The sequence below is a fragment of the Caretta caretta genome, chromosome 11, assembly GCF_965140235.1.
Source record: "Caretta caretta isolate rCarCar2 chromosome 11, rCarCar1.hap1, whole genome shotgun sequence".
Taxonomy (NCBI): Eukaryota; Metazoa; Chordata; order Testudines; family Cheloniidae; genus Caretta; species Caretta caretta.
Window position 1 is genome coordinate 58736694 of NC_134216.1, and position 69192 is coordinate 58805885.

Sequence of the window (69192 nt, forward strand, 5' to 3'; positions counted from 1 at the left end):
GAATAGGGTGATGAGTCTATCCATTTAATCAACATGGATCATGTGTAACTCATAGGGGTGAGGCCACCACCTGGAGGCTGGTCAGATACAGCACTCCCTGATACCCAATATAATCAGTGATTACGTAGCACTGAGGTGGAGCAACTCTGTGTGTACTTTTTAAAATGGATCACCATTTACTGTCAACATACCAGGCTTCACTGTTTAAATGACTGCATAAATGTTAAAAGGGTTTGATGGTTATTTTTTAATATGGTGCTTATTTTTAGACCTGAAAGTCATTGTTAATAGATCTTCATCTGAGCTTTGGCAAGTCACTTCACCGACCTGTACATCAGTTTCCCCATCTATAAAATGGGAATAATGATGCAGACCTCCTCTGTAAAGCACTTTGAGAGCTATTAAAAGCTCTATATAAGATCTAGGGATTGTTATAATAAAACATTCACAAAAGGAGGGGCATTGCCAATTATTTCTAAAGTCATCACGTACCATCTACTTTTATTTGTAAAAATCATCTTGGAAACTTGAAACTGAAACCTGCTTCTTTACTAGCTTTTGCCCTACATTGTGGGGATGTGGACTAATGTGTTATTGTACTTTTCACTGTAGGAGCTGGACAGATGTCACTGATTTTATATTTTAATCATTTAAATTGTGGAGAAAAAATATAGTGGGGTTTAATGGGGGCACACACACAACACACAAGTGACATTCACAGCAGCGATTCAAGTTAGAAAAAGAGCATTGTCAACACTCCCCACCCAGCTTCCTACTGTTATTACTACCTATACAAGCCCCAACTTGGCCCCCAATCCTACAAACTTTACACACATGAACAGTCTCAATGGGATTACTCACCTTTGTGCTTCAGGGTTTCAGCCAGACACCTACAGGGATCAGGAAGGGATTACCTCCCCCCCACCCCCCCATGAAGTCTGGATATGTTTGGGGGGGTTTAAAACTCCTTCCTCTGAAGGCCACACAGCTGGAAATGGGGTACTGGATGGGGTGAGCCAGGGCTCTGAGGTGTTGTCACCAAGCATTCTCTCTCTCAGGTGCTTGGTGGGCTGGTTCTTGCTCACATGTTCAGGGTCTAACTCATCACCCTGTGTGGGGTTGGAAAGGAATTTTCCCCCAGGTCAGACTAGCAGTCACCTTAGGGGTTTTTTGCCTTCCTCTGAAGCCATTGGGTGCAGGTCACTTACCAAAATTATCTGGGTCTCTCTAACTTAATCATTTCCCTGCCACTGCAGAGGCGTTGGACACTGGTGCACCTTGCTCCCTCCCATTCTCTGCCTGTAGCACATAATAGTCTAATCTCCCATGGGCAATAAAACTTTGACCTCATTTTAGTGGTTAGGTTTAGTTGTGTGGGTGCTGGGTGGTGTTTGCAGACTGTGATACACAGGAGGTCAGACTAGATGAGCTGGTGTCCCTTCTGGCCTTAAACTCTATGACGCTATAAGAAGAAGAAAGCACAAGTGCCTACAGGATCAGAATCTTAGGGCCTGATTCAGCAAGGTACATAAGCATGTGCAGAACTTTTAAGTGTGTCAGGAGCCCTATTGACTTCAATGGGATTACTCACCTGCTTAAAGTTAGCAACATACTTAAGTCCCTTGCCGAATCATGGCATCAATGGGGAAATTCAGCAATTTCCCTGAAAATGCCAAGCACTGGTGCTTTACAAATAATCATAATACAAATATAAGTATTTTGTAGGCACAAACCTAGGGTGGGATTTTCAATGGGACTTGAGCACCTAACTCCTTTAGGTTCCTTTCTAAACCCCAAACACAAATCACCAACATCCTATACGCAGGCACAAAATTCAGTTTCCTAGGTGCCCTTTTTATGGAAGATTTCACATCCCAGAAGGAAGAATATTGTTGTTCTTATCCTCCTCACTTTTTACCTGAGGACACAACCCAGTAAATTAAATCTGATACACACAAGAGCTTGCATACAGATGCATTTTAGTATAAAAAAATACAGCCCTTATGTTTGACTTTTAAATAATTTCTGCCTTGTAATACTGACTGTTTGTATTGCTTCTAGGTAACAATATAGCCGACTACTCCGATGTGTCTCCTTAAAGGGTTAGTGGCAGAATGATCAATGGGCAAACTTCCATATAAATTAAAAAAATTGATGATGTAGCCACAGTTATCTGCATATTTCTAAATGACCATCAGGAAAAGTAGCAGGGAAGAGGAATTCAAATGCTTAGGGAAGTCTCTCTCAGATTTCTTCTCAGAGAGCTGCTGGCTGAGAAAGCAGTGATAAATACCAGTCATCTTCATCTCTCAGTTCCAAGTGAATTTACTAGTAAAGATGGAAAGTGATGCCGGTCTCCTAAACATACAAGAGATGGAGGGTTCTGCTCAGTTTTAAGAGTGCCACAAAACTGTTCAACAGCTTTGAAATAAGCTTCTTCTCATGCTTACGAGAATCTCTGTCACACTCTCCTCACAATCAGTTTTTTTTAAACCAATCCCCTCATTGGGGTTCTCATAAAATTATGAAGATTTCTTTCCCTACATGTTTAAATCGGCCACGAATATTTTCTCAATAAATATTATAAGGCAAATCCTGAGGTACTCACTCAGGTACAGAGGTCAATGGAAGTTTCTCCTGAGTATGAACTGAGTAAAAAGCTTCAGGATTTGGCCCTTTTACAGGGCCTGATGCAAAGCCCATTGAAGTAAATGAGAGTCATTCCACTGACTGCAATGGGCTTCAGACCTGTCCCACAGTGAGCATTTTTAACCACAGCAGATTCTATATTTTAAGTCAAGTATTAAGCAGTGCAGCTCCTACCCGTTAGACCGTATCTTTGGGAAGGCACAGCTCCTCTATCAGGTTTAACGTCCATTGACTTAAAATTTCTCCCTTTAAACCAACCTAGCTGTTTTCTTCTCTGAACCAGACTTCGTTTCTCAGATTGATCAGCTTGCCCAAAGAGAAACATGCTGCATCCTGGGACACGAAGGGTCAAAATCTCAGCGATGTCTGTAGAATTTTTTTTTTAAAAGCACAACACCAATGCTTAACTTTACAGCAAAACTATTAAGATTTGATTTAATTGAATGAGGCCAATGTAGTAAAAACCACTGACATGACAATGGAAGGATCAGAGTCCACATCCTATCCACACTAAATGCCACTATGATGACCCACCATTCTAGTGCCACTCTGATCCCTTACTATATTTCCATAGTCTACAAGATCATAAGCAGCAATGGTAGCAAAAAGATTAGAATCTCTAACCTCACAGAGACTTCCTACACCAGGATTAAAGGTCCCCAGTTCAGTGTGCCCTGAAGGGGCCATGCACACTGTTTATTTTTTGTCCAAGTGGTCTGAAGGCATCTACTCAGGATTATTTGCTTTCACTTCAAATTATTGCTTTTATGGTGGTTCTGTTTTAACTTTGGATATTTAGATTATGCATTCAGTGACTCTGTTAAGGATAGCCTAAAGCAAAAATGAAAGGCTTGTTTGTACAGTAGTTTAAATAATGCTTATATTGTTATCACAAAAGCTTTCCTATAGATGTATAACAGACAACACAGTGGTTACATTTGGATTTTTCACTGGGATTTTAGAGTAATAAAAAAAGTGCATAAAGTCTGCAGTTTGGAATCCACTTACATTGATTGTATATGCTCTACTTAAACAAATGTGTATCTTGTGTCTGCAAAGTCACTTGACATTCCCCTCAGCTTTGTTTCTTTCAGGTCAGAAACCCAGCTCTATCTGAAGTGTCCACTCTAGCTGTGACACACAAAGGAAGAGTTTGAGTCTCAATTGAAACACCTTGATCCCCAGGCCTTCAGGGACTGAAACTGCTGCAGGAGAAGGATCACTGTCAAGTCAGCAGCATAACGTCACATGACAAATCACATGTGATGAATGCAAATATTGTTCAGTGTATTTCAGAAAGGAGCTCAGATATTAAAGTGATGAGGGACAGTACAAGAACCTGAATAGAACAGAATATTTTCACCCCAAAGAGTCCCAAAAGTGCTTTGCAAGCAAGCTACTCTGTCTAATGCAAAGAATGTCATGGGAAGCATTGCTGACCACAAGAGGCCAGGGCTTTGACACCCAGCATGGAGTTGTATGGCTGTGAAAGCCAAATTTATCTAACCCCATTTTGGTTCAGGTCCCTGTTCAGGAAAGCATTTAAGCATATGCTTAATGCACATGCTAGAATTTAAAGTGGTGTAAACTGGTCATGTTAAAGCCTAGGGGAAGTTGAAATATGTACCTTTAAACCCTACTCTAGATGAGGCCAGAGACAGAATTTAAGGAATAATATCATCCTTGCTCTTCATCAATCCCAACAGCTTCCACTTACTTTGAAAAAAGAAAAGGAGGACTTGTGGCACCTTAGAGATTAACCAATTTATTTGAGCATGAGCTTTCGTGAGCTACAGCTCACTTCATCGGATGCATACCGTGGAAACTGCCACGTGCTAAGGAGCCACAAGTACTCCTTTTCTTTTTGCGAATACAGACTAACATGGCTGCTACTCTGAAACCTGTCACTTACTTTGAGCCACTTTTCCACATTCCTCCAAGCCTACATTCAAAAGAGGCTAGATAGGAACTAGGTCCACTGCTCCAAGGCAAGGATGGATTCCTTCCTGGATAGCCATATCAATTGGCTGTAAAGCCTCAGCGCAGGCAGCAATGACAGTTGCCTAACAAATGCAAAATAGACAATTAGGGATCAGTCAAACCTGAATAAAGCACTGAGGGTTAGTTCACTGAGGTTCGCAAAAAGAAAAGGAGTACTTGTGGCACCTTAGAGACTAACCAATTTATTTGTTAGTCTCTAAGGTGCCACAAGTACTCCTTTTCTTTTTGCGAATACAGACTAACACGGCTGTTCCTCTGAAAACGGTTCACTGAGGTTCTGTTCCTAGTCACAGGAAGGGATTCTATTTGAAAACACAACTAATTTGAAACCAAACAAGAGAGACAGGAAAGTTAAAATTACACAGCTTCTTGCTCCAGGACTAAAGTGGTGCAGATAATCTCTTTCTAATTCACTTTAGACATTAATAGCACCATTCCCTCCCCCCCCCCCAATCTTAGAAGAGATGTGTTGACAAAATTTCAAGGTCCTGTAACTCTTAGAAGTGTGCCTACCCCAAGAAAGCTGTGCATTAAACACAGAAATGGACTAAAGAACATTTGAAAGGAAATAAAAATATCACAAGGCAATTAATTTTGTATCCTGCTGTCTGATTTCAGGCCAAACTCAGTAACAGTTTATTTTACTGAAGTACTGAATGCTAAAAATGTGTAATATTTGCTGGGGCTCTTCATATTCTCATTCTGTTTTCTACTCAATACACTGTTTTCACTTACATGTCAAATATCTGGATAGCACCTTTTTAAGGGGGAAAAGGGAGTCTTATTTTATTTCTCCATCATGTTTAAAAACAAAATTAAAAAACACATAAAGGGTACTGTGTGACAATGTACTTACTTATTGCATCATTTATTAAAAAAACATAGCACTTAATGGAGGAAATTTATAGGTAAGAGGATAAATCTAATATTGGCCAGAATGTGTATATTATGTGGGCAAAGAAATGTATTCTCCTCAAAATAATCTTATCTATGCAAAATAAAAACCCAGAAGCATTTTCTTGTTAAGGAAACTGTTAAATGGGAATTATCAATTGATGTATTTGTACAACACATTTTTGGAAAAGTATTTACAATTGCTATTTTCTTTTAGAATGATATTGTATATGTGGTTTCATTAAAAAAGTGTATAATATAATTTATAATAAACATATGTGAACTAGCATTAGAAATTGATCAACATGGGACATTAATGAGAACATATATTATTCTATGTTTCTTTTTCAGAAGGGCACTATGCTGTGTTTATATTCTGAGATTACTAATGGAAGAACGGTATTCATTGGGGTCAGAGTTAAGCTTGTTGTGATGTATGAGTAATTAAAATAAAAGTAACAAGCACAAAAACACATCCTTTTTTGAAAAAAGGAAATTCTGCCTGGTGATGGTGTAAAGATTAGTGTAAAATATCACTGTAAACTTTACCAAATTCTTATTTATTTAGCAGTCTGATCATGCTAACAAGGAAACGACTAGGGAATTCTGTTTTAAAAGAAATGGCATTATATAGCTTTAAGAAAGCATCAGTCTCAAGTAACTTTAGAAACATATACCACTTTTAGTTATACCATCACTAGGCATTTCCCATTTTAAAAATGGTGTGTTTGAGGCTTGCTACTCACAGAATGTTCAGCTCGAACAATTCCAACTCTCAACTTATCCTGGAAGCCTCCAGGTAGTTACAAAGGGCAGGAAACCAGAGATGAGCCCTGCCTTTCCCCAGTCAGTCAAAGCTGTTATCTGATAGTTAACAGAAAGCAAGAGAATTTTTGAAGTATAAAAATATTTAAACATCATAACAGGTCCTCTTACCTAACATATCAATGGTAGCTGCTATGATTATGACTGATCTGTGGTAATCATAATCAAAAAGTATATTGAGTACTGTGGCTTGAGAATGTTTCTGTCCTGTGGGAGGAAAAAACAAGAGGAGATTTCAGACTTTTCATACACATCAAATGGCAGATGTTTAAGACCCCGATTCACCAATCACTTAAGTTTTTAGGACCCAGCTCCTCAAAACTTGTTACAGTCTGTATGGTAACACCCATTGTTTCATGTTCTCTGTGTATATAAAATCTCCCCACTATATTTTCCACTGTATGCATCCGATGAAGTGAGCTGTAGCTCATGAAAGCTTATGCTCTAATAAATTTGTTTGTCTCCAAGGTGCCACAAGTACTCTTTTCTTTTTTAGAGATACAGACTAAGACGGCTGCTATTCTAAAAGGTATTTAGACATCCCATTGTCTTTGCATCTAGGTCTAAGTGCTTTGCTAAAGAGGGACAGACTTAAACATACTTTGATGAATAGGGGCCTAAATTATTATGTCTCTTTATTTAGAGTATTCATGATGTATATCGAAGCCTTCAGGAGTTCCAGTCTGCTACCAAAGAGGTTGTTCCTCACACACATAGTCCATTGACTTCAACAGGACTGCTTGTATGACTAAGGGTGCAGGAGTGAGCTTCCTGGGCCTAATTCTGTGAGTCCCTCAATGCCTCCTCCTGAACGCTTCCTGACTGACATCAAATGCTGGGGGGACACTAATGGGAATTGTGGGATCAGCATCCCACAGAAAGCACTCTGCAGGATCAGGACCATACTCTATAGCTGTACTCCATTTGAATCCAATACTACTTTATCCCCCCACCTTACAAACAGCACTAACACAGTCAGAGTCCCACTGAGGCCACTAACATGCTGTGCTAGATAACTGTTTGCAGGATTAGGACCTTATTTTGTGTAGCAGGATTAGGACCTTATTTTGTGTAACATCTTCATACCAACTATGTCCCAACACACTTTTGAGAATGAAAGGCTACAGCAGAGAGGACCCTGGTATAAATTACAGAAAACCATGGTGCAAAGACATGATAGGAGGCCAAATTCTGACCTCATCTTTGTGGTTGCAGCTCTCAAAGCTAATGGTAGCTGCAGATGTGCATGAGAAGGCAGAATCTGGCCCTGTGGTGAATAAATTATAACATTCATACACAAGGCCAGAATCAGAGGGCTAGAGAAACAGATGCAAGTATTTTATGAGTCATATCCACATTACCACTGCCAGACAAACCATAGAATACCAAAGTGGTTATGGGCTAAGCATCAGCCTAGACTTCTAGCCTAAAGGGCCTGATTCAAAGCCCAATGAAATCAATGAGAGTCCTTTAGAACAGCTTTAATTCAATTTCCTGACTTATGTTGATTTACATCAGTCACCATGAAGCTATTTCACACAAGTTTTTCTTGTTTAATTGAAAAAATTACAACAAAAAAGCCACAAAAATCTCTTTTCTTAACAATTAAACACTGTAAATGCTGTATAATCTCACGCCTATTTTTCCTACGGTGAAAGAAAACCAGAAATGAGATCACAGACCCTGCTATTTTAGTAGTTTTTCAACATCGCTCCTGATGTGAAAAATAAATTCATGTTTTTTTCCAATCTGAAAAGCTTTTAGTCTCATTTTCATCCTATTCAACTGAGTAAATTGCTGAAAGAATAAAACATTCTTTCCTGAATGTCCATGGGGTGGGGAAGATGGCTGGCAAACAGAGCTGTCAGCATGAATTTCAGCAGAAGCAAATTGTTTGATATTTGTAATGGAGTATAATAGCTATAATTCCATTTGAACTGTTGCCACTAATAAGCTAATAAAACTATGAGTCAAGACCTAGCCATCCATCAGCCGCATATTTCTTTGTACACTCACTTAATCACAGAGCCAGGTAACTTTAAGTGTTGCTGTTTCTGAAAATGATGAGCCAGAACTGGCATTTTCTCTGCGTTAACAGCAAAAAAAAACCCTACAGCTGCATATCAACTCCTAAGGAGTTTTCTTCAGCATTTAACAGGTGTTTTCACAGACACTCCAATCTTCTTCCAAAATGCAAGCTACTATTTAAATGCACAGAGATCAGAAAACAGTTTGAAAGAGAATACAAAAAAAAAGGTTAAAAAGCAGTGCAATGGAGTGGCATGATTAATATGCCTATATGTAGACAGTAAATTCTTTGGGACAGGGAGCATTTTTTTTTTTTTTTAAAGTCTTTGAAGAGTGCTATGCTGTGTTCTGGCTGCTATATAAACAAGTAATCATTAAGAATACATACATTGGTTACTTGGCTGTGGGGCTAATGCTGTCTATAACCAGACATCAAAACACTGGTTAGGTAATAACCAAACTGCTTTACTATAAATGGTTTGATGAACACAGATGTAAATATATATCATATGTATTTTCTCAGACCAAGAAAACGAAACAACATTTCTCTTATTCTAGATGGTTTGTTCATGTTCCCAACGAAAGCATCTGATTAGCAAAGATGCTAGGAGGCAATGCAATGCAGCTGACTCCAGAGAAAGTTCTTTGACTGTACTAAAGTTTACCCTCTCAATAGCACACATTCCTCCAACAAACTATGGGTACATTTCTTCTCAAAGGTGAAATTCACCTCTCTGCATACAGCCAACACAACATAGATGGCTCAGGCTCCAGCCCTGGCCTTGTGGCCATGAAAGTCAGTATGTACAGCTTTCCTCTGGGTGTCTTGTTAGAGAAAGGACCCAGAATATCCACAGCTACTCGCTGAAATGCAACCTCAATTATGGGGAGTGGCTGAAGAGGCTTGACCTGGTCTTGGGCTTTCCCAGCCTCTGGCACACCTCATGATACCAGACATAGGTAGAAATGTCTTTGCCGAATTCCCTCCCAGTGGAAGGACTTCCCCAAATGGTCTTTGGTCCTGTTCACCCCAGTGTGGCCACTACGGTGATCGTGGGCTAAGCTCAAGAGCTTTTCCCTATACTTAGTTGGAACTACCAACTGTATTGAGGATGCCAGTCCTCCTTGTGCCCCCCAGAAAGGGTCTCCTTGTGTAAGAGTCCTCCTTCTACAACAAACCTGGACCTATTAGAAGAGCTGAGAGGTAGTGGGTTGCTCTGGGCTGCTGTCCAAGCACCCTTGAGGCTCTCATCCACTTCCTGCTCTGCCTGGAACTTCTCCCTTGATGCTGGAGACATTAGCTCCTCATTGGGTTGTGGACTTGGGCTTGGTCCCACTGGAAGTGATGCTGGTGATGGGGGTGCCTCCGTTGACTGTGAGCCACTCTCCGCTGGTGAAATAGGTGGTATTTCAGGCTCCGGTTGAGCCTCTTGCACCGGTTTAGCTGCTGCTGCAGGTGCAGGCTCCATGGGAACCCTTGGAGCTGGCTCCCCTGACTGTGGTGGGGTTGTAAGCATGGGCTCTGGAGCTGGCTGCTCCGCCCGTTCCAATCCTTGGACTTGTTCTGGCTGGGTCCCAGGAACTGGATATACAACCACCATCATTGACTCTGGTCTGGGGTCTGGTTCCACCACCTCTGACAGGGTCCCCAGGCCTGTGGTATCTGGGGACACAGACTGGGCCCTGGTAGGAGGCTAAGGAATGGAGTTAGGTGTGGAGGCCTGTGTGACGATGCTGCCCGTGGGAGCCAGCTGAGGTCACTCAATTAGATTGAACTGCAAACAGAATGGGGCAGACCAGCCCAAAAGCTGGTGGATATTCCAATACTTAGATTTACCAAGCCAGCACAAAACAGCTTCTATATTACCTCACTGGTTACTCAGAAGTCCAAATAATGCAGTTCCCTTAAAGTACCCGGCCACAGGCCTCCATCCAGACACACGTCAGATATGATGATGATTACTGAAAATCTTATCATATAAAGGAAAAGGTTCTTCCAATCCCAAAGGATCAGCCACACACTCAGGTCCAATTACAACTTAGATCTTACCCAAAATACACGCTTAAGTCATTTCTTGTTAACTAAACTAAAAATTAAAAAAGAAAAGAGAGTTGGTTGAAAGATCAGTATCCATACAGACTTGAATTCAATTCCTTGAGGTTCAGATACACAGCAGAGACAAGTCTGTAGTTGCTAAACTTCTTTTTAGAAATAGTCCAGAGGTTATAGTCCAATGTCCATATTCAGGGTGACTCCAGTCAGTGACTCGGGATCTCAATCCTTATGGCTCAGGGTTTCCCCTTCTTGAAACCCAAAGCAGATCTGAGATGAAGAAGGATCGTGTCCTAGGTGTTTTATACATTTCCAGCAGCCTTTTGGCCTGAGAAAACAATAGGCTTAACTTTCCTTCTCCTAAGAATCATGGATAAATTACCCAGTGCTAATTGCCATTAAGCAGTTTAGATACAGTTTACCACAACCTTCAAAGAGACATATAGACAATAATATCAATCTCATGAAGAAACTTGCACAAGTACAGAATCCCTAGCCTGATTCTTGCTTGCATATTTATACCTGCCTCTGGAAATTTCCACTACATGCGTCCGACGAAGTGGGTATTCACCCACGAAAGCTTGTGCTCCAATACGTCTGTTAGTCTATAAGGTACCACAGGACTCTTACTCTGGATCTGTAAAAGCGGCAAACCACTTCACCTAATACCACCCTCTGGTTCCTAAATGTTAATACTCCTTTGCTGATCTTTGAATCAAAGCTATAGTAATAGACAAGACTTGTTTGTCTACATCACAAGACCTGAACAAACATCTACCCTTCTTCCTCTAAGAATGCAGGCTTGCATTTCAAAGCTCTATTCATTTAGATATCTTCCTAACCAGTCTTTAAAGTTCGGCCATGGGTCAGGTCAGTCTGAGTTAATTAACTCTTTCTGGCCCTGTCACCTTTCAATGAAATATTACATTACCTCATAAAATCACAGTCTCTTTAGCCTGGCTATGGGTGACCATCCCCACCCTTTTCTTTGGCCTCACATGGTTGGCCATGTCTTCTCCCAGCAGCATGGGAATAGGATAATTGTCATAGACAGCAAAAGTCCATATTCCTGACCAACGCTTGTACTGGACAGACAACTTGGCTGTAGGCAAGTCAAAAAAGTTGGCCTTAAAGGGTTGTACCATCACTTGAGCCCCTGGCAGATGGTGGGGTGTCGTCCCAGGTTGCCCCTTCTGATATCCCCACCAGATGCTACCAGCTTTCTTCTTCTCCACCACCTCCACCCATTTGGCTCCGATCTCCCCTGCCTCGATTACAGTTTTGGGTTTCCCCATCAAGGATGTACCTGTGACGGGTTGGATCACAGAAACCCCCCTTGGGAACTGCTAACTGTTGTGCCGAGCCTACCTCTGAGCCCATTTTCCCTGGCAGCTTGGGACTTCAGTGCCCTGCCTGGTTCGAGCCAGACATGCTAGCTTGCTACAAACCCAGACCCAGGTCTGAACTACGTCCCATAACTTGCAGGTTTATCTGAAAACAGCTTAAGAAGTGTTCCTGTCTCCAGCACTCAGATGCCCAGCTCCCAATGGGGTCCAAACGCCAAATAAATCCATTTTACCCTGTATAAAGCTTATACAGGGTAAACTCATAAATTGTTTGCCCTCTATAACACTGATAGAGAGGTATGCACAGCTGTTTTCCCCCCGCCCAGGTATTAATACATACTCTGGGTTAATTCATAAGTAAAAAGTGATTTTTATTAAATACAAAAAGTAGGATTTAAGTGAGTCCAAGTAATAACAGACAGAACAAAGTGACTTACCAAGCAAAATAAAATAAAACACGCAAGTCTAAGACTAGTACAGTAAGAAAACTGAATACAGAAAACCTCACTCTCAGAAGTTTCAATAAGCTTCTATCACAGACTGGTCGCCTTCCTGGGCAGGGGGCGGTTGGATAGGTGTGGGAGTCCCGGGGGACTGGGCAGGGGGGGTGGAGAGGGAGCAGGGCAGTCAGGGGGCTTGGATTGGGGGGGCCCAGTTAGGGGTGGGGCTGGCCCCAGAGGGGGCAGTCAGGGGACAAGGAGCAGGGGGGGGGGGGTTTGGATAGGTCAGGGCTTCCGTGAGGGCAGAGGCCAGGCTGTTTGGGGAGGCACAGCCTTCCCTTCACAGGTGTAGTGTAATAAATTGCTCCCCGTAGGAATGTGCTGCTTACACATGCCAGCCCTGGTGCTCCGTTAAGTACCACGTTCCTACAGGGAGCAATTTAATACACTACACCCAGTGGCTCTCGCAGCCGCACGGCCCAGCAGGAGATCAACACCCAAAGCGCAAGAAGTGCAGCGAGCTGAGGCTGCGGGGGAGGGACCGGGGCTGGCTCTCCAGCTGGAACCTGTGGCAGAGCTGCAACCCTGTCTGGCCAGAGGGGAGAATCACAGAATACCAAGGTTGGAAGGGACCTGAGGCAGTCATCCCCTGCTCAAAACAGGACCAATCCCCAATTTTTGGCCCAGATCCCTAAATGGCCCCTTCAAGGATTGAACTCACAAACCTGGCTTTAGTAGGCCAATGCTCCAACCACTGAGCTATCCCTCTCGCAAGAAACAGAAGGACAGAGAGAGAGAGTTTTTTCCTCAATTTTAAAAAGTTCAAATCTGGTGCGCATTCACTTCCTCTGACCTACGCAATGCAGGGAGACTTTTGAAACCTTTACAGGTAAACCAAGTAAGTAGAGAACAGCTACTAAGATGGCTGCCAGGGTGGCCATGAAAGGTGGTTGTAGATTTCGCTACTTCCTATCCCAAGGAGATGGCCTTGTCCTCTGTCGAGGCAGACACTGTGGACCATTTTCAGCAGAGTGGGGTTCCCCAAGGAGGTCCTTACAGACCAGGGCTCCAATTTCATGTCAACCCTGCTCCGGTGCTTGTGGGAGAAGTGTGGGGTCCAACACACCTGGGCCTCAGTGTATCACCTTCAGTCCAATGGGCTGGTGAAGAGGTTCAATGGGACCCCAAAGATGATGCTGATGTAACCCTTCTGCCCGTCAGAGTTGGCAGCAACAAGGGCCGGGTTCAATATCTAGGGGATCCATTCCAATAACACAATGCAAACCGGCTCGAGCCCCCACCCAGTGACCTGGGACAAATATATACCACCCCTGCTGGGCGCCTCCAAGAGGCAATACTTCCCCTCTTGCAAGCACATAGTCTGAGTGTAGCAAAAGCCTTTTAATAACAGAGAGAAACAATGTGGCATTATGTTTGGGAAACACCACCAACAGGATTCATAACAAAACCCATGAGCAAAAACCCACCCCAAGCAAATTGGGGCATGCCCTTTTCCCTTTGGTTCTTGAGTCCAGCAACCCCAAATCACTCAAAGTCCCAAAAGTCCAATGCCCCAAAAGTCTCTGTCCCGGGTCAGGGCCGCCCCAGAGTTCGAAAGTTTATCTGCGGAGCTTTACCTCCCAACCTGGGTGGAAATGGGACGGGGGTAAGAGGCACCTTACATGATCTGAAGCTGACCGCCCCACGAACTCCTTCGCTCGGCTGCGCTCCGCTCCGCCAGCCGCCCCACAAACTCCTTCGCTCAGCTCCACGGCCCACAAGCAGCTCCTGCCATCCACAAACTGCTCCACCAGCCGGTCCGCAAGGCACTCCAGCCGGCCCGCCAACTGCTCCACAATATATCTTCCGGCTCCCCCACTACTTAACACAACATTCAGTGATTTCAGCTCTTAGGTGAATTCAGCTTGTAGTAGGGGAGCCCCAGTGCTGGTGCACTGTCAGCCCAAAATGAGCTCAGCAGCCTATAACTAGACTTCTAATGAAATCAAAATTAGCTCTGATATTCCACAGTGGAGAGAGGAGGAAGTGCAATTAGCATGTAAGGCCCTCACCAAGGGGCCCATGCCACCAAGTATTAGTACTTGTCCCCAGCCTCTCTCCATTCACACAGTTTTGGAACCCATGACCCTTGCCTAGCGAGTGCTACTTAGTTGATGGTGAATCCCTCCATCATAACAAAAGGCCACGTACAGTTCCAAGCACAGTTCCCATAATCAGGGTAATAACAATTTATTCTTCCTGCCCCAATAACAGAGACACTGGGGATCCCACAGCAGCCAAAGTGACCATTTGGGCAGCTATGGTCTCATTCTAGGCGGGGTGGGTGTGCCTATGCAAATGAGATCGGCCCCTGAAGTTCTTTTCCACAACTTGCCACACCTCACCACCAGAGGTTAGGGTGGAGCTCATCCTGACACTGCTTACACTGAAAACCTTTATGAACCAGCACCCACAGGACTCGGACAGGTATTTACCCCCGCTGCTGTTCGCATACCAGGAAGTGCCCCAGGAATCAACTGTGTTCTCTCCTTTCGAGTTGCTGTATGGGAGGAGAGTGAGGGGACCTCTGGACTTGGGATGAATGGGAGGGGAAAGCCTCCCTCCCGATGGAAAAAAAAAATTGGAGGTGGAGTATGTACTGACTTTCCGGGGAAAGCTCGCCTAGCTCATGGACTTGGCCGAGGAGAATTTAGCCAGGGCCCAAGGGAAGCAAAAGGTCTGGTACAACCACTCAGCGTGTGCCTGCTCCTATGCTCTCCGGGAGCTGGTGACGGTTCTCATTCCCGTAAGAAAGAACGGGCTACGGGCTGCCTGGGACGGGCCCTTTAAGGTCATCAAGCAGCTGAATGAGGTAAACTATGTAGCAAAACCCTTGTGGCCAGAGTCAGGCACCGGCACAATGAGAGTCCATGAAAACATTACATTTCTTCTGGGATGATTAGATCCTCAATAGCTGAACACATCTTTATGACACTTTTTCAACATAAGAATGGCCATACTGGGTCGGACCAAAGGTCCATCTAGCCCAGTACCCTGTCTTCCAACAGTGGCCAATGCCAGGTGCTTCAGAGGGAATGAAGAGAACAGGCAATCGTCATGTGATCCACCCTATCACCCATTCTCAGCTTCAGGCAAACAGAGACTAGGGACACCATCCCTCTTTCCAGCAGATTTTGCAATTTAAAGCAGATTCACCTAGTCCCTTAACTGTCATCATAAAGGCACACATACACATGCTGGACATGGACATTAGAGAAGCAATCTGCTACAAATAAGGGAACAACTTTTACATTTCTACCTTTCTTGTATGACTCTCCAGGCCAAATGTTTAACAGACCTCCTTAAAGGCTTCCTCAACATTTGTAGGCAGATTTAGTTGCATAGCAAATTGGTCAGTTACATGTAGTTTCTGGATTTACATAAGACTTTGTGCAAATGCCGAGGTTTGGCCCTAAAAGATCTGTTAGCTAGCACTCAAACAGGAAACTAAAACCTACTTCTAAAGCAGATAGGTAATTTATTGACTTTGAAATATTGGCTCCACCTCTTCAGTATCTACTGCCTGTCCTTTGTCCTTCCCAGAAGGTCAGTAACAATAATATCCACTTTTATAAATAAAATATTCGCATGCCAAGAAGGGACACCATCAAGGTGAGTTGTCCTAACTGCCTACAACAAGTTATCATGGGTATGTTAAATTGAGGGGAAAACAAATCAGTAAAGAAACAGATTTTTGTTTTGTACTTCCAGGTATGCACAACAGACGCAGGAAACAACCCCCCGCCCATCCCAGATGAAGCCCTGGCTGCAGCAATACATGCTTTTACCTTCTACTCTACTTCCTCAATCAGCCCAATCTAGACGAAGCTTCAACTGGTCCAGCACGCTGGAAGAACTCCCGACAGCATCACCTTGGCAACAGCTTATTCGAACACGTTCAATGCACTGCAGTGTCTCCCCAGTGCAGGATTTGCTTTGAGGTCCTAGCCCTAATCTATAAAGCCCCACTAATGTGAGCTAGATCAGGGGCTCTGTGCAACCCTTCAAGAATACACCAATCTGCACAAGGAATATGACTGACAGAGCTTGGAGGGGGAAGACACTCACTGCTCAAGTTACACTTCCCCCTGGAGCTGAGAGCCCTCGCCTGTGGAGCATCCCTCTGCTGGGGGTCAGGAAGAGCCCACATATTTGGCAAAATAAAATGCTGGAATATCCTTGGAGGCCTGCCCCCAAGAGAGGGCAATGGGGCAAACTGCAAAAATGTGTCCCATTCCATAAATGCACAATACATCCCATAGGGCTCATTCTCTCTTTTTTTAAATAATGGTGTTAGCCACCTATATAAAGTACACAGTGATGGTTGTTTTACTCATGGCTAGGGTAGATACATACTCTGCAGCAGTTGGACATGGCACCAGCTGCACAATTACCTAGTGCGTCTATTTTGTGACTTAGACTGCGGGGGCATGTGATCCTTTATTTGGATTTATTTTCTTGTTTGGGGAATCATGGCTTGCTGTGCCAGTGAGCAAATGAGTCAGGTGATCTCAGGTTCCTGTGCGCATGGAATAGGCACATGCACATATATGAACGAACGGATGTCTGCATGACTATGTTCTGCTTCACCCCACTCCCACTTCTTTTTGCTGTCCAGCATCTTGAGAGTGACAAACACACAAGCAATCCTGAACCATGCAGGTCATGACCTCAAACAGGTAGTGAGCTGGTGAAAAAGGAGCATTTAAGAAAGCCTATAATTACAGGAAAATTTAAGTTACACAGTTTTTGGACTGAGTAGCTATAGTGAGGCTAATGAAACAGAGTCATTTAGACATACATGCGTACCTGGTTGGATGGTCTCTACACTATGCTGTTTAAGACCCTCTAGCAAGACTTTCCAGGGCTTGGCATTTATACCTGGGGAGAGGAAGAGTTCTGATCTGAGGTTGAAATGATCCTGGGAAATGTCGTTCAGCAAGGGACTACAATAATTTTAATTAGCTGAATTGCAGCATCAAGTCTGTTCTATTATCCTGAGCTACAATGTCTCAGAACTACTCTATCATAAAAGATCCCACATTGCTTCTGCCTTTGAAGAACATAATTATGGCACTGACAAACATTTAGCATCAGATTTTCAAAAGGCTAGAATGGTGGGAGCTGGCAGGTATGGAGCACTTTGAAAGGTCTGGCCACTTCACTAAAGCACCCAAATGGGAACTGAGCTCTTGAAAACGTGGCAACAAGGGATCAATTCTGCTGCAGCACATACTTTTAGCATCTTATTAGTAAAGTTTCCCACTGAAATCAGGGGGATGATTCATGGAATGAAAGTACTGCTCAGTGAAAGTAAAGGAGAGAGGAAGCCAGCCCTTAATGCACAGAATGTGCCTTTTCTAGTTTGGAGTTTATTTATTGTTCCAAGGAAGCACAATCTCTGTAGAATAAAAAAAACCAAAAAACCCCCACAACCAAATTTGGGCTAGGCCAGGAGCTAAATCAATTCAAATCTTAGCAGCACAGTTATTTATATGACTTACCCGCAATACTTATCCCATCCCAAGTAGGGGAAATTTCTTCCAAAGGACTTACAGAAGTAAAAATTTCAAAAGCAAGTGCAACCTGGAGTGATTCTCCCCCACCCCCTTAACCTTGTATCCAATATGGACAAAGTAAATCACTTCGTGTTAATTTGCTGCTGAAAGAATCCCTTCTGCAGATCGGGGTCTGACAGCACATGTACTCACGCAATATAAAAGTGGCCAAGGACAGTCAGTCATTTACTGTTTGCCAAAGGTGCTATCATCAGCTGGATGTAGACTAGGGCTGAGATACTGTGCCTGCCACGAGGTGTAGGAAAAGAAAGAAAGAGAGTGGACAAGGAAAACTACAAAAATGACATCATCTGGACCCACGGAAAAGAAGCCCTTGAGGAATTCCACCATGATTTCAACAATTTCCATCCCACCATCAACCTCAGCCTGGACCAGTCCACACAAGAGATCCATTTCCTGGACACTACGGTGCTAATAAGCAATAGTCACATAAACACCACCCTATACCAGAAGCCTACTGACCGCTATTCCTACCTGCATGCCTCCAGCTTTCACCCAGACCACACCACCCGATCCATAGTCTACAGCCAAGCTCTGCGATACAACCGCATTTGCTCCAACCCCTCAGATAGAGGCAAACACCTACAAGATCTCTGTCAAGCATTCTTACAACTACAATACCCACCTGCTGAAGTGAAGAAACAGATTGATAGAGCCAAAAGAGTACCCAGAAGTCACTTACTACGGGACAGGCCCAACAAAGAAAATAACAGAACGCCACTAGCCATCACCTTCAGCCCCCAACTAAAATCTCTCCAACGCATCATCAAGGATCTACAACCTATCCTGAAGGATGACTCATCACTCTCATAGCTCTTGGGAGACAGGCCAGTCCTTGCCTACAGACAGCCCCCCCAACCTGAAGCAAATACTCACCAGCAACCACACACCAGAACCACTAACCCAGGAACCTATCCTTGCAACAAAGCCCATTGCCAACTGTGTCCACATATCTATTCGGGGACACCATCATAGGGCCTCATCACATCAGCCACACTATCAGAGGCTCGTTCACCTGCACATCCACCAATGTGATATATGCCATCATGTGCCAGCAATGCCCCTCTGCCATGTACATTGGTCAAACTGGACAGTCTCTCTGTAAAAGAATAAATGGACACAAATCAGACATCAAGAATTATAACATTCAAAAACCAGTTGGAGAACACTTCAATCTCTCTGGTCACACGATTACAGACCTAAAAGTGGCAATACTTCAACAAAAAAAACTTCAAAAACAGACTCCAACGAGGGACTGCTGAATTGGAATTAATTTGCAAACTGGATACAATTAACTTAGGCTTGAATAGAGACTGGGAGTGGATGGGTCATTACACAAAGTAAAACTATTTCCCCATGTTTATCTCCCCCCCCGTTCCTCAGACATTCTTGTCAACTGCTAGAAATGGCCCACCTTGATTATCACTACAAAAGGTCGTCCATCCCCCATCCCCCCCACTCTCCTGCTGGTAATAGCTCACCTTAAGTGATCACTCTGATTACAGTGTGTATGGTAACACCCATTGTTTCATATTCTTTGTATATAAATCTCCCCACTGTATTTTCCACTGAATGCATCCGATGAAGTGAGCTGTAGCTCATGAAAGCTTATGCTCAAATAAATTTGTTAGTCTCTAAGGTGCCACAAGTCCTCCTTTTCTTTTTGCAAATACAGACTAACAGGCTGGTACTCTGAAAAATGGAGTTGTTTCAGACATGCTGCAGTTAAAGTAATTAAGAAAAAGCATTGTAACAGGGTTTACTCACCACTATGCATTTCCTCATGGCCAGGCATGGCATCACAGTGTCCTTGTGGGGTAGCAGCCCTTGTCAACAGTCACTCTGGGGCTGGGGTGGTTTCCTTCAGAGAACTCATCCCACCAGCCAGGGCCCAGTTGTTAGCCCATTCCTTCCAGGGTCAGCTAGCCACACTAGCATTCAGAACTATCTGAACAGAGATAAAAAGCTTCCACCCTCTCTACAGCTCTTCTTCAGCAAGGTTACGTTCAGCCTGCAGCCCCCTCGCTGGGCTCAGCTACCCTTGTACACCATTTCTTTGGGGCTGGTAGGGGAATCCAGTCCCCACCTCAATTCTGGGTTACAGCCCAAGGCCCTGTACTGCATAGCTACAGCAAATCCTCTACCCATATTGCAATTTTCCCTGTGCCATTTCCTTCCTCACCTCTTTACTTCCCTTCTAGGTCTCCCAATCTGTTCCCTGGATGCTCACTTAAGACCCTGCAGGCACCTTTTGACTCCCCGCATTCTCTTGCCTCCAGCCCTTCCTCAGCTGGGCCCACTCCGTAATTAAACCTGGAATCACCTAATTTCTCTCAGGTGGGGTCCATTCTGTAATCAGGGCTGCCTTAGTCAGGGGCTCTCTATTATCATCTCAGAGCTCCTGATGATCTCTGAGTGTTGATCTCTCTCTCTCTCCATATATATATATATGAATTTTATTGTCATGCTCTGTCTCTGACTCTCTTACCCCAATCACCGGAACTGACTTCTACTCTGAGTTATCTGTTTTCTCCTAATGATACTGGGCCAGCCAATGGTGCCAGGCTGCATTCCATGAGCTGAGAATCTGGCCCATTGTTCTCATGTTGGGCCAGATTCTGCCACCCTTATGTTGACTAGTCCAATACCCCACAAGCAGGCCCCATTGAAATCAGTGTTAGTAGAGTGAGGTATTACTCAGTGTGAGTAGGGGTGGCAGAATCTTGCCTATTATGTCTAACTATTCTATCTACACGTAGCAATGGAAATTAAAGGCTGTTTTCTGAATACTACACTTTTAAAAGTAGATTTTTCTCCCTACCTAATGCAGCTGCAATCTTGTCCTTAAGACGCAGCATGTTACAGTCACTGTGTTTTCTCTGTCATGGAAAATGTCTATTTGTTCAGTCTTTGGGCCCAATTCTGAGACGTGCTGAGCACCCACTAGTTCAGTGGGAGTTCAGGGTGCTCAGTACCTTGCAGGAAGCGGTTAGTGCCTGTGACGTTAGGAGTGTAATATAATATCTCATTGAAAGGTGACAGGGCCAGAAAGAGTTAATTAACTCACAGACTGACCTGACCCATGGCCGAAATTTAAAGACTGGTTAGGAAGATATGTAAATGAATAGAGCTTTGAAATGCAAGCCTGCATTGTTAGAGATAGAAGAGTAGATGTTTGCTCAGGTCTTGTGATGTAAGCAAACAAGTCTTGTCTATGGCTATAGGTTTGATCCAAAGATCAAAAAAGGAATATTAACATATACTTGAGTGAAATAGTATTATTGTCAAGGTCTCTTTGAAGGCTGTGATAACCTGTATCTGAACTGTTTAATGGATAAATTATCCTGTGCTAATTGCCATGATGTTTGGAAGAAAGGAAGTTAAGCCTATTGTTTTCTCAGGCCAAAAGGCTGCAAGAAATGTATAAAAACCTTGGGACAGGATCCTTCTTCATCTCAGATCTGCTTTGGGTTTCAAGAAGGGGAAACTCTGAGCCATTAAGATTGAGATCCTCAGTCACTGACTGGAGTCACCCTGAATATGGACATTGGACTATAACCTATGGATTATTTCTAAAAGGATTTTTGGCAACTACAAGCTCAGCTCTGCTCTGTATCTGAACCTCAAGAATTGAACTCAAGTCTGTCTGTATATTGATCTTTTAACCAACACTCTACCTCTCTTTTTTTTTTTAATAAATTTTAGTTTAGTTAATAAGAATTGACTATAAGCGTGTATTTGGGGTAAGATCTAAGTTATTATTTGACCTGGGTCTGGGGCTTGGTCCCTTGGGGTCAGGAGAACCTTTTCTTTTATATGATGAAATAAGATTTTCAGAATTTATCATCATATGTTTGACATGTGTCTGGATGGAGGCCTGTGGCCGGGCACTTTAAGGGAACTGCATTATTTGGACTTCTAAGTAACCAGGGAGGTACCGTAGACCACAGGCAGCATCATCACAGTGCCTCTTAGGATTAAGCCCTTTCTTTGGTGTTTTTCCTTGACCTGAAATGAAAACAAATCTAGACTGAAGAGCATGTTTTACTCTGTGAGTATGAGCATGAAACACATTGTTCCTGCGACTTGGAATCACCTTTGCCATAGCCTGTGGAGGTTCTTTACCTTGTGTAAGATTTTGTGTTTAGGTAACAACTGTAGCACCTCTGTCTTGTCTATTTATGTCCTTCTGCTTGTATGTCAGTCTGTATTGTGATCCTGTGTGTCATATCAGTGCACGTACATTTTCTCATACATTATACCAGGGGTCAGCAACCTATGGTACACGTGCCAAAGGCAGCACACAAGTTGATTTTCAGTGGCACTCACACTGCCCGGGTCCTGGCCACCGGCCTCAGGGCTCTGCTGCCAGCCTGGGGTCCTGGCTGCTGGCCCCCTGCCAGCCAGGGTTCCGGCCACTGTTCCCACTGGGGGTTCCAGTCCACTGCCGGTCCCGGCCACCAATCCAGGGGGCTCTGCTCCTGGCCTGGCATCCCCACCACTGGCCTGGGGCTCTGCTCCTGGCCTCGGCCTCGTGCTCTGCAGCTGCCCCCAGCTGTGGCCCACTGGCCCCAGCCTGGGGCAGTGAGGGGTGCAGACAGGGGCAAGAGGTGGCGCAGCTCAGCACCCCCACCTTAAAAATTGCTCCAGTGCCACTGGGATATTTTTAAGTCCTGATTTGCTGCTTATATCAGGCCATGTGGAACAGTGCACTGCGTTTGATGTTGTGCGTGCCATCTGTCGAGATTTTTTTTTTCCACTGTGAGTTGAGGGGTACATTTGACAAAATGTCAGCTCCTAAGAAAGCAAAGTTAGATGTCCATTCATTTCAGCCTTCTTGGACAGACACACTTGGATGTATTCAAAAGAAGGACCGTGCTGTTAGCGCTTTCTGTTGTGAAAGTATTGTTTGTCGCACATCAAGTGTTCGATGACATTTTGAAACAAAGCACGAGAAAACCTTTCTTGGTGGAGCAAACAAGACTGGATTGATCAAAAAGCCAGTAGCAGAAGATGAGAAGCAAAGCAGTGTTTTAAAATGCTTTAGCGTAAGTAAAAATCAAGCTACAGAAGGAAGTTACAAGATTGCACACTGCATTGCAAAAAACGGAAAGCCGTTTACAGATGGGGAATATATAAAAGAAGTTTTTCTCAGCAGTTCGGAGGTTCTGTTCAATGATTTGCCAAATAAAGATACGACCGTATCTAGAATAAAAGAACTGCCTGTCTCTGCCAGAACAGTTGAGAGATGCATAAGCGAAATGGCAGAAAACATTAACAAAAAGCAGACGACTGCATTAAAAGACACTGAGCTCTTCTCCTCCCCTCCCCCAGGGGTGTTACACAGTTCTACACCCTGCTCTCTGTCTGACATCAGCCAAGCCCGTGCTGCTGTACTGCAGTGACTAGGGAGAGAGGGAGCTTGCAATAGCTGGCTGAGAGTGGAGAGTCTCTGCGAGGCTCACCAGAACAGTTAGGGGATGTGGAGAGAGACCTGAAGGAAAGAGGGAGGGAGGAGCAAAAAATAAAATAAAGTGCAAAAAAAAATTTAAGATACAAGACAGAAAGATGGAAAAAAGAAAATAAGGGACAGTAGAGGGCAGGGAATGCGTGGGAAAGAGAGAATGGACAGAGACAAAGGTGAAACTTTTGTCCCTTTTGCGTCCCTTCTCCCCAGTAGTGCTGCTAAGAGGTTTTTGTGACGGCATAGGGAGTGGGGAATATTGACCTGGGGCTGTTGTGTGAGAGTTTTACTGGTACTGACTGCATTGATGATGGGATATCAGGATGTGACTTCACTTGAGGGATGATACCTGAGCATTTAACCTGAGCCAGGAGGGGGTTGGGGCCAGGTGACACCTTCAACCTGGGAAACTGGACAAAGGCTAGAGGAGGAGCCAGGGGGTGTGGCTGTAGGAGATTGCAGGAGGGGGTTTCAGTTTGGAGCTGGCTGAGGAAAAGGAGGGAGACCCGGGGTCAGGGTCCAAGCTCTGGCCCTGACTTAGGGGGTCCTGTTGTCTGTACCTGCAAGCCCTGTTTTGGAATGTGTTCCTGTCTTCTAATAAACCTTCTGCTTTACTGGCTGGTTGAGAGTCATGGTGAATAGCAGGAAGCGGGGGGTTCAGGGCCTTGTCTCCCCCACACTTCCTGACAACTGGTGATCGTGATGGGATCTACTGCACTCCATGGATGGCGCTTCCTGCAGTAAGTGACTAGGGAGCAGTAAAACGAAGGGGGATTGACGAGGACCAGATGTGCTAAAGGCTCAGAGAGGAGCAGTTTCAGGGGGGGCGGAGAAGCTATGCTTAACTCCTGCGAGTGTGTGACCAGCGAGAAGGACTGTTGCAGGAACGGGATCCCCCTGGGACTGCGGTTAGCAGTTCCAGGGGTGGAGGAGTCTGTGGCTTGACTCTGGGAGAGAGAAGGACTATTGCAAGAATGGGGTCCCCCTGGTGAGTGATTCCAGGGGCAGAGGAGTCTGTGGCGTGACCCTGGGGGAGAGGTGGTGACCTGGAGAAGGGCTGGCACATTAGGGGTCCCTCCTGGAAACCGTGGGGAGCTGAGAGCACACAGGTCTGCGAGTTCAAAGTAACTACAGTAACTTGGGGCCGGCTGGAAGATGTATAACCATTGCCTTAAGAGGGGCCTGGTTGAGTTGTACAAGCAGAGGGGGCTGCGCATTGGGAAGCTCACCAAAGAACAGCTGATTGCCCAGCTGGAGGAGGAAGATTGCTCGGATGAACTGATCCCTGCCTCTGAGGGAAGAAGCCCTGCAGATGAAGGGCGGGCACTGGGGTCTGTCCCAGCAGGGATGTCTGTCCCAGCTGGGAGGGGTCAGACTGCTGCCGAGGGCATCCCGAGACCCCTCCTACCTGTGGCTAGTGGAGGGGCTGAAAGGAGCCCAGCAAACACTGAGGGCACCCTGACCCCTGTGGCCAGCAGGGGATCCTCCCAGCGGAGCTCCCCATCGCTGGAGCTGAGGCAGCTGGAATGGGAGAAGGAGTTAAAACTGAAAGAGCTGGAGCTGAGGCAGCAGGAACTGCAGGAGGAGCGAGAAGAACAGGAAAAGCATCAAGAGGATCATGAAAAGAAGCATCAGCATGAACTGGAGGAGAAGGAGAAACAGCGTCAGTATGAACTGAAGTTGGTAAGGCTGAGGAACCGAGAGGCCCCTGCTGTGGTGAGTAAGGGGGGGACCCAGGACTGTATGGAGCTTTGATAAGTGCATCCTGTCTCAGCGTAAGAAAGGGGAGGACATAGGTGAATTCCTGATTGCCTTTGAGAAGGCCTGTGAATTGCACAGGGTTGATCCTGATGACAGGCTCCAGTTTCTCACCCCCTTACTGGACCCTAAAGCCATGGGGCTGTACAGCCAAATGGAAGGGGTGGAGGCAGGGGACTATGAACTGTTCAAAAAGGCTCTGTTACATGAGTTTGGGAAGACTCCCGAGGCGTACCAGAAAAATTTCTGGAGTCTGCGTAAAACCCCTGAGGTCACATATTTGGAACTGATCCTCCGAATTCAGGGATATGTCTACAATTGGCAGATGGGGCACAGACTAAGGAGGACGTGGTTAAACTGATTGTACTGGAGCATCTGTATGAAGATTGCCCATCCGACCTGAGGCTGTGGGTGGGGGGACAAAAAGCCAGAGGACCAGCAAAGCGCAGGGCAGCTGGCTGATGAGTTCGTGGACCGCCGGTCAGGGGGTGGACAGGAGGAGGCCTGAAGAAATAGGGCCACTGTGATGCAGAGAGTCACTCTGGGATTCCCCAAAGGGGGAATGTGGAGAACACCCTCCCAAGGGGAACAACTGGCATCGGGACCAACCGCCCGGATCAAGGGGACCAACGGAACGTGACTTGTTATTTCTGTGTCCAGAGAGGCCATATACAGACCCAGTGCCCCAAGCTCAAGGACAGACTGAGCAGACCGAACCCACACAGGGTTAACTAGGTAGGGTCCCAGCCGGAGGAGGGACAGGCTTCCCAGAAGGGGGGGCTAGCAGCTTACCAACTGCTCAGGGGGGAGGAGTTTCCCAAACCAGCTCCTCTGGGGGGCTGGATGCTCCGGACCCAAGGTTCTCAGTTTACAGGGTTGGCATGGGGCTGTCCCTGCAGAGCGAATGCCTTGTTCCCCTAGAGGTGGATGGGAGGAAGGTCAATGGGTACTGGGACACGGGTGCTGATGTGACGCTGGCCCAGCCTGAGGTGGTGGCCCCATATCGGGTGGTACCCAATACCTACCTGACTCTGATGGGTGTGGGGGGGCCCATTCAAGGTGCCCGTGGCAAGGATACATCTGAAATGGGGGGCCAAGGAGGGCCCCAAGGATGTGGGGGTGCACCATCATTTGCCCACTTAGGTGTTGATGCGTGGTGTCAAGGTTCCTTCCCCACTCTGAACTCTAGGGTACAGATGTGGGGACCTGCATGAAAACCCCCTAAGCTTATTTTTACCAGCTTAGGTTAAAACTTCCCCAAGGTACAAACTATTTTACTTTTTGCCCTTGGACTTTATTGCTGCCACCACCAAGCGTCTAACAAATATATAACAGGGAAAGAGCCTGCTTGAAAGCGTCTTTCCCCCCAAATCCTCCCCAAACTCTACACCCCCTTTCCTGGGGAAGGCTTGATAAAAATCCTCACCAATTTGCATAGGTGAACACAGACCTAAACCCTTGGATCTTAAGAACAATGAAAAAGCAATCAGGTTCTTAAAAGAAGAATTTTAATTGAAGAAAAGTAAAAGAATCACCTCTGCAAAATCAGGATGGTAAATGCCTTACAGGGTAATCAGATTCAAAACATAGAGAATCCCTCTAGGCAAAACCTTAAGTTACAAAAGGACACAAAAACAGGAATATACATTCCATTCAGCACAGCTTATTTTATCAGCTATTTAAACAAAACAGAATCTAACGCATATCTAGCTAGATTACTTACTAAGTTCTAAGACTCCATTCTTTTTCTGTTCCAGGCAAAAGCATCACCCAGACAGAGAAAGCCTTTGTTTCTCCCCCGTCCAGCTTTAAAAGTATCTTGTCTCCTCATTGGTCATTTTGGTCAGGTGCCAGCGAGGTTATCCTAGCTTCTTAACCCTTTACAGGTGAAAGGGTTTTTCCTCTGGCCAGGAGGGATTTTAAAGGTGTTTACCCTTCCCTGTATATTTATGACAGGGGGTGACCTAGAGGACTGGCCAAGCAACCCCCAGAACACCCTGGTCATGACCCATAGCCAGAGCCGGCAAGGGACACTATGCCCTGACACCGGGGAGGGTATCTCACCAGAGGCGCAGGACCCTACCCTGGTGGGGAGGGAGAGCCCAGGGGCAAAGCTCAGAGTGGATGCAGCTTCAGACCCAGCCTGCGAGAGGAAGCAGGTCCCTGTCCCTTCCCCAGCTGCTGAGTTCCAGGCTGAGTTGCAGAAAGATCCCTCCTTGCGGAAGCTAAGGATCCCTGGCTGGCTTCAGCGTGGCACAGACCATGGGGAGAGGTTGCCAAGAGAGGTTCCTGTGGGAGAAAGGATTCCTGTACTGAGAATGGGCTCCCTCAGGGGAAGTGGAGTCATGGGGGATCCGGAGGCAGCTGGTGGTCCCCCAGAAGTATCGACACAAACTCCTGTACCTGGCCCATGACATCCCTCTCTCAGGGCACCAGGGAATCTGGCGTACCCGGCAGAGGCTGCTACAGAACTTTTACTGGCCTGGAGTCTTTACTACTGTCCAACAGTATTGCCGATCCTGTGACCCCGCCAGAGGGTGGGGAAGGCCCAGGACAAGGAGAAAGCAGCTTTGAGACCTTTGCCCATTATAGAGGAGCCTTTCCAGAAGGTGGCTGTGGACATAGTGGGGCCTCTTTGCAAGACAACCCAATCAGGGAAGAAATATATTCTCGTGGTGATAGATTTCGCTACCCGCTACCCCAAGGCAGTGGCCTTGTCTTCCATTGAAGCAGACACCATGGCAGATGCGCTGCTGACCATTTTCAGCCAAGTGGGGTTCCCCAAGGAAGTCTTGACAGACCAAGGATCCAACTTCATGTGAGCCCTGCTCCGGTGCTTGTGGGAGAAATGTGGGGTCCGGCACACCTGGGCCTCAGCATATCACCCCCAGTCCAATGGGCTGGTTGAGAGGTTCAATGGAACTCTAAAGATGATGCTGAAAACCTTTATGAACCAGCACCCGCAGGACTGAGATAAGTATTTACCTCACCTGCTGTTTGCATACAGGGAGGTGCCCCAGGAGTCTACCGGGTTTTCGCCTTTTGAACTGTTACATGAAAGAAGGGTAAGGGGGCCCCTGGACCTGATAAGAGTCGAATGGGGAAGGCCACTCCCATTGGAGAATCCGTGGTGGAGTATGTCTTGACCTTCTGAGAAAGACTTGCTGAGCTCATGGGCCTGGCCAAGAAGAATCTGGCCAGAGCCCAGAGGAAACAGAAGGTCTGGTATGACCACACGATGCGGGCCCACACCTATGCCACCGGAGACCAGGTGATGGTTCTTATCCCCGTGAGAAAAAACAAACTGCAGGCCGCCTAGGAAGGCCCCTTCAAGGTTGTCAAGCAGCTAAATGAGGTAAATTATATGGTGGAACTGTCTAACCAGGCACACTGCCACCAGGTGTACTATGTTAATATGATGAAGCCATATTATGATAGGGGGAATGTGGTATTAGCTGTGTGTGGACATTGGGAGGAGCAGGGAGATGACCCTTTAGTAGATCTATTCCCTGAGACAGAAGCTGGCTCCTCCCTAGAAACAATTCCCCCTCTGATAGGTTAACCCCTGCTCAGCAAGCTGAGATCAGAAGGGTGCTGAATCTGTACCGACAGCTGTTTTCCAACCGGCTTGTACTCACTAATCTGACTGTCTACTAATCTACTGCAGATGGGATCACACCTGCCTATAAGATGCTCCCCCGTCCGAGTCACAGGGAAAACTGCTCAAGACCTGGAAAGAGAGGTCAGTGACATGCTGGCTTTGGGCGCGATCCAGCCATCTTCCAGCACTTGGGCCTTGCCTGTGGTGCTGGTCCCCAAAAAGGATGGGTCGATCCAGTTCTGTGTGGACTATCGGAAGCTCAATGCCATCACTGTATCTGATGCCTACCCCATGCCCAGGCCTGACGAGCTCCTAGACAAGCTGTGGGGAGCTCGCTACCTTACCATCATGGATCTTACAAAGGGCTACTGGCAAGTGCCACTGGATGCAGATGCCCAGCTGAAATCGGCCTTTATCACCCATTTGGGGCTCTATGAGTTCCTGACCCTGCCTTTTGGCCTCAAGGGGGCGCTGGCCATCTTCCAGCACCTGGTGGATCAGTTACTGAGGGGGATGGAGAGTTTTGCCGTGGCGTACATTGATGAGATCTGTGTCTTTAGCCAGACCGGGGAGGACCATGTGTCCCAGGTTAAACAAGTGCTGGACCCACTCCAGGAGGCTGGGCTGACCATAAAAGCTGAGAAGTACAAAGTGGGGCTGGCTGAAGTATCTTATCTGAGCCACTGGGTGGGGAACGGCTGCCTAAAGCCAGAACTAGCCAAGGGTGAGGCGATCAGAAACTGGCCGGCTCCCCAGACCAAAAAGCAGGTCCAGGCCTTTATTGGGATGGCGGGGTATTATAGAAGATTTGTGCCCCACTTGAGCTCCATAGCCACCCCCATCACTGAGCTGTGCAAGAAGAGGAAGCCAGACAACGTGGTCTGGACCGAGCAGTGCCAGAGGGCTCTCTGTGGGCTGAAGGAAGCTCTCTGGTCAGTGGCCCAGTTCTGGTAAACCCAGACTTTGACAAGCCCTTTATGGTGTTCACTGACGCCTCAGACACAGGGTTAGGTGTGGTGTTAATGCAGGTTGATGAAAAGGGGGAGAGACACCCCTTCATGTACTTGAGCAAGAAGTTCTTACCCCGGGAACAAAACTATGCGGCCATCAAGAAGGAATAGCTGGCTATGGTGTGGGCCCTTAGGAAACTCCAGCCATATCTCTTTGGGCGACACTTCACCGTGTACACCGACCACTCCCCCCTGACCTGGCTACATCAGATGAAAGGAGCCAATGCCAAGCTCCTGAGGTGGAGCCTGCTTCTGCAAGATTATGATATGGACGTGACCCATATGAAGGGGAGTGCCAACATGATAGCTGATGCATTGTCCCGGAGAGGGGGGCCTGAACTTCCCCAGGTCACTGGTTAGAGTGACCCCGCTCGGTTCAGTCTCGAAGGGGGGAGAGATGTGACAGCGTAGGGAGTGAGGAGTATTGACCTGGGGATGTTGCATGGGAGTTTTACTGGTACTGTCTGCATTGGTGATGGGATATCAGGGTGTGACTTCACTTGAGGGATGATACCCTGAGCATGTGACCTGAGCCAGGAGGGGGTTGGGGCCAGGTGACACCTTCTACCTGGGAAACTGGACAAAGGCTGGAGGAGGAGCCAGGGGGTGTGGCTGGAGGAGACTGCAGGAGGGGGTTTCAGTCCAAGCTCCCTGCCCCCCAATATGGACCTTACGGAGGGGGTCCTGTTGTCTGTACCTGCAAGCCCTGTTTTGGTCTGTGTTCCTGTCGCCTAATAAACCTTCTGTTTTACTGGCTGGCTGAGAGTCATGGTGAATCACAGGAAATGGGGGGTGCAGGGCCTTGTCTTCCCCACATTTCTGACAACTCCTGGCTCAGGTATCATCCCTCAAGTGATGTCACACCCTGATATCCCGTCACCAATGCAGACAGTACCAGTAAAACTCCCACGCAACATCCCCAGGTCAATACTCCCCACTCCCTACACCGCCACAGTTTTCCCAAGCACCAGTCTTAGGGAGGAAGGATGGTGTTGAGGTAAAGCTCAGGAGATCTATTTGTGACTCTGCCATTGACTCAATGCATGACTGGGAGTAAATCACTTAACCTGTCTCTGAGTCTTAGTCTCTCCCACCCCCTAAAACAAGGATAATACTACCCACCTATCCCACAGGAAGTATGTGGTTCACTCAAGTGTGTAAGCACTCTGAGATCCTTCCTTGGTAGGGGCTATAAAAACCACAGCATATTACTAATCCATCACGAAGCCCGCAGCAAAAAGTATCTGTGTTAATGGATGTTGTATGACAACAGGCCACATAAGGTCATGGGTTCTCAAGTTGGGGGATGAAGGTCACAAACCAGTTTCATGTGTTCCCTTTTTCTCTTTTCAGAGTAGCAGCCGTGTTAGTCTGTATTCCCAAAAAGAAAAGGAGTACTTGTGGCAAGTCCTCCCTTTCTTTTTGTGAATACAGACTAACACGGCTGCTATTCTGAAACCTGTCATTATGCAAGGCACTGAATTTAGCCATATGGAGTGGAAATCTATTTTGCCACAAGTACTCCTTTTTCTCTTGTAACTCTGGGTCAGAGTACAGAAATGGTTGAGAACCACCAGTACAGATTATTTGTTTGGTACCCCCTGCAGAAATATAACATGCTGGGAAAATATTAGGAAAAAAGAGCCAAGCAGCAAAAAAGAAAAAAGACGATAAAGTCAGAATATCACCAAAAAAATTTAAACTTTTGTAATGTATCTTCAGGATAACAGAGCATACAATTTAATAAACATCATATTGAAATGCTCCCATTCCAACTTATTCTGTTTGCTGCTTTTATTATTATCATCATAAAGAGAAACTTTAGCTATTTTCTCAACAGTATCTTTTTTTTTCTGGCTTCTGAAATGTTTAGTAAACAGGCAGCCAGACGAAAGCCCACTTTGGTAGAAGACATTTTCACGCCCTGAAACAGAAACATAAGAAAATATTTTCTTCTCTCATTCTCATGCTTTCACTCTTGCTCATGTTTTCGTTTCTGGTCTTCTTCTTTAACCCATATACTTTTAAAAAAAGACAATTATTTGGTAACTAAGCAACCAATGCTGCATAAATTTTCACCTCAGCATCTTCTTTTCACAAAGAGGAATGAAATCTTGTGGGTTATTTGAGAAGCCATTACATATTTCAGTAGGCATGCACACATCGTCAGTTTAGCAGCAAACTCAGTGCAATCACTCAAGTTATTAAAACCTGGACTATACCATAAAACTGAAATGATTTGCCTTTCAGTGCAGGTGGGAATGAGGAGTGTGCCAGGTTGTCTCAAGGACCGTTTACAAGCTTATTCACACTTCATTGGTATCAGATTTTAAATTTTTATTAAAGCCAATGTTAAAAGAAATTATATAACACAGAGGTTAAGAAATGAGTGTCTGCACATCTGGGTATAGTGTTTAGATTATCCACAAATACAAAGTTTGTTTCTAAACTCATAAGATACATACAGTGCATAATCAGCAATAACCCAAATTTAGGTGAATAAATTGAATTACACACTACTGAAATACTATCCAGGCTAGGTACAAAATGTTGGAGAAGGGACAGTGGGTTAAAGAAGTTACCATCCATGACTTCACCTTGAACCAATACATTTCAAATGTTTCATTACCTACCATAGAAGGATTAGTATTTAAATATCTGTTAGAATGAATAGATGTCTAAAGCTTTTATTCTACTCGGTAGGTGGCCTTCTCTTTTAGTTGTGAAGTACTGTATGTAGTTAGACAGCTGCCACCTTCCATAACACAGGAGGCTGATTTCAGTGTCAGGTGTATTGATTTTATATCTAGATGAATAGATATAGATCTCTCTCTCTCTCCAATCCAAGTTCTGCCCTCAGACGTGGCCAACTTGCAAGCCATACTGTAAATGTTATGGCATGCTTTGAGCCCTTTCAATGGAAGGCTTTACACCTGCACAAGTGTCAGTCATTATTATTGTGTCCTTTCCTAAGCACTCTGGCCAACAGTGTTTGTGTCATGATGGACACACATCCAAAAACAAAATTCGTGTCCCATACAATGGCAATAATACTTTTAGTTAGTATTGGTTACTGTCACTGACAGATTTGTAGTGTTTTGTGAATCCTATTAGAAGTTAATGACTAACCTGGAGAAGCACCAGGTCTGGGCAGGTAAGAATGCAGATTTTCATGTTATAGAAAACAATCAAAAGTTTATTAATCTATACAAATTAAAGCTTTACTCCTGCAAGCTAATCCAATCTGATAGACCCATGCACCTTCATGAATTCAATAGGGTTCCATGCAGGTGCCAGGGTCTGCCCGCATGGATCAGCTTCCAGGATCTGGGCCTGAGCTTTTATATAAATATGAATACTAGCATACTAATAAAGCCCCTAAACCTTTGTAACTAGGTAAAACAGCTGGCACTACTTTTATAAAGCAGACAACTTCTGCCATTCACTTGTTTTCATTGTGTTTGTATATTGTAAACTGTTTTACCTGGCATTTAGAGCAACCCCTAAGGCAGTGTTTCCCAAACTTGGGATGCTGCTTGTTCAGAGAAAGCCCCTGGCAGGCCAGGCTGGTTTGTTTACCTGCCGCGTCCGCAGGTTTGGCCAATCGCGGCTCCTACTGGCCACGGTTCACTGTGCCCGGCCAATGGGGGCTGCGGGAAGCGGCACAGGCAGAGGGACGTCCCTCGGCCCGCGCCGCTTCCCGCAGCCCCTGTTGGCCGGGCACAGTGAACTGCAATAGGCCAAACCTGTGGATGAGGCAGGTAAACAAACCTGCCAGGCCTGCCAGGGGCTTTCCCTGAACAAGGGCGTCCCAAGTTTGGGAAACGCTGCCCTCAGGGTATGTCTACACTGCAGGTGGAAGCGAGCCTCCCCGTCCAGGTAGGCAGACTAGAGATAGTGGGGCTGGAACAAGAGAGCTAAAAATAGCAGTCTTTACACTGCGGGTGGGGCTGTTCAAGCTCACCCAACCCCCTAGGCCAGAGAGCCAAGTCACAACTCCCATACTGCTATTTTTAACACGCTAGCTGGAGCCCCACTTGCAGGAGTCTGCCTACCTGGGCTGGGAGACTCACTCCCCGCTGCAGCGTAGACATACCCTTTCAGTGCAACATTCAGGGCTTTATTTCTGACCATCCCACCTCTCATTCTAAGTCTGGATTTCCCCTGGACCAGAATTGCTCAAAAAGGTGCTGGGAAAAAAATCTACCTCCACAGCAGGAGCTGAAATAACCAACTGCAACAGAGGAACTAGGAGTATTTTGTTTATGTAGCATGTTCATATTTTTCCCCACTGAAAATAAAACTGAGAGAATCAGTTATAGAACATTTGTTCACATACAAAACATACAAGTTACGTACAATAATAATTTTAGGCTTACACAGACTACCAGTTAACAATATTTTGCATATCTATAGTGCCTTTCATCCAAGGATCTCAAAAATTATAAACAGTCTTAAGCATTTCCAGGACCAGAGCCTTAAACCTCACAAAGCCCGGTGAGGCAGGGGAGTATTATTGTCCTTATTTTGCAGATGGGGAACTGAAGCACAGCAGGGTTACGCGATTTTGCCCAACAGCAAGTCAATTACACAGCAGAACATAGATCCAGCTTTGCAGCTGATGTCCATGTTGCCAATTTTTGCTAATTTTATCATGAGTCTTGCAATATGCGGAGTTTTTCTAAAGCCCCAGCTCCTGGAATCAAGTGATTATGTGAGAATCTCTGCCTCCGGTGAAATAATTTCTAGGCTAGCCCTCGTACACAGTTGCAGAGAAAGGCTTGAAAGAAACTGTGAGCTAAGCACATCCTAAAGGCTCAGAAACCAGGTGACAACTAAAAAGAAGTGAGAGAGAGAAAAAAAAAAAGTGTGTGTGTGTGTGATTTTAAGCCAATCTCATAATTTTAGGAGCCTGACATGATTTTTGAGTGCTTGGGGTTAGCAGTATGGTGCATGCCATAAAACTAAAACACAGACTATAAACAGAGAAAGGCTCTGGGCCATGCAGTTCAGATCTGGATCCAAAACCAAGTTGCCCCAAGCCAAGGTGGCATTTTGGAGCCGCCCTCCTCTTACAAAGGACAAGGGCTGCTGCAGCTGACTTTGGAGCCTGGGTTTGGCGGGGCGGAGCCTTGCCGTGGGGGCGTTGTCCAACTTCACAGGCCCAGTTCAGCGCTGCCCCGCGCCAGGGGAGACCCAGCTATCATGTTGGCACTCCCCTTCACATGGGCCACGTCCATATCATAATCCAGTGTTGGAAGTTGGGACGGGGCCGCCGCACTCCCCGCTGCTGCCCAGGGCCATGCAGCCGGCCGCTCCCGGGAAGGCAGGTGCAGCAAGGGGAAGCTGGCCGGGGCCGCTCAGCTGGGCTGTTTTACCGCGGCGCTGCCTCTTCCCGCCCGGGGCTCTGGCTCCCACCTCCAGGGGCAGCCGAATCCTGCTCCCGATAGACTTCAGCCTGCCAAGGGGGGAGCGGGGGAAAAAAGGTCTGAGCACAATCAGCAGCCTCTTGCCTCCCTCCTCTGGCAGCCTCTGTTTCGTTGAGCTGGCCGGGATCCAGGCAGCACGTGGTTTTCAGGCCTGGCGTTTGGAGCTTCACCCCACCTCCAGCACCTCCTTGCTGCATCGGCCAGCTGGGAATTTACTGCTGAGATAGAGACCTAGCGGGAGGACCGCGCAATCAGTCCATATACATGCAGCAAAATAGTTGAGAGCAATATTGACCCACCCTAGGGTGGCTTTTTCCCCAGATCACTCGGGGACTTGCGTGCAAACTGGGTTCCCTTCCAACAAATACTGTGCTGCTCCCATAGCAACATGATGTGCAGCTGGCCCTACTACCCACAACTTACCAAAAATGGAGGGAGAGTAGCTTATGTTTTCTTTCTGCATTTTGCATGATGTACACATATCTGCCAGCCAGAAATAGGAAAATATAGATGGGCTTTTGAACTTAAATAAGGTACACTCAGATAGGAGAGCTTTCTGGCAAGGCAAGAGTGGGAATATGCCAACACCAAGATTCTCAAAACAGGGGCATAAAGCTAGGCTCCTAAACTCATATTTAGGCACCTAAGGCCTCAAACCCAAAACTATATCCATGTAGGCCGCTCTTTACAATGATACAAAACCCCATTTACTTCAGTGGTGGTCCATATGGGTGCAGGAGCGGAGCCCACCTATGCAGGGCTCTTTGCAGGAATAAGGCCCAGATACTGCAAACATGCATAGTACTCACAATAGTAAAGTTAAGCCTGCATGTAAGTGTGTGTTGAATGAGGGCCTACGTGGCCTGATTTCCAGCATAAGTGGCGTGAGCATCCAATAATTCCCACTGAAGTTGTTTTTTAAAATCAGGTCACTTATTTATGTGCCTAAATTTTAGGCACCTGGGTTTTTTTTTAAAAAACTTGACATAAGCATCTTGCTAAAGAGCAGGGGTAGTTGTCATGTATGAGCTATTCTACAGCCTTATCACTACCTGGCTTTTCTAACATAGGGTAGCCAGGAACCTATTACCCTGGTGACTGTGCAGTCAGACTAAATGCTAATGACTAGATGATGCTAGATCAGAGGAAAAGTGTGCCTATGCCAGTTAGAACTGTAAGCTCTTCGGAGCAGGGACTGTCTTTCTGTAATGTGTGTACAGCGCCTAGCACAATGGGCCCTCAGCATGGGATAAGCCTGAAGGGCTTCCAGCTCTACTGCAAAACAAATAATAGTTAATTGCTGTGTCTACACTAAGGCTTTAAAAAAAATTTCCTGCCATTGCTGTAGCTCCAGTGCAAGTCCACCAGCGTTAGCAGCAGCGGGATGGGAGCACTAGTGTAAATCAGCTTGCAAACTTTTTAATCTCTGTATCAAGTTAACATGGTAGTTAAAATACCAAGGGCCTTGTCTACACCTTGTCTACACCACTGCTCCCACCTATTGTAACCCACAAGGGGGGAGGGAGAGTTAAAGGTTCTCCTCTGCGCCGATCCACAGAAGAAGAGTTGCTACAGAGCTTTAGCTAAAGCTATGGCAATTCATGCTTTTAGCTCTATAGGTTCCCCAGTTGTATCCCCATATGGAGGGCGAAGAGGGTAGCTGTTATGCTGGTACCTGTAGGCCTGCATTGGAGCTTACAGCAACAGAGTGAGATTTTAAGGAAAAGCTTGGTGTAGACAAGGTCAACGAGAAAGTGAGAAAGCTCTGTGGTGGGGAAGTATGTGTGCACTTGGGCACATAAAGAATCAGTGCAATAAGAAATAATGGATCTGCCTGAGGCACAGGGCAAAGGTGGCAATGCGTCACCTTTATGTTCCCTTGGTCCCTGAGGTTACTAAAGACTAGTATAACTTCCGTAAGGAGTGCTTTAATTTGCATCAGCAGCTGATGGCCCTGAAGAGTTATTTTATCAGCCAGGGAATACTGGAGCATAAAAGTGCTATAGCCTTTCCTCCTCCCTTCCCGCCTCGGATAGCCCTATGGCAGGGGTGGCAACCTGAGCCTGAGAAGGAGCCAGAATTTACCAATGTACATTGCCAAAGAGCCACAGTAATACGTCAGCAGCCCCCCCAGTCAGTTCCCCAACTCGCTCCCCCGCCGCAGCTCTGCTGATCAGCACCTCTCTCTCTCTCCCTCCCTCCCCGCACCTCCCGATCAGCTGTTTTGTGGGGGGGAGGGGGAGGAGTGAGGGCATGGCATCTCAGGGGAGGTGGCAGGAAGGTGTGGAGTGGGGACAGAGCCTGTGGCAGAGCCAGGGGTTGAGCAGTGAGCACCCCCTGGCCCATTGGAAAGTTGGCACCTGTAGCTCCAGCCCCAGAATCGGTGCCAATACAAAGAGCCACATATTAACTTCTGAAGAGCCGCCTGTGGCTCCGAAGCCACAGGTTGGCCACCCCTGTTCTATGGTATTGGCTGTGGGGGGAGGCATAGAGCCAGCTACTGAGAACTAGCCCTATTACAAAGCTCCTGGTGGTGCTGCCTAAATTAAACTGTTAAACTTAGAAGAAAAGAGCTTGCTGATCTGGTCCACCAGTCTTAGCCTTCTAAGATCTTACTTTATAAAGCTATAATAATCAGATGGATGGTATGGTAAACGTGATTCAAACAACACTGCACAGCACCATCTTGTGGTGATCAGAGAGTTCATTTTTTTCTTCTAAGTTTGACCTTTCCATTTAAGTTTGTCATGTCAAAGAATTTTCACATTAAGAAATTGTGATGTTTCTGAGGAAAGTTTAAAAATGAAGAGATTTCCAGTGTAAATACACTGTAAGTCTCAAAACAGAAAAGGAACAGTGTTGGGTTAAAAGTATTTTTTGTAAACCTGTTTCTTATAGCAATTTTGACCAAAACTGAAATATATATATAAAAATGTACTTTCCATCATTTATAATGTTTGCTTACTCCTCATTTCATTCAACACATCCATTTTCAGTTTTGTTTTTCTTTCTTTCTAAATCAGATTTCTGGCGCAGAGGGAGTGAAAGTTCTTAAAAGGTATTATATGGCTCCTGTACCTATAATTAAAAGAACTGTATCTGTAAGATAAGTGAGAAGCATTTTCTAAAAAGGGGGAAGGAAATATGCAAATAGAGATAGAACTATCAAAAGCAATGGATCTAAAACTTTTTTTTTTTTGCGGACCACTTGAAAATTGCCGAGGGTCTCGGCGGACCACTTAATGATCCTTCCAAATGTTGTTTGTACCATTCGCTAACTACTGTAAAGCGCTTTAGATAAAAGTGCTATATAAAAAAATGTAATAATAATAATAAACATTTTTTTGTTCTACAAATAAAAGCACACAACTCATATTTTAATACCTTTCTAATATGATGGATGTGCCCTCTCTCCTCCACCGCTGCAGCCCCTGAGCTGGGGCTGGGAAGGAAGGCCGTCTCTCCCCGGCAGCCGCAGCCCTGGAGCTGGGGAAAGTTGCCTCTTTCTCTGGCCACCGCAGCCCTGCACATCCCAAATTTCCCCCACCCCCTTTTCTCAGTGCACTGCCTGTTCCCACCTACCCCCATTCCCCTGCAAGCCCACCACCTCACTTTACATGTGCATCTTCTCCAGGGTCCAGGCACTTAATTAGTGGAGCCACACCTGCATGGCTCCACTAATTAAGTGAGTGGCCCTTCATTCTCTTGAATGCGGCCACCCAGGCACACACCTTAGAAGGAACTATCCGCGGACCACTTGCATGGAGCTCACGGACCACAGTTTAAGAACCACTGATCTGAAGCGAGGAACTGACATCAATAGCTGATGGGCCCTGTAGTGATGCAAGACTCACTGGTGCGGCGCCTCCAGCTGGTTGTCCTGGGAATTAGCTCTCCAGCCTCCAGAGCGCCCTCTACAGGCCAGTGTCCTGCTTGCTTCAGGTCCCCATGTCCCTCCCGGACCCCAGTGCCCTTTCCCTCCGGGTTCTGCCCTCTACGGTCTCCCTGCCTCAGGGAATCCCCACTCTTTATCCCCACCTTGCCCCAGCGGCTACTGCCAGTCTTCATCTAGCCCCCACACACTGGGGCAGACTGCAGTGTGTACCACTCATCATTGGCAAGGAGGATTTGGACCTGCTGCCTTTGCCTAACCTTGGGCTGCCCCTCTGCAACCCTCTGTTACATTATTGACTTGAACTGGGACCATATAGAATATGGTTGCAACCAAGGTCCTGTAGTGGCACCAAATCTTGTGTAAAGGGGGTCACATGAGGTGTCTAAGACAAGGTTCTGGTTTGCTGGTTATGATTATGCTGTCTATATGTGTGTATCATTTTTGTAGTTAAAGTTATGAATATTGGCTTTATACTGTCTGTATTTCAAACTTATGCTATTCTTCTGGGTGACACCCCAGACAAGTTGGTGTCAGCCCTGCCTAGCCTGCTTGATGGCCCATTAAGGACCATCAGCCATACAACTGACCCACTGAGAGAAGGCAGGCATGCCTTACAACTCAGCAAGGCATACAGGGACATGCTTATGGACAGAACTCTGAGGTCATACTGAAAGGTGAACTGTCAGGCTGGAGGTTACCAGTGGAGTTCCTGAGGGATCAGTTTTGGGACCAATCTTATTTAATCTTTTTATTACTGACCTTGGCACAAAAAGTGGGAGTGTGCTACTAAAGTTTGCAGATGATACAAAGCTGGGAGGTACTGCCAATTTAGAGAAGGACTGGGATATCAGACAGGAGGATCTGGATGACCTTGTAAACTGGAGTAATAGTAATAGGATGAAATTTAATAGTGAGAAGATTAAGGTCATGCATTTGGGGATTAATAACAAGAATTTTAGTTATAAGCTGGGGATGCATCAATTAGAAGTAATGGAGGAGGAGAAGGACCTTGGAGTATTGGTTGACCACAGGATGACTATGAGCTGCCAATGTGATATGGCCGTGAAAAAAGCTAATGCGGTCTTGAGATGCATCAGGAGAGGTATTTCCAGTAGAGACAAGAAGGTGTTAGTACTATTATACAAGGCACTGGTGAGACCTCATCTGGAATAATGTGTGCAGTTTTGGTCTCCCATGTTTAAGAAGGATGAATTCAAACTGGAACAGGTACAGAGAAGGGCTACTAGGATGATCCAAGGAATGGAAAACCTGTCTTATGAAAGGAGACTCAAGAAGCTTGGCTTGTTTAGCCTAACCAAAAGAAGGCTGAGGGGAGATATGATTGCTCTCTATAAATATATCAGAGGGATAAATACCGGAGAGGGAGAGGAATTATTTAAGCTCAGTACCAATGTAGACTCAAGAACAAATGGACATAAACTGGCCATCGGGAAGTTTAGACTTGAAATTAGACGAAGGTTTCTAACCATCAGAGGAGTGAAGTTCTGGAACAGCCTTCCAAGGGAAGCAGTGGGGGCAAAAGACCTATCTGGCTTCAAGATTAAACTTGATAAGTTTATGGAGGAGATGGTATGATGAGATAACATGATTTTGGCAATTAATTGATCTTTAAATATTCATGGTAAATAGGCCCAATGGCCTGTGATGGGATGTTAGATGGGGTGGGATCTGAGTTACTACAGAGAATTCTTTCCTCGGTATCTGGCTGGTGAATCTTGCCCACATGCTCAGGGTTCAGCTGATCACCATATTTGGGGTCGGGAAGGAATTTTCCTCCAGGGTAGATTGGAAAAGGCCCTGGGGGTTCATCGTCTTCCTCTGTAGCATGGGGCACAGGTCACTTGCTGGAGGATTCTCTGCACCTTGAAGTCTTTAAACCATGATTTGAGGACTTCAGTAGCTCAGACGTAGGTTAGAGGTTTATTGCAGGAGTGGGTGGGTGAGATTCTGTGGCCTGCATTGTGCAGGTCAGACTAGATGATCATAATGGTCCCTTCTGACCTTAATATCTATGAGTCTATGAGTTTTTCCATGCCATGTGATGGACAGCTTGTCTTTGGAACAAAGAAAGAAAGACCACATGGCAAGAGAATATATAAAGCTACTGCAGCTCCTCCATCTTGTCTTCAGTCCTGCTTCTTACCTCTGGAAGAGCTTTGCTTCACCGAAGCATTGAACAAAGGATGGATGACCCATGCCAGCTGTGGATGTATTCCAGAGACTTGATTTGAACCTGCAGTTTATTCTATCACTGCTGCAAGCTTGAACCAAGGAACTTTGCCATTACTGTATGTAATTGATTCCATTTAACCAATTCTAACTCTCATCTATATCTTCTTCCTTTTATGAATAAAGCTTTAGATTCTAAAGGATTGGCAACAGCGTGATTTGTGGGTAAGATCTGATTTGTATATTGACCTGGGTCTGAGGCTTGGTCCTTTGGGATCGAGAGAACCTTTTTTCTTTTACTGGGGTATGGGTTTTCATAACTATTTGTCCCCATAAGGAATGGCACTGGTGGTGATACTGGGAAACTGGAGTGTCTAAGGGAACTGCTTGTGTGACTTGTGGTTAGCCAGTGGGGTGAGACCAAAGTCTGCTCTGTTTGGCTGGTTTGGTTTACCTTAGAGGTGGAAAAACTCCAGCCTTGGGCTGTAACTGCCCTGCTTGAAGCAATTTGTCCTGAATTAGCACTCTCAGTTGAGTCCCACCAGAACCAGCATCGTTACACCCCCATACCTGCTTTAGGCCTTCAGCAAGGCCTACAGTCTGGGGGTTTTCCAGGCTGGAGCTCCCCACCACCTCTGGCCTTTCCCCAGCTCTGCTTCACTCTAGGTACCCTGGTGAGCTTCTAAGCAGCCAGGCCCATTTCTTTCCACAGCTAGAGAGAGACTGCCTAAGTTCCTGGCTCACAGCCTTTTATAAGGCCAGCTGTGGCCTGATTGGGACATGGCCCCAGCTCTGGCTGCCTTCCCCATCAGCCTAGCCTTTGGCTCACAGCCCCAGCCCTCTCCCAGGGCTGGCTGTAACCGTTTCAGGCCTGGAGCGGGTGACCACCCCGCTACAGGCCCCCAAAGAGTTATTTTATAAGCCAGGGAATGCAGGAGCAGAAGTGCTATAGGCTTGCCTCTTCCTCTGACTCCCCCCAGCAGTCAAAGCTGGAGGTAGGAGAGTTTCCAAAAAGGAAGAAAATGGAGCTGTTGAGAAAAATTCCAAGAACCCTGGAAAAGAGAAGACAAGCTCAATTGTTAGTGTTTTAAAAATGGAGGAGGCAAGCCTATAGCACCTCTGTGCTCCCGCATTCCCTGGCTTGAAACCCTGAATGTTGCCTTACCTAATTTATCTACATTTGAGGAAGTGGCATTCCTTGATGGTGCTTAACCTGCTCTTTTTACAGTAATGGTTATTGTTTTCATTATGGTACGTTTTCTTTTCTGCAGTGCAACTACTTTGTATTTAGTTTAAGTGTTTTTAAAGTATTCCTCCAAGTGTAATAACACAATTACCATATGTTATCTTTAATTTTCTGTCATATTTCCAGGGATTTCATGCAAGTACAGCAGAAGTGGAATCACTCACCCCTAAAAATCAGTTCACATTTTTCAATGAGGAATAATTATCACCCAGATCTAGATAATGGGCCAAATCATGCCATCAGTTAGTAAGCAGAGCTCCCCATTAAAATGAATAGAGATTCACAGTATGGCCCAATGGGATTAGACTGTCTAGTTTTTCTAGAACAGCAATATTTTTAACAGACTATGCCTGGGCCCTGCAGACTTTCAGAAGACACTAGAGTCCTGAGTATTTTTTGCTGTAAGGCTTATCTGTCTTTCTCTCCTCATGCATTTTTATCTATTTCCACAATAAGTAGAACTATCTTCATTCAGGAGACACCTACCATCATCATTTTTATATATAAAAGGATCCTTACTGTTTTAGTGTTTAATATTAAAAATGTTATATATTAAACATTAAAACAGCAAGGATTTTCCAAAGCTAAGATGTAACGGCCAGGATCAACCAAGATATTACTTCAAACTTGGACTCCCTGATCCCATCAAGATGGAAAGGACAATATGTGCTTTAAAAATGTTCTAATGACAGCTGTTTTTAAACAATCTTTCAACACTGTTGGCACTTCACAGTCATACAAGGAAGTTAGTTAATTTTTTTATATCTATGGTGCACAGGGAATCTTATTCCACATAGTATCTGAAGTTGAATTAGGAATCCATAGCCCAGCTTCATTCTGTATGGTCTATTCACATGTGGGACTCATATCCTATAGAGCCTTGCTACATTTAATACACATAAGTGTGCATTAAATGAAACAAAGTCTTGCCTCTCTTTTGGAAAAGTACTATAGAATGTAATAGGGATGAAACCAATAATGTTCTGTATACATTTAATAGGGTTCTACATGTCTGACTATGAAACCTATAGAAAAATATGCTTGCTATTCTGTTCTATAGGTTATTTTTTTAGCCATTATGGAATTCTACAGCAGAGGTATGTCTGTTAAATTCTACCAGATGGTAGGGGGGGAAAAACCACAAACATACATATACATGCCTCTGGAAAGATTATCATTTCATCAAATTATATAGTACATTTCCATTAGGGCTCACTAAGCACCCATCTTGTGTAGGACACCATTCTGCTGTAGAAAGTAGTTTTATATTATGGAATGTCTCATTGTTTTTGTTTAAAAAACACAATAGACTTCATACAAAAAGTGGATGAAAAGAAAATTAAGATCCTGATCCTGTTTTCAGTGGGCATCCTTGCTGATGTAGGGATCAGCCCATGTAGATCCAGTTGCAGGATCAGGGCCTACACATTCAAACTGAAGCACTCCAAAATCAAGAAATTATGAAGTTAAGGTTACTTGTGCAACCTTAACTCTGCCACCTTGCATGTATGCATTTACAAGAGTTTTTAACTCCATAATAACATATTCTTGTTCCTCCAGGTCTCAGATCACATTAAGTGAGCTGTGAATGACCCAGAGGTGCACTCACTGAATAGGGAAAATAAATACAGTTCAGTTGCCTCATTCGCTGTGAACCATCCAGCCTGCACATTGACAGAGGCAGGAATGCTGAAGAAATAATAGTATCGGGTCACATAATTAAAGATTGTATTGAAATGGCATAAACAAAAGAGGCCAATGTAAAGGTTAGTAAGCAACCTTAAATTTGGCATCCCCTGACTTCTGACGACTTCACTTTGCAAACCTTAATGTAGAATAATATGGTTTTACACAAGGAGTTTAAATATATCTTGTTATAGTGGCCAAGGCCCTTTTCTCCTTAAATCTGCCATTAGCACATGGTATTTTGCCAAATTTTCTTTGAGAGGTTACTATAGAATCAAAAATAATTGGTTTATTAGAAGCTGTTGTGTGTCATGGTCATGCTTGAGTTGACTTTTCTTGTTGATATTTAGACTAAACAATTATTTTGTTAGGTTGCTGTCCACAAGTATGGATTTTATCATTATAATTAAGGCTACGTTTTAGTCACAGATATTTTTAGTAAAAGTCATGGACAGGTCACGGGCAGTAAACAAAAATTCACGGCCTGTGACCTCTCCATGACTTGTACTATATATCCCTGACTAAATCTTGGGGGGTGGAGGTGGCCCAGGGGTTCTGTGGGTGCTCGGGGGGATCCTGTGGGGCACCATGGGTGCTGAGTGGGCAGCCTGGGAATCCCGCTGGTGCTTGGTGGGGGGTTGGTGGGGCTGGCAGGCTCCCTACCTGGCCTGCACCTCCCCAGAAGTGGTGAAATCCCCCTCCCTCTGCTCCTGGACAGAGGTGTGGCCAGGCAACTCTGCACGCTGCCTCCGCCCCGAGTGCCAACTCCCATTGTCCAGGAACCATGGCCAATGGGAGTTGCGGGGGCAGTGCCTTCAGGTGGAGACAGCAAGCAGAGCCACCTGGCTGCACTTCCGCCTAGGAGCCAAGGGATGTCGCTGCTTCCAGGGAACCCCCCTCCCCCACATAAGCACCACCCAGAGTCCTCACCCCCTCTTGTGCCCCATCCCTGAGCCCCCTCCCACACCCAAAATCCTGCTGCTACTAGGGGAGAGGGGCATGGTGGCCCGAGACTGCCCCAGCAGCGATTGGTGCGGCTGGCCCAGGGGCTGCCTGAGCTGCTTAGCTGGGCCCCAGGCCAGCCGCACCAGCTGCTGCAGAAGTCCCGGAGGTCCCGAAAAGTCACAGAATCCATGACTTCTGTGACCTCCATGACAAACTCTCAGCCTTAATTATAACTGAATACGCATGGAGTGGCCACATGTATTGTAATACTGAACTTAGTTCCTGCAGCCAGACATCCAAACTCTTCTTCTATAACTCCGCCTACCTCTGTCATCATAGTTTACCCTTGCTTGATCCTGATTTTGCTGAAAAACTTCATTCACTCATTTGGAACCAATCCTGCAAACCTTTGGTCGTGCAAGTAGCCCCACAGACTTCAAAGGGGCTAGTCATGTAAGAACTACCCAGGAGTGTGGCGTTTGCAGGATCAACTTAATCACTTCCTCTCTGCATGTCAATCCCCTCTATTATAATATTTTAAAAATCTTCATTCACAAAATTTTTGGAGCTGAAAAATGAACCAACCCAAAACACACACATCTGGACTACTCTCTCATTCAAAGAATTAGTGCCATTTCACCCCCTGAGAGTTCTATTTGTCTCAGAGTCTAGCTCAAAACTGATTTGGAAACCTCTCACTCCACCTATAGATCAGCCATGATAAAGTTGGTTCCAGAACAGGGATGCACAGCAATTTCTTCTGTTCTAAGCCTTCATGTGGAACGTGCTGCATTTTTTTTGTCTAGGAAACGTCTTAAACTTTTAAACTTTAATCAGAACAGATCTTGCTCCAGCTTTCTATGTGTAATGGCCCCAGAGTAAGGACAATATTGTAATCCTCCTGTGTCTTTATTTCTTTGAATGAGTGTTGATAGATAAGCATTTCATGATGTTGTGATTCAATGAAAAGCCAGGGCCTTAAGATTATTATCCATTTCCACTGTATTGGAAGAATCCTAAAAGCTAATTCTCTCTTTCCTTTAACTTTCCTCTTCTAGTCAGACATACTGTTTCATGCAAAACCTTAGGCACTGCAGCGCCTGGATCTAGTTCTTGCAAAATGAGGGAAAAGAGTTGATATAACAATTCCTAATGACACCTTAGAAATTCACCAGTGTTCCAGTAGATACAGTATGGAAAATATATACATTATAGACAAATCAAATAGTTTATCATTTGATAATGGACCTCTTAGTAATAAAAATACACACATTTTAGAGACCACATAGACTTATTCTTCATATACAAAAGTGTGAATGGCAGGTAGTATTGTTTCACTCTTGGCAGACAGTGTCATAAATCAGTAAGCAATCAATGGCTTCTCTAATGGTTACTTTGACCTAAGGTGATTCTAAAGTTATGTAAGTGATCCACAACGGGAAAAACTATGCAATGCAAAAATTCAGTACCAGAAGATTATACAGAATAATAAATAAGCAAAATAATAATTTATGCAAATAGAACTCCAAATATAAACTGAAACAGAGTTGTAATATATCTTTAACTCTGATAAAGCTTGATCAAAGGATGACAGACACACCAATAAACATTCAATCTACAGAAACTACCAATTAAGTGAGTTGTAGCTCATGAAAGCTTATGCTCAAATAAATTTGTTAGTCTCTAAGGTGCCACAAGTCCTCCTTTTCTTTTTGCGGATACAGACTAACAAGGCTGCTACTCTGATACCTATTTCTAGGCTCCTTTGACTTAACAGAAGGCAGCCTTCATGCACCTAGCCTTTATCTACTTACTTATATGGATCTCATCAACATAGCATTTTATCCACACAATATTTCTGTGATATAGGCGAATTATTATTCCATTTTACAGATGAGAAACTGAGGCACAGGATAAATGAAGTTACTAAAATCATACAGGAATGCTGTGGCAGAGACAAAAAATGAACCTAGGCTACAGAGTCCTAGCCCTCTGCACTAGATAACCCATTCTCCCACCGCTTACTCCCGAAGAGATAATTAAATATGTACCATAGTTTACAGGTCTGGATTTATTATTATCTGTGTACAGTATTTTATATTTCACTTACACAGCAACAGAAAAACTAAATGCTAAATCCACTCTCGTTAGAAAAGAATAATGTAGTTAATATAAGTACACAGTTGTAGGAGCTACAGTAGAGATAGAAATGAAATAACATTAAAGTCATATGTTATTATCCCTCTGTTCTCACCACGATTGCAATTCTCATCCTTCTAGACTATCTGTCTAGTTCAACCCTTTTCTGTAAAGCCACCAAGCAAACAAAATATCTGTAAGAAGATTGACTTAGAATCTGTAGTCCAGAATTCATAATTACAGAACACGATTACTTTAGTGTTCAAATTGTTACCAAGTTGTTATGCTGCAGATTTTGATTAATATAACATATGCATAATATTGATAATCAGCTTAGATTTTCTGGACCTAGATATATTTGTTGTGTCTTGCTGCAAGAAGATACCTAGCAAGCAGTATGACATAAACTCAAAGTACTTTGTATACAGTCATGATCTCGTCCACGGAAACTGCCTGCTGTTTGTTTCTACTGGATTCAGGGGAAAATGACTTTGGGTACATTTTTGTGAATAAACAAGATTATACCAAGAATATACCTGACTCTTACCACCAATTTCTCATCCAAAGGGACACAACCATGAAAGGCCCCAAATTTGGCTAAATGTTTGGGCTAAAGGAATAACAATACTTTGCACTTCTATATTGCCTCCCATTCAAGGACCTCAGAGTGCTTTAAGACATAAGGGTTTGTCTACAAAGAAAAGATTTTTTTTCAGTATAGGTATTTCCACTATAATTAAACTGGTATAACTATTGCAAAAAAGTGCATCCGTGCTGCTTTGTTTATGCTGGCTTAATCGTCTTCCCTTGCAAATCATTGCACCCATGCAGGATGGAATGAGTTTTTCAAAATAACTGCTCTGTATTCTAGGTAGATATCCAATGGTTCAGTGTTCTACTATTCGGCTCAATGCTTTCTGGGATTTTTCTTCACACCTCATTGTGGGATACCTACCATAACCTAACAGAAATTTGGGACTTGTACTCAAACTCAGAAACTCCCATGATTTCTTTCCTGGTACCCCATAATTCATCTGATTTAAGCAGAGCAGCGGTACTTTCAAACTGCTATCAGGCAGCATGGAGGAAGCATTGCTAAGCACCACAATCTTGATCATCACTAATAAGAGACAGAGTCCTTCAAACGTATTGGCAATCACAGAGGCTGGTGGCTTTGGATGAACTGGATGGCTTGGCAGTTAGCCATGAGTATTATTGCCGTGACACCATGTGAATACTGCTAGAGGAGGAGGAAACTTTCCAGCTAGCTCTGCATGATAATTTCCTGGAGCAGCTTCAGTTGATGGAGTGCCACTTCTGGGCTTGGCCAGCTCGCACCAATTGGTGGGACAGAATAGTGAGGCTGAACTCTGATGACGCCAGCAGTGGAAGCAAAGATTCAGGATGCAGAAGGCTACTTTCCTCGAGATCCGTGCACAGCTTACCCTAGAGCTGCAGTAGTGAAACACCTATATGAAAGTTCCCCTCAGCATGGAGCAGCACGTGGAATCTCACCACGCCCGGTAGCAACTGCTCAGTAGCTAGCCGCCAGTTTGGTGTTGGTAAGTCAACTGTCAAAGCTGTTCTCATCAAGGTGTGCTCTTTTATTGAGAGGCTGCTGCTGCCCCAGATTGTAAAGCTGAACAACGTACAGGACGTTGTTTTGGATTTGCATTGTTGGGGTTCCTGAATTGCATAGGGACCTTTACTAGGACCCACATACCTATTATTTGTCCCCACCCACTGGAGGCGTCAGAGTTCATCATCGAGCAATACTCCCTGCTGTTGATGATACAACACCTGGTGACCTTCAATAGTTCACCACTATTCAGGTGGGCTGATCTGGAAAGGTCCATGACGCCAGGATCTTTAGAAACTCACCTCTGTTTTATGCAATGAAAAAAATTGAACTTTGGCCCCCAAAACTACTGTGGACATTAATAGTGTTTTGATTGCTCCTGTTATTCTGAGAGACCCAGCTTAGCCTCTACTTCCCTAGTTTATGAAACCTTTCACTGGCCACTTAGAAAGGAGCTGCTTAACTATACTCCGAGTACCTACAAAATGACAGTGGAGCATCCTTGAAAGCCTGAAGGGAAGGTAGAGGTGTCTCGTGACAAGTCTGGAAGTTTCTGAGTAATACCTACCTTTGTCATAGGTGTCATGGGTGCTTGCTGTGTTTCGCACAACATCTGAGAGCGAGGGAGAAAACCTCCCGCGTGGGTGAGAAGCAGAGGTTAAGAGACTTTCTAAATGATATGAGCAGCCAAAGAGGGTGCCTTTGCAAAATGCACCAGCGGCTCAGGTTTGGATAGGCTGAAGAGATCTTGGCTGTCTGAGGGAAGGCCTTTTCCCCAGGACCTGCAGCAGACAGGTTACTTTCTGGGGGCAAACTGTCCAGCACATAGAGAGGTTCCGTGGTGGCCTGCCTGGAAAAAATACAGTCCAGCTGCTCATAGTAAGTGCATGTGCTGTGAGCATTCTCAGCAGTTTTGTTTTTGTCTTCAGAGCTCTTTGGCTTTGGCGCAGCACTGGGCCAGGCCCCAGAGTACCCCTTCTGCATTTTCTGCACATGCCATTCATAAATCTTTGCATTCCAGTGCTTCCTGTTAAGATGGGACAGGACATGCCCTCTCCTCTCCATGCCTTCTGGAAAGGAAGTCCAGGACATCAGAATGGGACTACATAAACGCATGGGTCATGGCTGGTATATTGGATTCAGTGTATGAATTTCCTAGGAGCTGGAATTGCAAAGGAGTGTATTTAGGTATGTGCCAGGGTTTAAACAGGAAAGTGGTCAAGATGACCCTAGAGCAGTGGAGTGCACATGGATAACCAAACATGCTCACCCAGATGTGAGGTAATGCAGTGTGGGATAATAGTGGGAGCGAGGTCTACCTGAAGCAGCACAGCTAATTCAAAATTAGGATGCATCCACCAGAATCTTATAGCAGTATAACTAATTCTGAAAGTTCTGTTGTTTCCAAAGCAGGTTTAATGAAAACAGGATAAAGACACCAGATAAACTGAGAAAAGAACTTTTATGTATGGATGTAAGTCAGTTTGTGCCAAAGAAACGAAATTACAAATAAATAAATAAAAAATCCCTTCTCCTTGTATACACAAGCTCCAAAATGTATATGGATGGTGCAAATGTACATGGATTGTGCACTCGGGAAGAGGCAGAATCTACCACCAGTCCAGGCCCCAGAACAGCCACTCCATGGTAAGCCCACCATAAGTGATGTCCCCCTTCTGAGAGCATCTAGCCAGTGGATCTACTTGCCCAACTCTTGAAAGGATCCTCTGTGCTATCTGTCACCCCTCCCCCTCCCCAAACACAGAGAAGCCTCACTAATATGTTCTATGCCTTCCATGCCCTGGCGGGGAACATTTGTCTGCAACAGAGTCCTCAAAAGGCCAGGTGGCGTAGTGGCATACACTCTAGCATACCCCTAGGGCTACCTCCCTGGATCACTTCCTACCATCTCCCCCTATATCTGCAAGCCCAACATGAGATAGAAAAAGACAAGTGAACCTTCAGCCCCAATTGGCCTCAGCCGGCCGACTTCATCCTCACACGGAGGCTTCTTCAGCACGTTTCTTCAGGAGCCCTCAGGATAAATAGGTCCATCTTCCTCCCTTATCTCAGCTGAGTTGCTCCCTTTTAAGCTTTATCTCCATTTGCACATGCTCTGCAGGTTTGGATGTTGGGGCTATCTGAGCTGAGTATTGTCCTTTAACCCTTCTGGGCCAGTGTGGGGTTTGGCCATCCCATTGCATTGTCCCCTATTAATTTAACAAATTTCAAAATGTCTTAGGCTAGGCTAGGGCTCCTAATGGCCACACATTGTCAGCACCAGCCCCCTCTCCTATCAGCCAGCCAGACAGGAAGCTAACCTCCAACAATCAAATTAACCCAATACCGTGATTTTTCCATCAGTGGGGAGGCAGAAGCAGACATTCCCCACTTCTGCCTCCTTGTGGTTGGCCAAATCTCAGAATGGGGCTAATTTCAGGCTTCCCACGCAGTCGTGATTTACACAGGGGTTTAACATCGTAACATAGCAGCTCAACAGGTATTATTTGAACTCAGTACTATCACTCTGCATGACATGCATTTTTCAGCATGTGGCCATGACATCACATTGAGACATGCAACAATTTTTGCATAGTGCCGTGATATCTTGACATCATGCTCATTTCACATGGCACTGCAACACTGCATCAGAATGCAGCACTGTGACATCATCCTATGTTAACATGGTGCTGCTGTGACATCATCCTATGTAACTCAGCACTGGGCTGTGATGCCAGCCTGCTTCAACACAGCCCTGTGGCAAGGCACCGAGACGTGGTGCTCCTGAAAGGCAGCCCCGCGAGGCTGGTTATGGTGTTGTTACCCCAAAATCTTTGTAAGGAATAATAAGGAGGTGACATATACAACAGGTTTGACTCCTACCAGCATCTATCAACTGGGAGAATTAGAAATCTGTGTGCCTCCCACCCATGTTGCATTGAAATAAAGGATAGAAAAAATATAACCTTAAACAGAAAGAAGATTTATGAAGGGATAGATACAACTGGGGGAAGATTCACTATGGGGAACACTACAAATACTCACAAATAGATTCCAACAAGGGGCATAAAGCCCAGACCCTTAAACTGTCCCTTGGTTAAACTAATAAATTCCCGAAAAATAATTACTGTCTCTCTCCTAGCTGCAGAAGGAGGGCACCGACAACTGATGGTTCGTCTCAGGATCTCTGGAACATCGGAGGATCTGGCGCTCTACTGCCAAAGCAGGAGATCAACAGATCTGAGCTGATAGCAAAGCCTTCACTGGATCGTTTGGTGGATTACAGGAGTCAGGTAAGTATCAGAGTCCTTGACAGATGTTAGTAGCCGGAGTCTTGATCCGATGCTGTGCAAAGAACCTGGACGTGGCTGCCTCGATGGTGGACAGCGCCTGCGTCACCACTGACAGTCCCTTGTACGCTCTCTGTGGTGCACGTTCCTGAGGCGCACGCTGACGGGCCCTGCCCCCAAACGGTTCCAGCCCGTTCCCTGTCCCTCAGGTTCCGCGAGGGAAACAGAGTTTTGGTGGGAAAATGCCATGAAGAAAGGGTACCAAGATGGAGTTCAAACCCTTCCTATCATATGCACCATCCTGAATTTCCAAACTCCATTTCTAATTGCAGCAACATTCATAACGGAATATGACCATGGACCAAAATCACCTTACAGTGCCATTTAAAGCCAGCCCCATTGCTCTGCATTGCGATGTGGAACCAGGCTCTGCCAATGCAGCACCGCAGCGGGCCCAGGCAGGCAGGCTGGGCCGGCCCTGGGCCTGGCTGCAGGGTCAGCACTGGGCAGTTACCTGCGCTTTCACATGCGCGGCCTCATCCCTTAGCAGGGAGCCGTTATAACCGTTGCTAATAGGGTGAACAGGCAGCAAATGTGAAAAAACGGGAGAAGGGTTGGGGGGGCAATAGGAGCCTATATAAGAAACAGACCCAAAATCGGGACTGTCCCGATAAAACCAGGACATCTGGTCACCCAGGCTGCGAAACGTCTGGGACACGAGCAGGACCTGTGCGCATGCGTATCGCTAGCCCCCGTCATCCCTCTCTCGCGTTGGTCTTTCCCCTGTTCCATTTCCAAGAAGACGCGGGAAGAGAAACCGCCAATAGGGGGAGAGCTCCCCCAGACCACGCCCCGAACTCTATCTCTGCGGCTAGGCCTCTCCCGCTCCGTTCCGGCGGCACCGCCCCTCGGCTCGCGCATGCGCGGTAGGCAGGCGGCAGGTGTGGCCTGGTGCTGCGGGCTCCTATGAGCAGGCGCTGGCGCTGCTCGCCCGCCGCCACCGCGGTGCTGAGGGGCCTGGTCGGCTCGGCCTTCCTCTGCCTGGCCAGGGCCATGAGCCAGTGCCGAGCCCCGGCGACCTGCGGGGCGGGGCCCGCGGGCGGCGGCGGCTCCTCCTCCGCCCGCCTCAGCCCCCCTTGGCTGCGGCTGCCGCGGGTGCCGGGCGCCGACCCCTGCCGGACCAACGACCTGTTGCTGCTGCTGCCGCCGCCGCCGGAGCAGCCGCAGCCGCCTCGGCATCATGTCGTCTATTTCCCGGGGGACGTGCAGGTACCTGCCCGGCGGGCGGGCGGGCGGGGAGGTGGGCCGGGGGGACCGCTGCCCCGGGCTCTTCCCTCCCCCAGTGCAAACTCATGGGGGCGGGAGGCGGAGGTGGGGCCGCCTCCTGCCCCTCTCCCCCGGGAGGAGGAGGGCGGCGAGGGCAGACCAGCTGCCCCAGGTGTGTTCTTCCCCCCACAGAGCCCCGGGGCTGCCCCAGGTGTGTTCTTCCCCCCACAGAGCCCCGGGGCTGCCCCAGGTGTGTTCTTCCCCCCACAGAGCCCCGGGGCTGCCCCAGGTGTGTTCTTCCCCCCACAGAGCCCCGGGGCTGCCCCAGGTGTGTTCTTCCCCCCACAGAGCCCCGGGGCTGCCCCAGGTGTGTTCTTCCCCCCACAGAGCCCCGGGGCTGCCCCAGGTGTGTTCTTCCCCCCACAGAGCCCCGGGGCTGCCCCAGGTGTGTTCTTCCCCCCACAGAGCCCCGGGGCTGCCCCAGGTGTGTTCTTCCCCCCACAGAGCCCCGGGGCTGCCCCAGGTGTGTTCTTCCCCCCACAGAGCCCCGGGGCTGCCCCAGGTGTGTTCTTCCCCCCACAGAGCCCCGGGGCTGCCCCAGGTGTGTTCTTCCCCCCACAGAGCCCCGGGGCTGCCCCAGGTGTGTTCTTCCCCCCACAGAGCCCCGGGGCTGCCCCAGGTGTGTTCTTCCCCCCACAGAGCCCCGGGGCTGCCCCAGGTGTGTTCTTCCCCCCACAGAGCCCCGGGGCTGCCCCAGGTGTGTTCTTCCCCCCACAGAGCCCCGGGGCTGCCCCAGGTGTGTTCTTCCCCCCACAGAGCCCCGGGGCTGCCCCAGGTGTGTTCTTCCCCCCACAGAGCCCCGGGGCTGCCCCAGGTGTGTTCTCCCTGTACTAATAAAAGCCAAGTTAAACCAACTATTGCAAGGAGGGCAGAGTTTTGTTATGTTGGGGCATTTTCAGATTTGCTTAGCGTGCTGCTCTCCTAGCTCCTGTCAGTGTGTCCATTAGAAACAGTTAATACCCACAGCAGGTGTTAATACAATGCAGGAAGCTAAAGGCATGCTGTCAAGTGGGACACTTGGGAACCTTGCTGCTGTTTGGGCAGGATAGTGTCTCTAGCCTCTCTTTGCCAGAAGCTGGGAAGGGATGATGGGATGGATCACTTGATGATTACCTGTTCTGTTCATTCCCTCTGGGGCACCTGACATTGGCCACTGTAGGAATACAGGATACTGGGCTAGATGGACCTTTGGTCTGACCCACTATGGCCGTTCTTGTGGCTAGCATTATAAAAATGCTGCTAGAGAGAAATACAGTCCAGTCCATTAGCGTGGAATATCAGTGTGCTTATCTTACATAGTATGCATTACAACTCAGTGTTTAAATATATTGTTTCAGAGTAACAGCCGTGTTAGTCTGTATTCGCAAAAAGAAAAGGAGTACTTGTGGCACCTTAGAGACTAACCAATTTGAGCATGAGCTTTCGTGAGCTACAGCTCACTTCATCGGATGCATACTGTGGAAACTGCAGCAGACTTTATATACACACAGAGACCATGAAACCATACCTCCTCCCACCCCACTGTCCTGCTGGTAATAGCTTATCTAAAGTGATCATCAAGTTGGGCCATTTCCAGCACAAATCCAGGTTTTCTCACCCTCCACCCCCACCCCCCCCACACACACAAACTCACTCTCCTGCTGGTAATAGCCCATCCAAAGTGACAACTCTCTACACAATGTGCATGATAATCAAGGTGGGCCATTTCCAGCACAAATCCAGGTTTTCTCACCCCCCCCTTTTTTTTTTCTTTTTCTTTCCCGGGGACACATGATAATCAAGGTGGGCCATTTCCAGCACAAATCCAGGTTTTCTCACCCCCCCCTTTTTTTTTTCTTTTTCTTTCCCGGGGACACACACAAACTCACTCTTCTGCTGGCAATAGCTCATCCAAACTGACCACTCTCCAAGTTTAAATTCAAGTTTAACCAGAACGTCGGGGGGGGGGGGGGGGTAGGAAAAAACAAGGGGAAATAGGCTACCTTGCATAATGACTTAGCCACTCCCAGTCTCTATTTAAGCCTAAATTAATAGTATCCAATTTGCAAATGAATTCCAAATCAGCAGTTTCTCGCTGAAGTCTGGATTTGAAGTTTTTGAGTTTGTGTGTGTGGTTTTTGGAGGGGGGTGAGGGGGTGAGAGAACCTGGATTTGTGCAGGAAATGGCCCACCTTGATTATCATGCACATTGTGTAGAGAGTTGTCACTTTGGATGGGCTATTACCAGCAGGAGAGTGAGTTTGTGGGGGTGGGGGGGGTGGGGGTGGAGGGTGAGAGAACCTGGATTTGTGCTGGAAATGGCCCAACTTGATGATCACTTTAGATAAGCTATTACCAGCAGGACAGTGGGGTGGGAGGAGGTATGGTTTCATGGTCTCTGTGTGTATATAAAGTCTGCTGCAGTTTCCACAGTATGCATCCGATGAAGTGAGCTGTAGCTCACGAAAGCTCATGCTCAAATTGGTTAGTCTCTAAGGTGCCACAAGTACTCCTTTTCTAAATATATTGTGTGCTTGGATCTATTGGGAGCTACTTACATTTGGATACAGTGAGAGTTACTGTTGGATACAATTAAGTAGGGTGAAAGTCAATGCCTGATTTGTTTCATCTCAATGTAGTGTGTGCACTACAGTTCTGTTTAGAGTAAACAGCTACTTATTGTACAATTGAATTGGTTTATTAGGATGAAAATAGATTTTGCTAAGATGATGTGTGCATGTGTGTATGGAAATTATTTTTTAAAAATTAGGAAAACAATATTGGTGCGAAATCAAGTGGTCAAAAGTTAAGGTTGCTCTAGAATGTTAGCAATTTACCCATACATTATCAGCAGTAATATAATAAATCTAATGAGAAACAGGACATGGTCAATCTCAAACTATTGAGCAGCATTAGCTCCTGTATCTTCTGGCTCATGAGTGCTTGGTTTCTCAGCTCTAACATTCAGTTAACAGGGGGTGGGGGCAGGGCATAGATCAGTATTCATGTCGGGCTCCCTGTCAGTGCCTGGGCAAGCTAAAGATCCAATTAGCAGACCAAATTCAGTGATGCACCCTGGTCACATGGCACTTGAGGCACGTTGCACATATGCTAAGAAGAAGTTAACTCTGACAGTTACTCCCCATGCATTGATGCATTATAAAATGTTAAGTCTAGCTATTTAGATTTGGAAGCTAACAAGCTACACAAGCGAAGTTTATAAACTGCTTGAACCAGGGCAAGTAGGCTTGTTCTTTCATGAAACACTTACCTAAATCCAGTCATTAATGTTTCTTGGCTTGAAAGTTCTTGACACGAACATCAATAATTGAGATGTTCAGTTACAATAACTTCTGTAGTTACTTATTGTGGCAGTTGGGAGCATTTGAGTGGTTTACAGTCACTAACAAATTCATACTCTCAACCTATTTCTGAGGTAGTGAAATATTATTTATTGCACAGGTGGGGAACTGAGACTCAGATTGAGGCCCTGATCCCGCAAAGGCTTACCCATGTGTTTAATGTTGTCTCTGAGTAGTCCTATTGACTTCAAAAAGAAAAGGAGTACTTGTGGCACCTTAGAGACTAAGAAATTTATTTGCATGCATCCGATGAAGTCAGCTGTAGCTCACGAAAGCTTATGCTCAAATAAATTTCTTAGTCTCTAAGGTGCCACAAGTACTCCTGTTCTTTTTGCAGATACAGATTAACACGGCTGCTACTCTGACTTCAATATTTCTATGGTGAAGAAAGCAGAAGAGTAACTTTCTGTTACGGAAAAAAAACCCTTTTCCTCCTTCATAACCAGCATGGAGCGCAAAAACTGCACAAACACAATTTTAGCTTACTTTTTAACCTTTTAAGGTTTGTGACTGTGCAAAGAAGCATAGACTTTGTCCTCTGTAAACTAGATCTGGCTTATCAAGATTTGTGTGTCATTTCTCTTGCATTATCCTTCATGAAAAGCTAATCAGTTCTATTCCATTAATAGAAATAGGACTGTGGAACACCACCCATAGTTCTCGGAGTTGTTTTTGTTTGCAGTATTAGCAAGGTGGATATAAGTGGACTGCATTAACATCTGAAAATGAAATGAGACTGATGATGTCTTTGATTAGTTTCCTGTGCATTTTTATACTTAAAGTGATGTTACATTTTAAGTTTTAAGGCCAAACTATAATGGTGAATTAGTATTTTTGTGAGGCTGAATATAATTTAATGTAATCGGTAGTCTACAGAATCTTAGCCTTTTGAAGTGGGAATTCACCAGAACACAATAAATATCAACACTTGAAGACTGAATGTTGTATTTGGGTAATATTTTGCTATAATGTGTGCAGTGAGCAATATCTTTTCTTTAAGACTTGTTTAAGTTTATATATTTTACTTATCAGAAAAAAAACACATGCTTCCCATTTGGAGATTAACCTCATCCTGTGATCCTGGATCAGGGGTGAAAGTAAGTTAGAGGACTTACCGGTAGGCCGGAGTCCTGAGCAGGGGGCATGGCCTCAACCGGAAGAGGCAGGGTCTTAAATCCCCGGGCCCTTTAAATCTTGATTTAAAGGGCCAGGGCTCCAGCTGCGGTAGTGGCAGCTGGGAGCCTGGGGCCCTTTAAATCACCCCCGAGCTGCCAGCTGCAGAGGCGGCTGGGAGCCCCGGGGCTTGGGGGCGATTTAAAGGGCCCAGGGCTCCAGCTGCTGCTACTGCAGCAGAGACCTGGGCCCTTTAAATCACTGAGGAGCTCTGGGGGCTCCCGGCTGCTACCGCTACCCCGGGGCTCTGGGCTCCGGCAGAGCTTTAAAGGGCCTGGGGCTCTGCTGTGGTAGCAGCTGCCCGAGCCCTTTAAATCCCCGCCTGAGCCCTGCTGCCCGAGCCCTGGGATAGCAGTGGCCGGGCTCCATCGGGGATTTAAAGGGCCCCGGGGCTCCAGCTGTTGCTACTGCCCTGGCCCTTTAAATGCCCACTGGAGCCCCACTGTGGCTATCCCAGGGCTTTAGCAGCAGGGCTCGGGCGGAGATTTAAAGGGCCGGGGCAGTAGCGGTGGCTGGAGCTCCGTGGCTCTTTAAATCCCTGCCAGATCCTGCCCACCCCTACCCCGGGCAGCAGGGCTCAGGCGGGGATTTAAAGGACCCCGGGGCAGTAGCAGTGGCTGGAGCTCCGGGGTCCTTTAAATTCCCGCTGCCACTACCCCAGGGCTTTAAATTGCCCTCTCGGAAAGCCGGTCCTGGTACAGTGCACCGGCTTACTTTCACCTCTGTCCTGGGTGTTGAATGTCTCAAAGACATACTTTTCGAAAGACAATCATGTATCCGGCTCTAGCAGCCAGACATAGCCCTTTCCATAAGTACTTGTGCTAGAGAGTCTGAAACAAACCGAGAGTTAAACCTTTGCTCACCAGAAACACTGCACTCTTACACCATAGTAATGTATTGTCTGTCTTGTTTCTTTCAGAACTATCGTGACGTTATGGTCTGCCATCCAGAAAACTTTCAATGGGAGTGCTGGAGTTTAGAAAACATTGCTACCATACTCGCTCACCGATTCCCTAATAGTTATGTTTGGGTTGTAAAATGTTCCCGTATGCATCTGCACAAATTCAGCTGCTATGATAATTTTGTGGCAAGCAATTTGTTTGGAGCACCAGAACACAGCAGTGACTTTAGAGCTTTCACACACCTTCATGCATTGCTAGTTAATGCATTCAGTGTCACCCAGAACATTTTGCTGTCCCAAAAGAGTATGTATAGTTTCAACAAGGATGCAACAATAGCAAAATCAGTTCCTACTACAAATGGCTGTCCAGCATCAGAGAGAGAGAGAAATTGGGAACATTCTGATAATTCTGCTATGAATTTTGGTACACCATCTGTTATAGGTGACGCATCATTTACCTTGATTGGCTTCAGTAAAGGTTGTGTGGTTTTGAACCAGCTGCTTTATGAGTTAAAAGAAGCTAAAAATGACAAGAACACAGATGCCTTTATAAAAAATATAAGAGCATTTTACTGGCTGGATGGTGGTCACTCTGGAGGAAGCAATACTTGGGTTACTGACCCTGAAGTGTTGAAAGAATTTGCAGAGACAGGAATTGCAGTTCATGCTCATGTTACACCTTACCAAGTGTTTGATACAATGAGGTCATGGATTGGGAAGGAGCACAAGAAATTTGTGCAGATTCTTGAAGAATTTGGTGTGCAAGTAGATAAACTGCTTCATTTTGCAGATGAAGTCCCTTCCTTAGATAACCACTTCAGAGTTCATGAAGTATTTTGAGACTTTGAATACACATCCGTGTACTGTATTCTTTGCAAAAGCACTTTTGACATAAGTCTTGTAGTGTTGACTTACCTTTTGTTTTGCGCTGACGGTCTCTACAGAAGAGTACTAAATCCATTACAGCGTGTTAATCTGTGTGTATATATATAAATTCATGTAGTGTAAGAAGGGGCTTGGCAAGAGAGCCTGTATGCCTGTGCTGATATTCCTATAGCAAGAGGGAGCGTATGACTCTTGGAAAAAAGTAACAACTGTCCATATATAGATGTATTTTTCAACATAACAGGTGGACATTTTTGTGTAAAATGTTTGTATTTAATCTGAAGCTGATTTCTGTGGCCAAAATTTTCAACCCTACTGCTGCCTGAAGTTAGGCTCCTAAGTCATATATTACTGTCAGTAGGAGTTGTAGGTGCTCAGTACCTCTGAATGTCAGGCCACTTTAATTGGGAAATCTAATTTTGACCTCTTCCAGTAGAAGAAAGCAATCTTTTAGCTTTTTGGGATAAAGGAAAAAATGATAGTTGGAACAGTCCTGGGTATATACTTCAATGCAAATTGTACTATTTGGATAGTTTAAATCTGCTAGTTCTGTAACTTTCCCTAAATGAAGCAAAAGTACAAATGACATTTACTTCTGGAATAATGGTGCCAATCTATTCTTCCTAATAGCCACAGAAAGGGCAAGGTGCTTATGAAGTTCCATTAACTAATTGTTAACCATCTGCCAGCGAGTAGCCTTTCATTTGGGGACTAGAGAATATTAAACATATAGGTATAATTTTTAAAATGACCAAGAATGCTTTCTAGTGTTTAGTTTACTATTGTTTCAACATTCCCTAGTCATATTGAGGCTTGACTAACTTTTACAACTCGTATGCTTTGACCATAACAGTTACCTGTGAGGTGTGTCAATCCAGTTGCATCTGAAACTGTTGGGCCCTTTTTGAAATTTGTAACAAATGGCTGTTCATCTAAATCAAGCCATGAAATATATTGTATGCTGGTATATATTGCAAGTTATATGATAAATTCTAGAACATGTTCTTAATTTCACAAGAATTTTGAAAGATCAGTTTGTAGAACCATGATTGTTAGTATACTGCACACACAAAAAAGCTATATAGCTGTATTTTCAGAAGCATAATTTTCTATGCAACTTTTTTCTGACCAAAGTGCAAAACTAGACAAGTACAAAGGATGCTGTCAGCTAGTGTAGGCATAAAATTTGAATGTATTTCAAAACTACAAGATGGGTGAGGGATTGAATCTGTTGCCTTACATGTCTCTTTCATGTTTATCCAGGCGATAAATGAATCTTGGAAGCTTGGAAAATCATAACCCTAAAGATAGCCACAGCTGTTGATGAACTAATGGTTGTTTGAAAAAATATTTTTGTCTAGAAGTGTGTAAAAACGATTGAGTTACAATAACCCTTGGTTGTGAATATGGAACTACCAAAAGTTAGTGTGGGTCTACTTTGAAAAGTGATAATGTACAAATTGCGCCATACTCAACTCGTTTCTTAATGGGGGTTATATCTGCTTGCTGAGGGGACAGTTTTTACTTTTTCCTCCTTTTAGCTCTACAATGCTGAAAGAAGGAGCAGGATTCTTTTTTCCTCATGCATCATCACACAATTGTTTAATTTCCACTCAACCTCCAGTGGTCTTGCACATGGGTAGCTCTGAGGTTATATGGATGTCGAACATAATTCGGCATGGACATATCTTACTGGTGGTGGTGTGCAAGAATGAAAAATCCTAGCTAGACTCCAGAGAACTCTTTTTTTACTTAGCGCAATTGATATGGAAGCAAGTGAAAAACATTGCACATTAAATACCATGTTTTACAGAGCCACTTTTCAGAGTAAAACTACCTGTTAAGGTTAAATCTGAGGCTTAAATGTTTGCTCATGAGTGAACAAAAAATTAGCCTATTCAGTAATTATAGATTAAAGTGCTTTAAACAATGGAGAAAATTATAGCATATAGTATATAAAATGAATTCATAATCATTAAACTTTCCACAAGGATGTGATATCCAGCTTCTGCTGCTGTTCAAGTTTCTTTGGAAGCTTTAGCCAGCACTACCCCTTGACTATCTTTTCAATACATTTTTAACAACCCTTCTTTATATACACATTCCAAAATAGAGGATTACCCCTGGTAGCACTCTTAACTACACAAGAAGTGGGAATCGGGGTTTTTCTATTTGAAATATATGCTTTAAAGACAACAAAGCACACATTTTGTAGACTGTTTAATAAAAATCTACCAATTGAGAGGTCTTAAGTAAATCATCCATGCTTAGACTGAAAAATACATCTTATGCTCCTTACTGGTCTGGTGTGTGTGTAGTGAAGAAACTTTTCCAAAGTTGTGCAGATATTAATCTTGGTACACAAAGAAAAGAGAACTGTCTAATCTGTAATAGGCACATTTCAAAACAATATTCAGTGCTAGCCAAAGTGGAAAGTTTCACTTTTAAGAGGATATTACAAACGTGTGAGAAGAGCTATTTATACTGTTTGGCAGTGCTCTCAAGGTGTCTGGATGGTTGTCCTAAGTAAATCGGAATCATCAGTACAACAGAAGTGGCTTACAGTAGTCGGTACATTTGATCATATTATAGTTTCCATCTTTAAGAGTGGTTCTCATTCTAAGACTTACTATTTGTCCCTATTTTTTTCATTTGAAATATTTTGGCTGTTGTATTTTCACTTTCTCTAGCCAGTTGCAGTGTTCAATTGGACTGTGCCTCTCATTCACTTCAGTGCATGCTAAAAATAATATGTGCAAACATTCTGGAAAGTAAATAATTATTTTTATGGGGGAACCACCTCTGTGAATGTAAAAACTAACTATATTAAACAAGGAATCTGCAGTTAAGTGGCATGAGGTATACTTTATTGTGGATTTCTGGAAATCTGTGTTTATGTACTGCTTATATCGAGTGTTGTCAAAGTGGCTTACTTAAGAAAGGCATAAGACGGTCTGCTGTTTGTCGTGAGGGACAGTAAAATATTTCTCCTCATTGTATATAGTAGAATGCCCTTTAGAACAAGACTTAGCTCTGTAAAACTGTCAAGGTTCCTCATTACCTATTTAGTGTAGAAGTGTGTATACTTTTAAATCTCTGGAACCTTCGCTGTAGCAATTTTTTTATCCCCCTTTGTTTTACTGATACAGCATCAACATGTAAGGATATGTGTAAAAATACTGCTAAAACATTAAATTTGAACACTTATTTGTATTTGTATCCACTTAATTATTCCATCTTTTATTTAAAAAATACTCTAAAAGTGACTGACTAAACCATAAAACAGTCAAGGATTCTATTAGTGCTTTATACAAGTGTAAATGTAACAGCGTAGGTTTGTACTGAAATGGAATTTAAATTACGATGGAATTGTGGTACGGCAGGTTAAGCAGTGGAACTATACTACTTTGTTCTACGGTAACCGTTTAAAGAGAAAAGCTACCTTATGAGAAGTGGTCAGATAATTTAACCAGTGTACAGCAGTACAGGCATTTTGATCATTTAGATACTGTTTCTAAATACTGTAATGTACATTGCAGGCCCCTTGCAGTGTTCCCACGTGTGCCGGCCCCTCCCCCCCGCCCCCTTGGGTTCCCTAACTGGGTCTTGGTTTTTCTCCCTACCCCTGCTCTGCCCTGGGCTCTCCATCACACCTTCCTTGTTCAGCCATTCCCAGTGTCCACCTACCACTCACAGTGGATTCTTCAGCTCGGTCTTTTTAGCTCAGTGTCTTTGAATGCCTCTTGTTTCTGATTTTGTGGCAGAGGGTGGATAAAGTTTCAGATCTACTTTCTCTACCATTTATCATTTTGTATACTGTTGTGATATCCCTCCTCTGTCTCTTCTAAACTGTCCCAATTTTTTCAATTTCTTTATGGAAGATTGTCTGTCCAAGGAATTCTCCGGCTGTACACGCTTTGTGGATTGGGGGAAGGAGGAGTATGGAAGTGTGTAATCACAGATCTATAGGCCGAGTCCCACCCCTGCAAACTGGGCTTCATCGCATGGAGGGGTTGTGCAGTCTCTGCAGCTGCTGCATAAGTACGCTCATTCTTACTGCTAGCATGAAGTAGTGCTGACAGTTCACTGCTGCTGTAGCTCACTACTAGGCTGACAAGATACCCAGTCTAATCCTGCCTCTCTGTTCTGCTACCAGGACCCAGAGGGGGCTACTTACAAGATGAAATCTTAATTCATTTTAGCTTAGCCATGCTACTTCTCTCTTACCTTTCCTCCATAAACACCCACAAGACTGCTTACCTCACAGTATGTACTTTTAAAGAGATGCATTCAGCTTTCAGGAAAAATACACACGGGGTGGGAATATAATGGTGCCGTCTTGTCCTGGGTGCTTAAGTTTATCCTTGTGTTTCTGTTTTGTTCCTCTGCATCCATTTTTCTAGCAATCCTGAGTAATTTTTTTTTTGAGAAGAGGGTGGTTATATTCCCTTTCATATCGTATTTTTTATGATATCTCAGTATAGCCCCAAAGGTTATTGATTTAAGCAAAATGAAAAATCTTCCCTTTTGGCCAGACATGATAGAACTGTGGCAAAAGAAGAGTCAGCTTCAACAAATGGTGATACGTCGGGGGGCAATTACCTGAGAATTTGGATTGGGTGCTGATACTAAAGAACTTTGGAGAGAGTTCTGATCTTTACTTGCAAACAGCATAATGTCTCCAGTGACCTGCTTGTGTAGCAAGTTTGATGCACCAAAAGTTCAAAATAATGGCATTAGTAAATCCATTTACATGTCATCAACTGGGAACCAAAAATGTGATTGCTTTTTATCTTTTCAAAGAACCCCAGGTTTTTGTGATCTGTGATTAGCTTAGTTTGCTTACTGCTGAATTTAGCTCATTTTGTACCTTACCTATTCCAAACAAAACTCAAGTGGAGAGAGACCACAGTACAAATATAATTGCCATTCTTAATGTTGAAAAGGAAGCATCTTTATGAAAGATGCGTTTGAAAAAATGTCCTCCTCTAATACTCTCTCCCTTCCTTCATGTTCTCTTGGGGGAGGTACCGTGAGTTTATTGAACTGAAATAGAGGATTAACGAGATCAGAGCTTAGATGTGAGAGCTGTAAGCAGAGATCAAGAGGAGGTTCCTCACTGTGCCAGCTTTCCAGGATGGCGTTTTCCACACCAGCTTCATACAAGGAAGCAAAGTCCTGAGTGGAGTGGGTGAGCTGGGATTTTTTGAAAATAGTTGTGCCTTTCATTTGCCTGGTATGAGGTTTTGCTTTTTTTATTCTTCTCCAGCTGATAATAAAATGTTTTCCCATCATATCTGAATTGTAAAGGGACACAGTTAAAAGTAAAAAGAAAAGGAGTACTTGTGGCACCTTAGAGACTAACCAATTCTAAGGTGCCACAAGTCCTCCTTTTCTTTTTGCGAATACAGACTAACACGGCTGCTACTCTGAAACCAGTTAAAAGTAAAATATATTTGAGTCCCTCTGAGAACAAACTCTGTGCATCTCATATTAAACAAGAGATTCACTTTGGTTATTTCCTCAAATCTTGTCCTAATATTTCAGAAATTATGTAATTGAAGCTACTGCATCCTTTGCTGTTTTCCTGTACAAGAAACATGCCATATATACAGTATAAATACTTTACTGGATGAACTCAGAAAACCTTGATTCATAATGTTAAAAAGGGAGTTAGCCCTAAATCACATTCCCAATGTTGTTAGCTAGACTGAATACATAATTCAGAACTGAGTGTTCATCTTTTTTATTTTAATTCAAATGTGATGTAAAAGTTACTGTTTCCAAAAATTGTCACTAGTGAAAGTTATTTTTCCCCAAGCTTTGGGGGGGACAGGGAGAGTTAATTCCATCCAAATTGTGTTCCAAAATGCAACACGCTTCATTAGCAAAGATTTAGGGATTCAGATAGACTTTACAACCTAAATACACTTACTTTATGCCAGAAATGTAGGACAGTGACATTGATTTAAACAATGACAAGTGACATTTTATTTTGATTGAACTGAAGTCTGACTATTAAACCCTAATTAAAGTTTTATTTTTTTTATTGGGGGGGGAGGAGAAGTGGGAGTAGAGGAAGAGTTACGTGTGGAAGTATAATTTACATGACTAATATATAACTTCAAGCAGTAATTTAGTGCCAATTGAATGGCACTTAATCACCACACTTTCTGATTAACATTTCTAATGAGAGCTTTCTAGTGGTTTTAATTTAATCATTCAACACAGTAGGGGCTCACAAATGTGAAAGTATATTAGGAAGTTGTTAAGCGTTCTGTTAATAAGATCAGTTGAAATCACTTTATGGAAATGTTAACCCATTCCACAAAGGTAACATGGACCAGATTAACAAAGGAGTTCAGTGTCCAACAGCTCCCATGGGCCCTGACTCTGGAAAGGAACCCTATCCAGGAACACACTTAAGCATGTGCTTAAGTGCCTTCCTGAATTGGGACCATTGAGAGCAGTGGCTGTGAGATGAGCACTTTGACCACTTCAGTTAATAGCCTAAATGAGAGCGCAGCTCTCTTGCAACTCTGCACTAAAGTTGTAGGTGCTGTGGCTGTCTTTTTCAAAGTGCTCATGCTGTTTTCTCCTTTGTGGTACTAAGTTTATATTCCATAATAATATAAATGATGTAGTAACAAGCATTTCATTACTGCAGTTCCCACCACCATCCCTCTACTAGTCATGATATTTGAATTTTAAACAGATCTAAATTACTAATACCCTTTAATCTAGAAGAAACCCTTTTAATTGACTATATTCAAGATCAAAGTCTTGTCGTGGATAGTTGACGCCATGCTTTGTGGTGGAGTACGCCTTTTCTCTCTCAAAAAAACTCAGCTCCCTGTTTGTTTCCACCCATGCACCAAGTGTTCTCTAGGAAACATGCTCTTAGTCCAGCAATGGCTTATCCGTCAGCAGCACAGCAATTTGGTTCTCAGGCGCATTTCTGATGTACAAACTGGCTCTGGACTGGTTTAATGGAAAGCTCTCCTAGCTGTTCAAATAACACTTTCCATGTAAACAGGCAGGTCTATGGTCTTGTTTTCTCAGGCTCTCTCTCATCCTTCCGAAGTCGCCTTGACTTCGGTCACTCTCTCAAGAGATCTCACAGAACAGTAACACTCCTTTCCACTTCTACGCTACATTTCAGACAAAAAACTCAAAGCACTTTGCAAACATCAAGCCTCTTTAAGGTATTATCTCTATTAAGAAATGCCTTCACAACACAGTTGCCAACTTTCATGTGGTAAATAAGCACCCTGACTTTCATAATAAGCCAAAAATCAAGCTAATCCCATTTCAAAACAAGGCTAAAACAAACTAATCCCTAAGAACCCTACACTATGTGACTAGATCCCCCCGGCTTGCCGTCTGGGACTGTGGTGGGCCTGCTGTGAACTCTTGATTCTCTCCCCGCCCTTGCCCCGCTTGCCGGGAGCTGATCAAAAATAAAAAGGTGCAAGCCCAACAAGCAACTCAAGCCAAAAACAAGCCCAATTTCTGTGTTTTTTTTTTCATGGGTTTGGCATGTCTGCTTCACAATTGTCTGAAAACAGTCATGTGATGAGTCAGCACCTTTGTTTATGATCTGTCAAAGGGCTGGTCTAGAGTTTTTGTACAGATTTAACTATATAGATTTAGAAACTGCAGCCTCTAATGTGGATGCAGTTATATCATATTCTACTTTCAAGGTCTCCATTTCAAATATAAGCAAACATTTCTCTCTTCAGAGTTTAAAAAAAGGGTTTTGTTTTCTTCTCACAGATTTTGAGGGGAGCTCTTCTATTTGCTGTTGTCTTGTTCCTTTTAGCACTGGAATACCAGACTTTTCCAAATTGCTGTCACCAAAGCAAGTGTTACTGCAAAGTTTACCAAAATTTGATCTAGGGACTAATGCAGCAGGCACCCCAAAACTGGGGAAAGGCAAATCAGGGTCCTTTAAATCCCCTGATGATTTGCCTGTCGGGCAGTGGGTTTTAACCTTTTTGCATTTTCAGAGCCCTAAAAAAATTTCAAATGCAGGTGCAGAACCCTTTGGAAATCTTAGGCGGAGTTTGCAGACCCCCAGGGGACTGTGGACCACAAGTCAAAAACTACTGCTCTGGGGGGATTTTCAAAGGAGAGGCTACCACATGAAGTTAAGTCCATTCCAGCAAAGCTTCCCTTCGCCAGCCATTATTGCTGGAAATATGTTGAGTTTCTGTAATGAAAGCTTTCAGCTTGGCCTCTGAAACACAAAAATCCTTTCACAGCAAAAATTGTCAGTTACGATACAAATACGCATTATTGCAGGTGATACCCTGTAATTTTTGTCTGAGCATAGTACCATATGGACCAGCAGGGTGCTTTGCATGAACAAGCTGTTCTTTTGTCTTAGTGTTTCCAACCTGCTCTAAAATGTTAAATAGGAATGTGTTAACAACACAAACACCAGAAAAAGAAATAGTCTGCTCTCAGTCCTTGTTGCTCTGTCCCTCTCTGTGAGGGAGTAACAAGTGTCAAACCTTGCAGCCAGAGACCAGGATCTATCCCCCACACCATTATCTGTCTCAAAAAGAAGTTGGATGAAGCTTACATGTATTTGCACAGCAAACAATTTTTGGAAATTGTAGGATTTCATTTATTCTTCCCATTTTGATTAGCAGAATTTGCACTTATTATTGATGTTGGCCTGTGGGTTGAGCCCTGGTATACAAGCTACATTGTAGGAAATACACTGCCACTGGGTGCTGTGCATCTGTAACATATTTAGCCTATGCAGTGCATTTACTAGATGTCCAGAGACCTAAACTGGAAAAAACACATTCACACTCAGGGATTTGGGAAGTGACGTCTGTGTACAAAGAGTAAACCACAAACCTGCCAAGTAATTATTTTTGAACTGGTGAAATAAGGGACATTAGTACTGTTAACAGAGTTTAGTATAAGGGCCACTCTGGGTAAAATCCAGCTTGCCTTACTTATGCTAGTAGCCCCACACCAGGACTGCTTGTATAAGTGAAGCAAAAAGAGTTTCATGCTAAGCACTGAGAAGGGCTCCACCTATTTGTCTACTTCTGATATTAAATGTTTTCATGACTTGTTTGGGTAACACCAAGGGTCAAACTCCAGTCCCATCAACAGCCATTGAAAACAATTTATACCAGAAAGATAGGCAGGGGAGATGAATATATAAATGTCTGTTGGACATTCCATTACATGAGGTTTTTATTTCATTTTTTAAAGCGTCACATTGATCAGCCAACTCAATGCTTTATGATGGGTAATTTAGATAGCCCATGCTAATAGTCTGACATTTATATTTTGACATGCATGTTTTTCATTTGATTTTTCTTTTCCATGGCAATTGTGCTAAGAAAAATATATAATGTATAACACCTATAATCAAGAGTTGCCCTTTGTAATCCTACCAAGGGTAAATATTGTTTTAAATTCTTTCCAGATGTT

At 44.8% G+C, this 69192-nt stretch overlaps 2 protein-coding genes across 2 annotated transcripts; one reads left to right on the forward strand and one right to left on the reverse strand.

The window, feature by feature from the left end:
* Positions 1–4607: 4607 nt before the first annotated feature.
* FTCDNL1 (formiminotransferase cyclodeaminase N-terminal like) lies at positions 4608–31623 on the reverse strand. The gene is made up of 5 exons (XM_048869939.2): positions 31547–31623; positions 20222–20256; positions 6481–6579; positions 4865–4866; positions 4608–4712 (listed from the first exon to the last, which is right to left on the reverse strand). Exons 1-5 carry the CDS (start codon positions 31621–31623, stop codon positions 4608–4610), a joined length of 318 nt encoding a protein of 105 aa, XP_048725896.1.
* Positions 31624–53043: 21420 nt separating this feature from the next.
* C11H2orf69 (chromosome 11 C2orf69 homolog) lies at positions 53044–62940 on the forward strand. Its single transcript, XM_048870520.2, has 2 exons — positions 53044–53376; positions 58867–62940. Exons 1-2 carry the CDS (start codon positions 53074–53076, stop codon positions 59686–59688), a joined length of 1125 nt encoding a protein of 374 aa, XP_048726477.2. The 5' UTR covers positions 53044–53073; the 3' UTR covers positions 59689–62940.
* Positions 62941–69192: the final 6252 nt, after the last annotated feature.

Excerpts from the sequence above, each read along its gene's own strand:
- FTCDNL1 (XM_048869939.2), bottom strand. The coding sequence starts at position 31,623 with ATGTCTTCTACCAAAGTGGGCTTTCGTCTGGCTGCCTGTTTACTAAAC. Across the intron at positions 20,257-31,546 it reads GCCAGAAAAAAAAAGATACT|AGAGCCCCTGACTAAGGCAG; the intron begins GTTGAGAAAATA and ends AGATGATAATAG. Across the intron at positions 6,580-20,221 it reads GGCAGCCCTGATTACAGAAT|CAGGACAGAAACATTCTCAA; the intron begins GGACCCCACCTG and ends TTTTTCCTCCCA.
- C11H2orf69 (XM_048870520.2), top strand. The coding sequence starts at position 53,074 with ATGAGCAGGCGCTGGCGCTGCTCGCCCGCCGCCACCGCGGTGCTGAGG. Across the intron at positions 53,377-58,866 it reads ATTTCCCGGGGGACGTGCAG|AACTATCGTGACGTTATGGT; the intron begins GTACCTGCCCGG and ends TGTTTCTTTCAG.